Source organism: Hyperolius riggenbachi, chromosome 2, assembly GCF_040937935.1.
Source record: "Hyperolius riggenbachi isolate aHypRig1 chromosome 2, aHypRig1.pri, whole genome shotgun sequence".
Classification (NCBI taxonomy): Eukaryota; Metazoa; Chordata; class Amphibia; order Anura; family Hyperoliidae; genus Hyperolius; species Hyperolius riggenbachi.
The window spans coordinates 272,987,738-273,059,826 of record NC_090647.1 but is presented as its reverse complement, the minus strand read 5'-3'; the positions used below and the strand labels follow the sequence as shown (position 1 = coordinate 273,059,826).

General features: G+C 45.6%; 2 protein-coding genes across 2 annotated transcripts in view; one reads left to right on the top strand and one right to left on the bottom strand.

The window, feature by feature from the left end:
- The first annotated feature begins 12,230 nt into the window (after positions 1-12,230).
- Positions 12,231-59,330, top strand: RBBP7 (RB binding protein 7, chromatin remodeling factor). Its single transcript, XM_068268693.1, has 12 exons — positions 12,231-12,449; positions 18,261-18,405; positions 20,576-20,721; positions 20,823-20,996; positions 35,505-35,620; positions 38,243-38,403; positions 38,732-38,858; positions 40,444-40,521; positions 41,908-41,984; positions 47,737-47,794; positions 47,921-48,031; positions 59,073-59,330. Exons 1-12 carry the CDS (start codon positions 12,434-12,436, stop codon positions 59,136-59,138), a joined length of 1,275 nt encoding a protein of 424 aa, XP_068124794.1. The 5' UTR covers positions 12,231-12,433; the 3' UTR covers positions 59,139-59,330.
- Positions 59,331-69,966: 10,636 nt separating this feature from the next.
- The window catches only part of TXLNG (taxilin gamma), a 67,217-nt gene continuing 65,094 nt past the window's right edge, over positions 69,967-72,089 (bottom strand). The window contains exon 10 of the mRNA XM_068268689.1: positions 69,967-70,524. Coding sequence (XP_068124790.1) covers positions 70,189-70,524 — 336 coding nt within the window. The 3' untranslated portion in view covers positions 69,967-70,188. The remainder of the gene's footprint in view (positions 70,525-72,089) is intronic.

The window sequence follows — 72,089 nt, the reverse complement described above, 5'->3', positions numbered from 1 at the left end:
ATCACCCCCTGTCACTGCCACCCAACAATCAGCCCCTAACCTGCCCCTTGCGGGCAATCTGATCACCCACCCACACAAATAGATCGCCCGCAGATCCGACATCAGATCACCACCCAAGCGCAGCGTTTACATCTATTCTCTCCTCTAAACACCCACTAATTACCCATCAATCACCCCCTATCACCACCTGTCACTGTTACCCATCAGATCAGACCCTAATCTGCCCCTTGCGGGCACCCAATCACCCGCCTACACGCTCAGATTGCCCTCAGACCCCCCCTTATCAATTCGCCAGTGCAATATTTACATCTGTCCTTCCCTGTAATAACCCACTGATCACCTGTCAATCACCTGCCAATCACCTATCACCCATCAATCACCCCCTGTCACTGCCACCAATCAATCACCCCCTGTCACTGCCACCCATCAATCACCCGCTGTCACTGCCACCCATCAATCAGCCCCTAACCTGCCCCTTGCGGGCAAACTGATCACCCACCCACACCAATAGATCGCCCGCAGATCCGACATCAGATCACCACCCAAGCGCAGTGTTTCCATCTATTCTCTACCCTAAACACCCACTAATTACCCATCAATCACCCCCTGTCACTGCTACCTATCAGATTAGACCCCTATCTGCCCCTAGGGCACTCAATCACCCGCCCACACCCTCAGAATGCCCTCAGACCCCAGCCCTGATCACCTCGCCAGTGCATTGCTTGCATCTATTCCCCCCTCTAATCACACCTTGAGACACCCATCAATCACCTCCTGTCACCCCCTAGCACACCTACCCATCAGATCAGGCCCCAATTTGCCCCGTGTGGGCTCCTGATCACTCGGCCAAACCCTCAGATCCCCCTCAGACCCCCTTCCGATCACCTCCCCAGTTCATTGATTGCATCTATTTTCCCCTCTAACCACCCCCTGAGACACCCATCAATCACCTCCTGTCACCCCCTAGCACTCCTATCCATCAGATCAGGCCCAATACAACCTGTCATCTAAAAGGCCACCCTGCTTATGACCGGTTCCACAAAATTCGCCCCCTCATAGACCACCTGTCATCAAAATTTGCAGATGCTTATACCCCTGAACAGTCATTTTGAGACATTTGGTTTCCAGACTACTCACGGTTTTGGGCCTGTAAAATGCCAGGGCGGTATAGGAACCCCACAAGTGACCCCATTTTAGAAAAAAAGACACCCCAAGGTATTTTGTTAGGTGTATGACGAGTTCATAGAAGATTTTATTTTTTGTCAAAAGTTAGCGGAAATTAATTTTTATTGGTTTTTTTTCACAAAGTGTCATTTTTCACTAACTTGTGACAAAAAATAAAATCTTCTATGAACTCGCCATACACCTAACAGAATACCTTGGGGTGTCTTCTTTCTAAAATGGGGTCACTTGTGGGGTTCCTATACTGCCCTGGCATTTTAGGGCCCCTAAACCGCGAGGAGTAGTCTAGAAAACAAATGCTTCAAAATGATCTGTGAATAGGACGTTGGGCCCCTTAGCAGGGGCGGCGCCAGGGGGGTGCTTGGGGGTGCTCGAGCACCCCCTAGAATTGTCCAAGCACCCCCAAAGCACCCCCTGGAGTGAACTGACTTCAGGCGTCTAAAAGACGCCAAGTCAGTTCACACAGCGGCAGCACGGAGCAGCAGGCAGGGCTACGGTAAGATGGCCGCCCGGAGCCCTGTTCTGCAGACTTCGAGTCTGCAGTGCATGGCTTCGGGCGGCCATTTTCCCGTAGCCCTGCTCTCTGCATGCAGGCAGGAAGTCTCGTCGTGATGTCGGGAAGGAAGAGGATCGTGGGCGCGGACTCGGGACAGGAGGTCGGGAAAGAAGGTCTTCTGGCTGTAGGTGAGTAATGGGTTTTTCTTTTCTTTTTCAGGTGATGCTGATTGTGCATATTGGGGTCATATCTGCTACGGATTGTGCATATTGGGGTCATATCTGCTACGGATTGTGCATATTGGGGTCATTTCTGCTACCGATTGTGCATATTGGGGTCATTTCTGCTACCGATTGTGCATATTGGGGTCATATCTGCTACCGATTGTGCATATTGGGGTCATATCTGCTACCGATTGTGCATATTGGGGTCATATCTGCTACCGATTGTGCATATTGGGGTCATATCTGCTACCGATTGTGCATATTGGGGTCATTTCTGCTACGGATTGTGCATATTGGGGTCATATCTGCTACCGATTGTGCATATTGGGGCCATATCTGCTACCGATTGTGCATATTGGGACCATATCTGCCACTGATTGTGCATATTGGGACCATATCTGCCACCGATTGTGCATATTGGGGCCATATCTGCCACCGATTGTGCATATTGGGACCATATCTGCTACCGATTGTGCATATTGGGGCCATATCTGCTACCGATTGTGCATATTGGGGCCATATCTGCTACCGATTGTGCATATTGGGGCCATATCTGATAACGATTGTGCATATTGGGGTCATATCTGCTACCGATTGTGCATATTGGGGCCATATCTGATAACGATTGTGCATATTGGGGCCATATCTGATAACGATTGTGCATATTGGGGCCATATCTGATAACGATTGTGCATATTGGGGCCATATCTGCTACCGATTGTGCATATTGGGGCCATATCTGCTACCGATTGTGCATATTGGGGCCATATCTGCTACCGATTGTGCATATTGGGGCCATATCTGCTACCGATTGTGCATATTGGGGCCATATCTGATAACGATTGTGCATATTGGGGCCATATCTGATAACGATTGTGCATATTGGGGCCATATCTGATAACGATTGTGCATATTGGGGCCATATCTGATAACGATTGTGCATATTGGGGCCATATCTGATAACGATTGTGCATATTGGGGCCATATCTGATAACGATTGTGCATATTGGGGCCATATCTGATAACGATTGTGCATATTGGGGCCATATCTGCTACCGATTGTGCATATTGGAGCCATATCTGATAACGATTGTGCATATTGGGGTCATTGGACGTGTTTTTTGTTAAAATCTGCTCACATTACGTGTATTTTCTTGAGAAAACCTGCACAATTATGTGAATTTTCTGGGAAAAGGGTCACCAAAACTTGGGCCCTCTGTCTTTGCGTTGCACTTTTAAAGGGAACCCGAGGTGAGAATAATATTGAGGCTGCCATATTTATCTCCCTTTAAGCAATACCAGTTGCCTGGCTGCCGTGCTGGTCCTCTGCCTCTTATTCTTTCAACCATAGACCCTGAACAAGCATGCAGCAGGTCAGGGGTTTCTGACAATATTGTCAGAACTGACAAGATTAGCTGCATGGCTTGTTTCTGGTGTAATTCAGTTCACTACTACAGCCAAATAGATCAGCAGGGCTGCCAGGCAACTAGTATTGTTTAAAAGGAAATAAATATGGCAGCCACCATATCACTCTCACCCTGGGTTCACTTTAAATTACAGTTAGCCCCGCCCTCATCCGGTCATGACCACGCCCATTTTTCGCCACAGCGCGCTTCGCGCGCCGCAGGTTGTAGCCACACCCATTTTTTGTCAGCTCCCCCGGAAATTGGTCCAGCACCTGCATAGCACCCCCTAAAAAAATTTCCTGGAGCCGCCACTGCCCCTTAGCGCACCTAGGCTGCAAAAAAGTGTCACACATGTGGTACCGCCGTACTCAGGAAAAGTAGTATAATGTGTTTTGGGGTGTATTTTTACACATACCCATGCTGGGTGGGAGAAATTTCTATGTAAATGGACAATTGTTTGTAAAAAAATCAAACAATTGTCATTTACAGAGATATTTCTCCCACTTAGCATGGGTATGTGTAAAAATACACCACAAAACGCATTATACTACTTCTCCTGAGTACGGCGGTACCACATGTGTGGCACTTTTTTACACCCTAAGTACGCTAAGGGGCCCAAAGTCCAATGAGTACCTTTTGGATTTCACAGGTCATTTCGCGACATTTGGTTTCAAGACTACTCCTCACGGTTTAGGGCCCCTAAAATGCCAGGGCAGTATAGGAACCCCACAAATGACCCCATTCTAGAAAGAAGACACCCAAAGGTATTCCGTACGGAGTATGGTGAGTTCATAGAAGATTTTATTTTTTGTCACAAGTTAGCGGAAAATGACACTTTGTGAAAAAAAACTATTAAAATCAATGTCCGCTAACTTGTGACAAAAAAATAAAAACTTCTATGAACTCACCATACTCCTAACGGAATACCTTGGGGTGTCTTCTTTCTAAAATGGGGTCATTAGTGGGGTTCCTATACTGCCCTGGCATTTTAGGGGCCCTAAACCGCGAGGAGTAGTCTTGAAACAAAAATGACCTGTGAAATCCTAAAGTTACTCATTGGACTTTGGGCCCCTTAGTGCAGTTAGGGTGCAAAAAAGTGCCACACATGTGGTATCGCCGTACTCGGGAGAAGTAGTATAATGTGTTTTGGGGTGTATTTTTACACATACCCATGCTGGGTGGGAGAAATACCTCTGTAAATGACAATCTTTTGATTTTTTTACACACAATTGTCCATTTACAGAGGTATTTCTCCCACCCAGCATGGGTATGTGTAAAAAATACACCCCAAAACACATTGTACTACTTCTCCTGAGTATGGCGATACCACATGTGTGGCACTTTTTTGCACCCTAACTGCGCTAAAGGGCCCAAAGTCCAATGAGTACCTTTAGGATTTCACAGGTCATTTTGAGAAATTTCGTTTCAAGACTACTCCTCACGGTTTAGGGCCCCTAAAATGCCAGGGCAGTATAGGAACCCCACAAATGACCCCATTTTAGAAAGAAGACACCCCAAGGTATTCCGTTAGTAGTATGGCGAGTTCATAGAAGATTTTATTTTTTGTCACAAGTTAGCGGAAATTGATTTTAATTGTGTTTTTTCACAAAGTGTCTTTTTCCGCTAACTTTTGACAAAAAATAAAATCTTCTATGAACTCACCATACTCCTAACGGAATACCTTGGGGTGTCTTCTTTCTAAAATGGGGTCATTTGTGGGGTTCCTATACTGCCCTGGCATTTTAGGGGCCCTAAACCGTGAGGAGTAGTCTTGAAACGAAATTTCTCAAAATGACCTGTGAAATCCTAAAGGTACTCATTGGACTTTGGGCCCTTTAGCGCAGTTAAGGTGCAAAAAAGTGCCACACATGTGGTATCGCCGTACTCAGGAGAAGTAGTATAATGTGTTTTGTGGTGTATTTTTACACATACCCATGCTGAGTGGGAGAAAGATCTCTGTAAATGGACAATTGTGTGTTATAAAAATTAACAAATTGTCATTTACAGAGATATTTCTCCCACCCAGCATGGGTATGTGTAAAAATACACCCCAAAACACATTATACTACTTCTCCTGAGTACGGCAATACCACATGTGTGGCACTTTTTTGCAGCCTAACTGCGCTAAGGGGTCCAAAGTCCAATGAGCACCTTTAGGCTTTACAGGGGTGCTTACAATTTAGCACCCACCAAAATGTCAGGACAGTAAACACACCCCACAAATGACCCCATTTTGGAAAGTAGACCCTTCAAGGTATTCAGAGAGGGGCATGGTGAGTCCGTGGCAGATTTCATTTTTTTTTGTCGCAAGGTAGAAGAAATGGAAACTTTTTTTTTTTTTTTTTTCTCACAAAGTGTCATTTTCCGCTTACTTGTGACAAAAAATAATATCTTCTATGAACTCACTATGCCTCTCAGTGAATACTTTGGGATGTCTTCTTTCCAAAATGGGGTCATTTGGGGGGTATTTATACTATCCTGGAATTCTAGCCCCTCATGAAACATGACAGGGGGTCAGAAAAGTCAGAGATGCTTGAAAATGGGAAAATTCACTTTTTGCACCATAGTTTGTAAACGCTATAACTTTTACCCAAACCAATAAATATACACTGAATGGGGTTTTTTTTTTATCAAAAACATGTTTGTCCACATTTTTCGCGCTGCATGTATACAGAAATTTTACTTTATTTGAAAAATGTCAGCACAGAAAGTTAAAAAAATCATTTTTTTGCCAAAATTCATGTCTTTTTTGATGAATATAATAAAAAGTAAAAATCGCAGGAGCAATCAAATAGCACCAAAAGAAAGCTTTATTAGTGACAAGAAAAGGAGCCAAAATTCATTTAGGTGGTAGGTTGTATGAGCGAGCAATAAACCGTGAAAGCTGCAGTGGTCTGAATGGAAAAAAAGTGGCCGGTCCTTAAGGGGTAGAAAGCCCTAGGTCCTCAAGTGGTTAATAGATATAAGGTGACACTAATGTTTAATAAGGCCAATGTAACACAGATGATTCAGATAAATAGAGTTACCCTTTAATGTTAGACTCAGATTCTTTCATTGCTGACATGCTCTAGCTAAGACCTAGTACTGTGTGAGTTTTTTATCTTTCAGGAATGTCTAAACAGATATGCTGCGCCTGGCACTGCAAACCTCCCATCGGAGGATGATTCGAGTCCCGCAAGCTAAGACCTTGGAAGTAACTATGTGAGCAAGATGCTGAATAGATTGTGTGCTGGAGACCATACCAGGTGCAATGCTGTGGGAATTCTCCACCCTCCTTGAGTAAAGAAGAAAAACTCTCAGAGACATACATTATTATTGGACAAGTAAAATTACATCATGACTACGTACTTTGGGGTATAAGAACTAATGCACAGCGGAAGTAAAGCCAGAAACCTTAACCTGCCTTGATCCTTTTGCTAGGCTTAACTGGGTTTCCCGCATGTATACATGTGACATTTTTGAATAAAGCCATATGTTGTTTTTCTTTTCATCTCCTGACTTATTTTTGAAATCTTGGTGTATTGGTAAGTAAGTGACTTCCACATTCCGCATTCAAAACAGCAGAGGCATTACAACACATGTCTGGTGTGGCTGGGACTGATAGTCCACACTGGTTCAGAAGGACGCGTGCGCGCGCGGAGAGGCAGAGCATTTATGACAGCCAGAGGGGTGTCAGCTGACCAGGCCAGTCAGCTGACAATTCTTTCAGTTCTCATTGGTCCAGCACTTAGGGGAGGCGCAGGTGAGCGCTGATGTATATATACTGGGTGCTGGTCATTCCTCTGGTGTCTGGCGTTGCGATCACTACGTGGTAGCACTCAGACCCTGTCAGTATCTGTGTTATATTAGACCAGTTTCCAAGGTGTTGCTGACCACGGAACTCACACCTTAGTCTAGGAAATTCTGTTATCATCTGTGTTATTATCTAGACCAGTTTCCAAGGTGTTGATGATCACGGAGCTCACACCTTAGTCTAGGAATTGTTGATTATTTGTTATGACCTTCTGCTTTCCTGACCATTCTTCTGATCTCTGATTCTGTACCTTTGTCATTCTGTTACTCTGTTGCCAAACTCAGCTAGTCTTAGGATTCCGTATCTGTCTCCTGTCTCTGTACCTGATCTGTCAGTCTGTTGCCGACCTGGCCTGTCCGACCTCGAGAACTATTTCTCCTGTTGGGAAATAGTTCACAGACCTGTCAGTGACACTTCACCTTTGGTGTCACTCACTCTCTGATCCTTCCTACTCCCAGCCTGGCTCCGCCCCTTGGGGAGCCTCAGGCCTTGGAAGGAATCTGCTCTCAGGGCAGTATCTCCTACTGCCTCGCACCCACTGTAGGGTGCTCTCCTCAAAGTATTACTGTTGCACCAAACACTCATATTACTCAGGTGTCCAGAGGTTATAGATATATCTGATTATCGGTGATATTGCAGATCATCTATAATCGGGTATATATCTGCATTCTCGGTGATACTGCAGATCACCGGTAATCAGATCCTCTCTGTGTTACACCGATCGTTACATATCCATAACATGTAGTGTTTTTGTCCACTCAATACAGCAAAAAGTTTTGCAGCCAGTAGTGTGCCGTCTCAATTTTTTGTTTTGCAAGATACCACAGCTGAGTGAGCAATCCAGCAGAGACTAGGCACCGGCAATCATCCAGGCTGGATAGGCCTGTGAGACTGTTCATCCAGCACCCTTTCATTACCTAAGCTTTTCCTTGTATTCCTGAGATTGTTGTTTTTGTCTATCCTTGTTCTAATCCCTTCATTGACCTCTGCTTGTGACCTTGATTCTGATCCCTGGCTTGCCACCTGCCCTTACTAGGATTGATACTGGACTCTGCTTGCCTGTCCTGACATAAAGCTTGCACTTGATCACTGAGCCTGACCACCGTTACTACTTTCCTGGAATCTCCACATTGAGGTGTCACTGTTCTCTCAACCACCATCTGAGGTTATCCTAGTTGTGATCTTGTGGGCACTAGGCTGCAAAGTCCACTATACCTTGTGGGGTGTGCTATCAAAGACACGTGGTCACTTAGACTCGGAATCTGGGTAACGCCTCTGTATTGGTGGAAGGGTCAACAGTGCCTGAAGATCTAACATATACTTACTTAGATAAAGGCTGGATTTCTAGAAAGGCCACAGTCTTGGGCACCTGCTAATCAAAAGGGTAGCTAGACATGATAAATAGCTTGTTGTATGTAGAAAAAGGAGGTGAAATGGAAAAGGGAGGCAGCAAGCAGGAAGCAACACATGGAAGACGGAAGCTGTTACCCAAAGAATATGTGCATGGATGTTAGACATGGAAGAAAGGGTTGCACATGGAATAGGATGGTGGCTGCTGCACATGGAAGGGGAGCCACAAGAAAGCTGGCCTAGGTCTGTAAAAAGTATAAATCTAAACTTTCCTAGACAATCTATAATCTCTTCAGACACCTCCAGGCTCCTTATTGCATCCAGCCTCCCCTCTGTTTTGCCAACAGTTGGAGCCCGATGGATGCTTTGTGTGCGCTCTTGTGCTGGCACATGGTTAAGCACAGCAGCCGTGGCCAAGAGCGTCCAGGGCATGTGCAGTACATAAACAATTTATACTGCACAGACATGCCCATGATGCTCCAGGCAGGGCCAGCGCTACCATTAAGGCAAAGGAGGCAGCTTCCCCAGGGCCCCAGAGCTTGTAGGGGCCCCCAGTGGCTACAAGAGGAAAACATTTTTTTTCAAATCGGCCTTATAGTTTTTGAGAAAATCGATTTTAAAGTTTCAAAGGAAAAAAAAAATACACATTTAAAAACCTGCCAACTTTAATGGTTAATAGCAAATCCATCTTAAATGCTAGAAACCCTAAATTTGCAGGATATGTTAAGGAGATCATTAGGAATAAGAGGAAAAAACAATTTTTCAAAAAGACCTTATAGTTTTTGAGAAAATCGATTTTAAAATTTCGAAGGAAAAAAGTATACTTTTAAATGCGGTAAATATCACTTTTAGTAGCAAACGTAACAGTAGTGTAACTTTACATGCATCAAACAAAAGCGCAATAAATTTCCTGACGGGGTTTCCAGGGGGTCTATACGAAGCCGCAGCGCTTTGGCCAGGGATCGCTATACAGCCGCAATATGGCTGTATGAAGATCCCTGGCATTTTTTCCTATTTTCCCAATTTATTTTTTTTATGTTTAGAGTGTGGGAATTTTTTAACCCCTTGTCCCCCATGCAGGCTGGGATAGCCAGAATGTAGAGCTCCGACCGATTGGGACTTCACACCCTGACTATACCAGCTGCAAAAAAGGTCCCCTAATGCCGATTTTTGTTCCGGGGTATATGTTGGGGGGGCCCCCCAGGTTTATTTTGCCCTGGGGCCCCATTGTTGCTTAAACCGGCCCTGGCTCCAAGCAATGGCTGTGATACTCAGCCATGCTTGAGCACAGAGAGGAGTGCAAATAGGGCTACAGTGGCACCAGAGCCGGATTAAGGCTAAATGGGGCCCTAAGCAAAGTAACTGATTTGGGCCCCCCCATCATGTCGTAATAGAATCAGAAGATGCAGCTGCACAGCAACATGCCGCACACACCGGGGCAGTCGAGCTACTGGTTGCTATGGGCAACAGCCCGCTTTCCTCTGTGGGTGCACAATGCAGGGAATAGCAGCAGCAAAATGCAGAGTGAGAGATGAATGGCTGGGACATTTGCACTCAGGGGCTGGGGCACCCCTGTGAAGAGGGCGCCAGATATCACAGCAGCAGCACTTGCATCTCCAGCCTGGCAATAGCAGAAAGCTCTGGACACCGTCAAACCGGAAGCCGTTCCCCAGACAGAATTACATAACCACCCCCACCACTGAACAACCGATTTCCTCCCAAACTAGACAGCCACCATGCAGCCTCCATCCCAGTGAAAACGATAGTCCAGCAGAGAAGGCAGCCGCAGCGGGGGAGAATGATAGCACCAGATGACTCACATTCACCTATTGCGATCCAAGCAATAGAGGTCCCCTCATCCGGAGCCCATCTGTCTCCTCTAGAGTGCTGCCTCTCTATTACTACTACTATTACTACTTCCTACCTGATCTGAGAATCAGGTAGTTCAGAGCGAGCGGCTGCACTGTAGAAGAGACAGATGGGTTTCAGATGACGCTTGGATCATGGATAGGTGAGTGAGCGTTTGCCATCTGCTGCTATCATTCTTGCTGCAGCTGTGGTTCTATGTGGGAAGGGAGGGAGGGGTGGGCAGCGGCAGAGCGCACAGTAGCAGGAGGGGGACCTAGGCTGAAGACAATCAGCAGCGCACGGCGTCATTTGACAAGACAAGACAAATAACATTTATATCGCGCTTTTCTCCTGGCGGACTCAAAGACGCGCCCTATAGGCAGTAGCAGTGTTAGAGAGACTTGCCTAAGGTCTCCTACTGAATAGGTGCCGGCTTACTGAACAGGCAGAGCTGAGATTCGAACCCTGGTCTCCTGTGTCAGAGGCAGAGCCCTTAAAGGGACTCCGGACAGTGCCTGTGGGTATGCCTTTAAGCATACCCACAACTAATTAATTACATCCTCACACCTACCAGTAATTATACATCCTCACACCTACCTGTAATTATATCCCCCTGGGTTCCATATATTTCATTGCATTGTGCTGAATCGAGCTGCCGACTTTGGAGAAAAGTCGTCCTGTGTAATACAATGTAACTATGGAAAGATGCATATCATTTTGAAGCTCTCTTTCTCCTCTTTCCAATGATAGATAAACTGCCACCCTACGCCTTTTAGTTTTCACTATTTTCGTGATCTAAATTGCAGTAGCCGTGATTTTGATCATGAAAATAGCGAAAACTAAAAGGCATAGGGCGGCGGTTTATATATCATTGGAAAGAGGAGAAAGAGAGCTTTAAAATGATATGCATCTTTCCATAGTTACTGCACTGCTCAGAGTCCCTTTAACCATTATACCATCCAGCCACCGCTGACAGGATGGCGAGGGCTGGTTTATGTGCTGATGGGGCCCCTTTGACTCTGAATGGGGGCCCCAAGCGACTGCTTTTGTTGCCTGGTTGCCTGAGTGGCACGATGGAGAAGACGTTGGATGCAATAGTGTCTGGAGGTATCTGAAAACCTTATAGATCATGTCAGTAAGTAAATTTTAACACTTTGCCCACCCTCAGAAAGTGCTACACCAGGAGATGTAAATATGCCATTTTGACTAATCAGAATATCTACTGAAAAATGTGTTTAATTACCTCTAGACTTTATTACCATCTTTTAAATTGATTAATTTCTTATTTTCAAATATTAATATGAAGGAAAATACACCAGGATAGACAGGACGTGTGGTTTGAATTCTAAAACAACATATTTTTCTTATGAAATCTTAATTGTATGCATGACTAGGCTTTTTCCAGGGGTATGGCTTAAGTGTCCCTCTTTCTCATCTCAAAAAGTTGGGTGATATGCAGTAGTGATGGTGTGTAACTCATGCGATCAGTTTAGTCAGGTGATAGATACGCAAGTCTCTCGTTTGCTAGTCATGATTATGAGCTAAAGCAAATGTGATCACAGCAAATCAGAGCTTTGCAAATCCATCAGCTGATCATACAAATCACATGCTACTCCATAAGTTCTCCTAGATATAACCAACACTACTGTCAGCCGTCAGTAATCCTCACCAACATTAAATTCCAGATTTTATTCTGTCTGAACAAAAATCTTGTTCTGGCCAAATTCTAGCTCCTGTGGAACAAATCACCAAAAGTGAAATGTAGCAATTGGCAGCTTTCTAACACATGTACAGGACCACACGTAAGTAGTGTGCTTTTTTGCCAGTGTAAAAGATGGAGAGGAGACTGCTTTTTCAGATTCTCGCGAGCGTCTCCAATCCCGTGCCCGATTTACGATTGGTTGGCTCGTCCGCATGGCGCACGCTGCTACGTAAGGGAGGCGCGGCTAAGGAGAAGCCAGCGTGCTGCCAGTGTTACAAGTAGCTGTGGAACTTTGGCGGGGGATCTCCTGGCTGCGTCAGCACGCGCAGTGTGTGGAGTGTTAGCGCGGGAAGCGGTGCTGGTGGCCGGTGAGCGGGGTTCCGCGCCGCTACTGTTCTTCTCTGCCGCTGCTGCTGTGAAAGAGGCGGGAACATGGCGAATAAAGAAAGTAAGAGGGGCCTGGGCTGCTGTAAGGCCAATTTGCCTCGGAGACGTGATGCGTGGTCGCTTCTCATATAATCGCTTGCTTCTCTCTCGGCTTCTTTTGCTGTGACTGGAGCTCGCTGCGCTGCTTTTTATGCATAAGCCTAATGTGTTGGTCATGCATGGAAGCGGCGCCATTCATTCATGTACCCACACGTGTGCTCAGTAGTGTGCTGACTGTGCTGAGAGCCATGCCTGTTCTGTAGGCAAGACCCTTACCCTAGCACCGTTATTTGCGTCGCCAAGGAAGGGCCACATAGTTCTGCTCATCGATTCTGCTGGTAGAATGTTGGAATCTCGAGCAAGGAAAACACTTTTGTTTCTAGAATGTGATCTGGAGATCTTCCGAAATTAATCTAGTAATGGTGAACAGTTGTTTTCCTATAATAGATGGCCCTTCCTGTGACAGGCGTCTGTGATAAAAGTACAATGGGATGCATTTGCTTCCGTCTGTAGTTCAACTTCAGTGCATCCTGATGCCAAAGCAAAATGCATCTGGCACAGGAGTACCAACGATTGATGTCTGCATTTGTTAATGCTGTGGATAAATTGCTTTAGCACAAGGTTATGTAGGGAGCAGTTTGTTCTGTTTTATAATACAGATGGATACATCCAATACCTAACTGTATTCTGATCAATAAAATCATGTAATTACAACACAGTACATTGTTCTGCATCTCTGTAAATTATGTGAAATGTGTTTTTTTTTTTTTTTTTTTTTCTTGTGACTTGCACTTTGGTGTAATCATTGCGAAATATTTTTTTTTTTGTTTACTTCATGCAGCTTTTGGGTGCTTATGCATTAGCCTGCTGACTGCAGATTTGTCACAAACAGCTGGTATTAATCAGAAGAGCTAATTTTAGGCATCAGATGCGAGGTTGGTGTCGGGCGCGCGAGAGAGGGGGGGAGGTTGGTGTCGGGCGTGCGAGAGGGGGGGGAGGTTGGTGTCGGGCGCGCGAGAGAGGGGGGGGGAGGTTGGTGTCGGGCGCGCGAGAGAGGTTGGTGTCGGTCGCGTGCGAGAGAGGGGGGAGGTTGGTGTCGGTCGCGTGCGAGAGAGGGGGGAGGTTGGTGTCGGTCGTGTGCGAGAGAGGGGGGAGGTTGGTGTCGGTCGCGTGCGAGAGAGGGGGGAGGTTGGTGTAGAGAGAGAGAGAGAGAGAGAGAGAGAGAGAGAGGGGAGGTTGGTGTCGAAAGAGAGAGGGGAGGTTGGTGTCGAGAGAGAGAGAGAGGGGAGGTTGGTGTCGAGAGAGAGAGAGGGGAGGTTGGTGTCGAGAGAGAGAGAGAGAGAGGGGAGGTTGGTGTCGAGAGAGAGAGAGGGAGGGGAGGTTGGTGTTGGGCGCGCGCATGGGCGAGAGAGGGGAGGTTGGTGTTGGGCGCGCGTGCGCGAGAGAGGGGAGGTTGGTGTTGGGCGCGCGTGCGCGAGAGAGGGGAGGTTGGTGTTGGGCGCGCGTGCGCGAGAGAGGGGAGGTTGGTGTTGGGCGCGTGCGCGAGAGAGGGGAGGTTGGTGTTGGGCGCGCGAGAGAGGGGAGATTAGTGTTGGGCGTGAGAGAGAGGGGAGGTTAATGTTGGGTGTGAGAGAGAAGGGAGGTCAGGCCACTAGTTTAGGGGACCCAGCAGAAAGCCTCATAGGGAACAGTTCTGAAATCTCAGCACACTCTTACAGCGCAAAGCGTTGTGATTGGCCAATTAGTGAGGGCGTAATTTACTACAACCTATTGAAAACCTAGAAGTTCATGAGGGTGCTGTCAACACAATCATGTTAGCATAATTTCCATATGAGGTTTGCTACTGGGTTCCCTTAAGTACCCTGGTGCTGAGGTTAGTGTTAGGCACGTGAGACAGAGGGGTGGTCAGTGTTCGGTGTATGAGAGAGATAAGGTCTGTGTTAGGTGTGTGAGGGAGGGGAGGTCAGTATTGGGCAAAGGAGAAGTGGGCGTGTGCTGCCAGATCAGCAATTTGTGCCGAATCTGTGGGGTGAGCGGTTAATACATAAGTAGGGCTGTGGAATCGGTACACAAATCATCTAACTCCTCAGTTTATGAAACCTGACTCCAGGTACCCAAAAATTACTCTGACTCCATAGCCCTTTACATAAGTACATCATTTTTGTTGCATTTTTTTCCACTCCCAACTGCATTTGATAAGTACATTTTCAAGTTGCTTGCCAATTGCAACCATATTTGCATGAAGGTGCAGAATTTGGCACTGTTGCTGTGCAGCACTGCCACTGGGTCTCAAGTTCAGATCTTTGACAGTTCATAGAATATGAACAGTTTTCTTTTATGGGGTTTTTCTAGTAATTAGTTACCTCTTGCATTATTTAAAGTCCAAAAGGCACCGGGAGACACCAATTTATATGCTTATATTTGCTGTATGTGCGTAGGTTTTCACTGTATTCAATTGTATTATATTGCATTATATGTATTATCTGGGGCTTCTCCTTCCTTTTTCCACCTCTTTGTGGGACCTGGCTAAGCCTTTTGTGACGTTTTCTGCGCCTTTCTAGGTCTGTCACTGCTCACCTTGCGGCTTCCTGGCTCGCTGATGCGCTCCAGCGTGGTCTCTATTTCTCTCTTGCCGGCCTCCGTCTTCTCCGCTCATGCTGACATCACTTCCGGGTGGTGCGTCATTAACGTCTATGCGCACGCCCTCCTTCGTTCCAGCATTTAAACGCCGGACAGGCGTACACATTTTGCGGTTTCTTCTCTCTCCAAAGCGGGGTGACGCCCGCGGAGCTAGCGGGACAGTCCGGAGGGACACCGACTCTTCCCTGCCATCTGCATCCTATTTGACTTGCTCTTTACCTGGGGATAAGTATATATTTTTTTTTCTCCTTGCAGCACTCACCATTCTTTTTCTCATGCACTTTGCCATTAGGCTGCTTCCATTTATCATATATCTATCACATATTTATTGAATTGTTTACAGCATTTTTTGCACTTATTGTATGCACTTTGGGATTTATTCCCCCTCCTCTTCACGTATTGTTACTGAACCCGGGTTCAAGTATTGGTGGGCTCTGTTTAGATGCCCACCATGCTGGTTTAATCTCATCAGCATTTTGATTGATTGATTTATTGTCATTGGGAAGCTAGATCATTTGTATTAATTACCATTATTATATGTATTTATGATTATTCTTTGGCAGCAGGGAATTGTCTTTTGCCGCTTGTTTTAATTGTTTTTAATCATGTTGAATCTCATCATGTTTTCATTATTAGTGTCAATTATTGAATAAAGTATTTTTGTATATTTCCAAGTGGTGCTGAACATGGGGGCTTTCTTTCCTCTCATTTAATCTATATTTACTGTTGAGCCCTAGCACACTTGCTTTGCGCACATATATTTTGTGCCAGTGTTGCGGACACCCCTTTATCTAGGCTTTCATTGTATGCCATTTTTTTCCCTCACAGAATTTAGTTTTCTATGAATTTTAATGGGAAAACAAGGAGGAAAAAAAATAGGAAAAACACAATTTCTCAGTTTTACCAATTAGTTTAAAAACCACTTAAGGACCAGGCTCTGCTGCGTTAATCTGTGCTGAGCGGGCTCTCCAGCCCACAGCACCAGATCGTGAATGTGCCAGGGCAATCAGACTCAACCCCCCCCCCTTTTTTTCCCCCACTAGGGGGATGCCCTGCTAGGGGGGGGGGGTCTGATCGCCGCCGGCTATATGTGTTGCAGGGGAGGGGGGCGCCTCAAAGCCCCCCTCCGCAGCGTTTTCTGCCCTCCCTTGCCTTCCCTCCCCTCCTTTACCTGAGTGGCGCATAGGGCTGCACGGTTTTTCGGTTTAAAACCGAAACCGCGGTTCGTGGCAAGACGATCTGCTGATCGTCAGTACCATCGGTTTTTCGGTCTGCTGTTTAATACTTTGCTTCTGGCCCCGCTGTGCGCGGATTGGCCAGAAGCAGTGAATATGTATGAGAGTTAATGAGCGGGGGGGCGGATCCACTCCAGCGAGCGGCCGGGCACATACAGCATTACCAATCACTGGCTAGCATGGAATGACGGCAGCGGTAGGCGGAGCTGTATGCTCTGTACAGCTCCGCCTACCACTGCCGTCATTCCATCGCTAGCCAGTGATAGGTAATGCTGTATGATGTGCCTGGCCGCTCGCTCTAGTGGATCCGCCCCCCGCTCATTAACGCTCATACATATTCACTGCTTCTAGCCCCGCTGTGCGCGGATTGGCCAGAAGCAGTGAATATGTATGAGTGTTAATGAGCGGGGGGCGGATCCACTTGAGCGAGCGGCCAGGCACATCATACAGCATTACCTATCACTGGCTAGCGATGGAATTACGGCAGTGGTAGGCGGAGCTGTACAGAGCATACAGCTCCGCCTACCGCTGCCGTCATTTAATCGCTAGCCAGTGATTGGTAATGCTGCATTTGCCCGGCCGCTTGCTGGAGTGGATCCGCCCCCCCTTCCCCGCTCATTAACTCTCATACATATTCACTGCTTCTGGCCAATCCGCGCACAGCGGGGCCAGAAGCAAAGTATTACGGACAGGACCGGGCAGTGCGGACCAACCTCTCCCCCCCCCCCCAGCATTTGAAAAAAAAATCGGGGAAAAATCGAAATTGCAATTTCTGAGAGAAAAATCGCAATTTCGATTTTTCCCTAAAATCGTGTAGCCCTAGTGGCGCAGGACGGAGATCCGTCCTGCGCCGGAACTGACAGCCTTCAGCCTATCATATGCCGGCGATCCCCAGCCAATCAGAGGCTGGGGATCGCAGATCTCCTTTACAGAGCTGCTGATGTAATCAGCGGGAATTTTTTCCCTGCGTGTTTACATTTCGCCTACGAGCCGCGATCGGCGGCTCGCAGACTGTTCACGGAGACACCCTCGGTGAACTGGCATGGATAGGCCGCTCGAACGAGCGGCTGTTTCCATGCTATACCCCTAACGACCTGCTGACGCCTATCGGCGTTAGGCGGTCATTAAGTGGTTAAAAATAAGTGTTACTGTAGATAAAAAAACACATTTTGTATGGCTATTCTTACCGCTTATCACAAAACTTAGATTATGTTCCTGACAGTTTATGGTAAAGATATTTAATTCTGAAATATTGCTACAGAGTGTATTTTCCATTATGAACTGAGAAAATAAAAGTAGTTTTAATGGTAAAAATCAATCTCATTAGCTCAGGGAACATGTATTCCCGTTCACCAATTAGTGCTGCATCAGATAGTGCCAGAAATGTGCACAGGAGCAAGCCCAATCCTGCACAGCACTGCTTGTGCTACAAGACTTATATCTACTGACTCGTGGCTTAAATGAAGTCAGAGGACATAGATATACTGCAGTGGTGGTTAAAGGATACACCTGACATTTATTTATTTTAAATTAGATGTACTTACCTGAGACTTCTGCAGTACCTGGAAGCCTGTGTCCCTTGCTAAAGCTCAACTCTCAAGCAGTCTCACTGCGCATGCGTGCGGTCGCACTCCTGTAGCTGGGAGCGTTTTTTGTGTAGCTGGGTTGGCTGCTACGGAGGGGACCAGTGCTATATTACACAAGTATAGTTTATATTTTTTTTTCTTTTGTTTACCATACATGTTCTCTAGCTTTCTACAAAACCCCCAGGCCATAATTATGTACAGATGTTGTCTAAAGCAAGGGTAAATGTTGTATTAGAGAGTTAAGATGAAATGCTTCTTTTTATACATCATAACTGTAGTGTGAAAATCCTTGAAAATTTTTAACGAAAATATTGACCTTTTACATTACCTAGTGTGACTTTATGCTGATATTTTATAAATTTGCCTCTGCAGTGTTTGAAGATACCGTGGAAGAACGAGTAATTAACGAGGAGTATAAAATATGGAAAAAAAACACTCCTTTCCTGTATGACCTGGTGATGACACATGCTCTTGAATGGCCAAGCCTCACAGTTCAGTGGCTACCAGATGTAACTAGGTAATAGTTCGGCTTGTTTATTTTTATTGCTTCACCGAGAGGTTTCTCTCGTGTATCTGAGGGCATAAGAACCTTGGCCCAATGCTGTAGCAGTTCTAATAGGACATTGTTACAGTAGAATCTCATTATAGTAATCTGATATGGTAAACTCAGTCCTCAGGTCCCAGCAAATGTATCTGTGTAAGGGCTGGTTCACATGGATGGCAGGTGGAGTTGGGGCGGCCGGGAAGCTGCGTCGTCCTGTGACATCTAGATCGGGGGCGGCAGTACAGCGATCATCTGTTTCCTGTCGGGATTGGCGTTTCTCGTCCCCGCAAGGGGACATGAAGCCGCGGCGGCTAGCCGACCCTGGATGTTGCATGCTTCTAGGGCCGACCGAAACGATGTGTTAAATCGGGATCAGAACGTTGCATTTGCGTAATCTCCAGTAACTGCGTGATGCTAACCTCTCCCAATTTTCTGAATGGGAGCGGTTAGCCGACGAGTCCCGAATGCTTGGTGATAAACGCTGCCAAGCGTCTGTGTGAACCAGCCCTGAATATAAAATGTTTGACCAATTCTGATAGAGTAAACTACTTTTTTTTGGTCCCTTGGAGCCTACTATAAAGGGATTTTACTGTATAGTTTACTAGTTACGAAGGGCTTATAATGTTGTTTTTTTGGTGTAGATATTTTGTAGGAAAAGTACTCCTCACAGCTCTGAAGTGCAAAAGGATGACCCACTACTAGCAATTGCTAAAGTAAAGGTTAGAGGGTTGGTTACCGGTACTAGATACCGGTGCGTCCCCGTGGGTGCCTGGATCGAATCGCACTCGTCCCCGCGGGCGCTTCCTTATCTGACGCTTGTTTCTTCCATTGTCCGCCTGCGAGGCTCGAGCGCGGTATAGATCAGTCGCGGTGATCGGACATGTCGGTAATTATCAAGCCATCAGCAGCTCGATTGATAAGAAACAACTCACCGTGTATACCCAGCATAACACAAATGTGTAAATAGTGGCTATAACAGTAAATTTGGGCGCCAAGTCGTCCCATAAAATAACAGGCGTCTGACCACTATAGACCGGCTATAAATGGCCCCCTCTATTATATTTATAGCAGCGTTCGTATTATATGTACAGTAATAGCTCTGCTTAGTCCACAAAAATTAAATTGTGTGGGTCGCTGATGCTCATTTATGCACTCCATACATGAAATCAAATAATTTGATGTTAAGACGGGTGAAAAGAGAAAATTTACACATACCTGGGGCTTCCTCCAGCCCCCTTCAGGCTAATCAGTCCCTCGCTGTCTTCCTCCGCCACCTGGATCTTCTGCTATGAGTCCAGGTAATTCAGCCAGTAAGCGCAGTCCGGCCACGTGCCGCTCCTACAGCTAGGAGCATTCTGCACCTGCGCAATAGTGCTTCGCAGGTGTAGTACGCTCCCGGCGGCAAAGTGTGTGCATGTGCACTACGTCCGACTGGCTCATGTACCTGGAACCATACCAGAAGATCCAGGTGGCGGAGGAGGACAGCAATGGACTGATAGCCTGGAGGAAGCCCCAGGTATGTATAAAACTTTAATTTCATCTCTCAGGTTTACTTTGTTACACAGTAGTACTATACTCTACATATGCACTCCCCACAGAGCTGCAGGGAATCCACTGAGAATGTTGTGCACATTGAACACAGGTGTTGTCTATCACCCATAAACCTGGTTCAGATTGTTCATGAAGAATGTGTGATAGAGGAAGAATCCCCTCATTCTCCTGCAGAGTACCTGCACATCACTCTTACATGTACCCACAGTTATATTGCCTAGGGCCTGATAGATGTTCGTTGTTCCTGTCTGTACCGTCTGCAATTCGTCCCCAAGAGTCCTTCAATCGTCACGGTCCGGCTGCATGTGCTCCCCTGATGCTGGGAGCGCTCTGCGTCTGAGTAGTACTGCTGCGCAGGATGCCACAGACTGGAGGATTTTTGGGTCAGAATTGTAGTTGATGGAGGAGGGTGAGGGAGTGATCAGCCTGGAGGAAGCCCCAGGTATGTATAATTTGTTTAAACCCCCTCCCCCTGTCTCAGATTTACTTTATAAAGTAGACAAAAACTAAACTGCAAGTGTGAATAAGCCTAATGTATTAACATTTTTAATAAACAGTTGATGTTTCCATGTATATATTTTTCATCTTCTAGACCAGAAGGAAAAGATTATGCCCTGCACTGGTTAGTGCTTGGTACACACACATCAGATGAACAAAATCACCTTGTGGTTGCTAGAGTTCAGATACCCAATGATGATGCACAGTTTGATGCCTCTCACTATGACAGTGAAAAGGGCGGTAAGTCTGTTTTGTATCCCCCAGCCCCCTTCTTAGTAGAACCACCACCTTACTGAATGCATTGTTGTAGTTGTGCAGTCTAAAGTGCATTTGTTTTTCAGAGTTTGGTGGCTTTGGTTCGGTTAGTGGTAAAATTGAAACTGAAATCAAAATTAACCATGAAGGTGAAGTGAATCGGGCCAGGTACATGCCTCAGAACCCATGTATCATTGCAACCAAAACTCCTTCCTCTGACGTGCTTGTATTCGATTACACAAAACATCCATCCAAACCTGGTAGGTGTAACATCTGGGTAATCTTTGCATAAAAGTGCATTGTAATAGATGCCACAATTTTTGTTTTTGTTAATGAAGTACTACTAGATTAGCACCAGCTAGTTAATTTACTAGCCTGTTCAGATTAAAGCACATGTGCAACAGGTGAAACCCAAAAACCTACTGTCTTACGCCTCTTGCACACTGCAAGCGATTCAGATTCTGCTTTTTAACCACTTGCTGACCCCCCCCCCCCCCCCCCCCCCAGCCGATGGGCGGCAGCAAAGTGGATGCCGAAAGGACCGCAATACGCCCATGGGCGTTGCGTCCTTTCGGCATGCCGGGGGAACGATCGCGTCACTGGTGACGCGCGCTTCCCCGGCAACTGGCTGTGCCCACCCGCGACGACGACCTGCCGGCCGTTTGGAAGTGCTGGCGGGTTGTTAACCCCACGATCGCCGCATACAAAGTGTATAATACACTTTGTAATGTATACAAAGTGTATTATACAGGCTGTCTCCTGCCCTGGTGGTCCCAGTGTCCGAGGGACCACCAGGGCAGGCTGCAGCCACCCTAGTCTGCACCAAACACACTGATCCTGCCCTTCCCTCTGATCGCCCACAGCACCCCTCAGACCCCCCCTGCCCACCCCCCCCAGACCACTGTTTGCACCCAATCACTCCCCTAATCACCAATCAATCACCCCGTCACTATCTGTCAACGCTATTTTTTTTTTTTTAATCTTAGGTCCTAACTCCCAACCCCCCCCCCCCCCCCAAGGTGTACTGTATGCATCTATCACCCCTGTAATCACCCACTGATCACCCATTAATCACCCCATCACTGCCACCCATCAGCCCCTCACCTGCCCCTTGCGGGCAATCTGATCACCCACACCATCAGATCGCCCGCAAACCTGCCGTCAGATCACCTCCCAAGTGCATTTACATCTGTTCTCTCCTCTAAACACCCACTAATTACCCATCAATCACCCCCTATCACCACCTGTCACTGTTACCCATCAGATTAGACCCTAATCTGCCCCTTGCGGGCACCCAATCACCCACCCACATGCTCAGATTGCCCTCAGACCCCCCCCCCCTTATCAATTCGCCAGTGCATTATTTAAATCTGTTCTTCCCTGTAATAACCCACTGATCACCTGTGAATCACCTATCAATCAGCCCCTGTCACTGCCACCCATCAATCAGCCCCTGTCACTGCCACCCATCAATCAGCCCCTAACCTGCCCCTTGCAGGCAATCTGATCACCCACCCACACCATCAGATCGCCCGCAAATTCGCCGTCAGATCACCTCCCAAGTGTATTGTGTTCATCTGTTCTCTCCTCTACACACCCAATAATTACCCATACAATCACCCCCTGTCACTGCTACCCATCAGATCAGACCCATATCTGCCCCTAGGGCACCCAATCACCCGTCCACACCCTCAGAACGCCCTCAGACCCCAGCCCTGATCACCTTGCCAGTGCATTGCTTGCATCTATTCCCCCCTCCCTCTAATCACACCTTGAGACACCCATCAATCACCTCCTGTCACCCCCCCAAGCACTCCTATCCATCAGATCAGGCCCAATACAACCTGTCATCTAAGAGGCCACCCTGCTTATGACCGGTTCCACAAAATTTGCCCCCTCATAGACCACCTGTCATCAAAATTTGCAGATGCTTATACCCCTGAACAGTCATTTTGAGGCATTTGGTTTCCAGACTACTCCTCACGGTTTTGGGCCCCTAAAATGCCAGGGCAGTATAGGAACCTCACAAGTGACCCCATTTTGGAAAAGACACCCCAAGGTATTCCGTTAGGTGTATGACGAGTTCATAGAAGATTTTATTTTTTGTCAAGTTAGCGGAAATTGATTTGATTTTTTTCAGTGTAATTTTTCACTAACTTGTGACAAAAAATAAACTTCTATGAACTCACCATACACCTAACAGTATACCTTGGGATGTCTTCTTTCTAAAATGGGGTCACTTGTGGGGTTCCTATACTGCCCTGGCATTTTAGGGGCCCTAAACCGTGAGTAGTCTAGAAACCAAATGCCTCAAAATGACCCGTGAATAGGACGTTGGGCCCCTTAGCGCACCTAGGCTGCAAAAAAGTGTCACGTGGTATCGCCGTACTCTAGAGAAGTAGTATGTGTTTTGGGGTGTATTTTTACACATACCCAAGTGGTTAAGTTATATAGTGTGGCTGGTTGAAAAAGACCTTCAACCATAAAAAATGGTACAACACTGACTTGCATCCTTACAGCTTTCTGCCATTTCCTTCACTGTCTTCCAGTTCATATGAGACTCATTCGGGCTGTGCTTCAAATCAGTTTCAGACATATGCCCTACCTATGTCTCTGACTTTATTACAAATACACTTGTGCCATCCCTGTTACTTTGCTAATGTTGTCCTTCCACATATAACCACAAACTTATGTCTTAAAGGACTTCCCTTAACCACTTAAGGACTGCAGTCATAAAACCCCTTAAAGGATACCCCAACTGAAATGTGACATAATGAGATAGACATGTGTATGTACAGTGCCTAGCACACAGATAACTATGCTGTGTTCCTTTTTTTCTTTCCCTGCCTGAAAGAGTTAAATATCAGGTATGAAAGTGGCTGACTCAGTCCTGACTCAGACAGGAAGTGACTACAGTGTGACCCTCACTGATAAGAAATTCCCCTTTTTTACCTCTTTCTTGCTCTCAGAAGCCATTTTCTGCTAGGAAAGTGTTTTATAGTTGGAATTTCTTATCAGTGAGGGTCACACTGTAGTCACTTCCTGTCTGAGTCAGGACTGAGTCAGCCACTTACATACCTGATATTTAACTCTTTCAGGCAGAAAAATAAAAAAAGGAACACAGCATAGTTATCTGTGTGCTAGGCACTGTACAAACACATGTCTATCTCATTATGTCACATTTCAGTTGGGGTATCCTTTAACCACTTCCACACCATGACATTTTATGCTGATCTGTGCAGCGTGGGCTCTCCAGCCCACAGCACAGATCAGCTAGCAGCCAGGGCGATCAGACTTCCCCCCCCCCCCCTTTTTTCCCCACTAGGGGGATGTCCTGCTGGGGGGGGTCTGATCGTCGCCGGCTGCTTGCGCTTGCGGGGGGCTCTTCAAAGCCCCCCTCCGCAGCGCTTCCTGGCCTCCTTCCCCTTCCCTCCCTCTCCCTCCCCCTGTGAGCGGCGCAGGACGGAAATCCGTCCTGCGCCTGATGGGATAGGCTTTAGCCTATCAGATGCCGGTGATCCCCGGCCAATCAGAGGCCGGGGATCGCCGATCTCCTCTACGGCGCTGCTGCGCAGCAGCGCCGTATACATGTAAACACCGGGGAAGATCTTCCCCGTGTGTTTACATTTACCCTGCGAGCCGCCGATCGGCTCGCAGGGTGTTCACGGAGACACCCTCCGTGAGCTGACATGGAACGGCCGCTCATACGAGCGGTCGTTTCCATGGTATACACTTCTGGATTCAGGGGCGTGTATATACGCTCCGAGAATCCGGAAGTGGTTAAGGACCAGAGCCTTTTTTTCCATTCAGACCACTGCAGCTTTCACGGTTTATTGCTCAGTCATACAACCTACCTCCTAAATGAATTTTACCTCCTTTTCTTGTCACTAATACAGCTTTCTTTTGGTGCTATTTGATTGCTGCTGCGAGTTTTACTTTTTATTATAGTCATCAAAAAACACATGAATTTTGTCAAAAAAATGACTTTTTTAACTTTCTGTGCTGACATTTTTCAAATAAAGTAAAATTTCCTATACATTTGAGCGCGAAAGTTATTCTGCTACATGTCTTTGATAAAAAAAAACCCATTCAGTGTATATTTATTGGATTGGGTAAAAGTTATAGCGTTTACAAACTATGGTGCCAAAAGTGAATTTTCCCATTTTCAAGCATCTCTGACTTTTCTGCGCACCTGTCAGGTTTCATGAGGGGCTAAAATTCCAGGATAGTACAAATACCCCCCAAATGACCCCATTTTGGAAGGAAGACATCCCAAAGTATTCAGTGAGAGGCATGGTGAGTTCATAGAAAATTTTTTTTTTTTTTGTCACAAGTTAGCGGAAAATGACACTTTGTGAAAAAAAAACAATACATATCAATTTCCGCTAACTTGTGACAAAAAATAAAATCTTCTATGAACTCACCATACTCCTAACGGAATACCTTGGGGTGTCTTCTTTTTAGAATGGGGTCATTTGTGGGGTTCCAATACTGCCCTGGCATTTTAGGGGCCCTAAACCGTGAGGAGTAGTCTTGAACCCAAATGTCTCAATGACCTGTGAAATCCTAAAGGTACTCATTGGACTTTGGGCCCCTTAGCACAGTTAGGCTGCAAAAAAGTGTCACACATGTGGTATCGCCGTACTCAGAAGAAGTAGTATAATGTGTTTTGTGGTGTATTTTTACATATAACCATGCTGGGTGGGAGAAATATCTCTGTAAATGACACATTTTTGATTTTTTTTTTACACACAATTGTCCATTTACAGAGAGATTTCTCCCACCCAGCATGGGTATGTGTAAAAATACACCACAAAACACATTATACTACTTCTCCTGAGTATGGCGATACATGTGTGACACTTTTTTGCAGCCTAGGTGCGCTAAGGGGCCCAACGTCCTATTCACAGGTCATTTTGAGGCATTTGTTTTCTAGACTACTCCTCACGGTTTAGGGCCCCTAAAATGCCAGGGCAGAATAGGAACCCCACAAGTGACCCCATTTTAGAAAGAAGACACCCCAAGGTATTCCGTTAGGGGTATGGTGAGTTCATAGATTTTATTTTTTTGTCACAAGTTAGTGAAAAATGACACTTTGTGAAAAAAACAATAAAAATCCAATTTCCGTTAACTTTTGACAAAAAATAAAATCTTCTATGAACTCATCATACACCTAACAGAATACCTTGGGGTGTCTTCTTTCTAAAATGGGGTCACTTGTGGGGTTCCTATACTGCCCTGACATTTTACGGGCCCAAAACTGTGAGTAGTCTGGAAACCAAATTTCTCAAAATGACTGTTCAGGGGTATAAGCATCTGCAAATTTTGATGACAGGTGGTCTATGAGGGGGAAAATTTTGTGGAAACGGTCATAAGCAGGGTGGCCTCTTAGATGACAGGATGTATTGGGCCTGATCTGATGGATAGGAGTGCTAGGGGGGTGACAGGAGGTGATTGATGGGTGTCTCAAGGTGTGATTAGAGGGGGGAAATAGATGCAAGCAATGCACTAGCGAGGTGATCAGGGCTGGGGTCTGAGGGCGTTCTGAGGTGTGGGCGGGTGATTGGGTGCCCGCAAGGGGCAGATTAGGGTCTAATCTGATGGGTAACAGTGACAGGTGGTGATAGGGGGTGATTGATGGGTAATTAGTTGGTGTTTAGAGGAGAGAAGAGATGTAAACACTGCGCTTGGGAGGTGATCTGATGTCGGATCTGCGGGCGATCTATTGGTGTGGGTGGGTGATCAGATTGCCCGCAAGTGGCAGGTTAGGGGGTGATTGATGGGTGGCAGTGACAGGGGGTGATTGATGGGTGGCAGTGACAGGGGGTGATTGACAGGTGATCAGTGGGTTATTACAGGGAAGAACGGATGTAAATAATGCACTGGCGAATCGATAAGGGGGGGTTTGAGGGCAATCTGAGCGTGTGGGCGGGTGATTGGGTGCCCGCAAGGGTCTAATCTGATGGGTAACAGTGACAGGTGGTGATAGGGGGTGATTGATGGGTAATTAGTTGGTGTTTAGAGGAGAGAATAGATGTAAACACTGCACTTGGGAGGTGATCTGATGTCGGATCTGCGGGCGATCTATTGGTGTGGGTGGGTGATCAGATTGCCCGCAAGGGGCAGGTTAGGGGCTGATTGATGGGTGGCAGTGACAGGGGGTGATTGACGGGTGATTGACGGGTGATCAGGGGGGATAGATGCATACAGTACACAGGGGGGGGGAAGGGTCTGGGGAGAATCTGAGGGGTGGGGGGGTGATCAGGAGGGAGCAGGGGGCAGTTTAGGGACTAAAAAAAAAATAGCGTTGACAGGGAGTGATTGATGGGTGATTAGGGGGGTGATTGTGTGCAAACAGTGGTCTGGGGGGTGGGCAGGGGGGGGTCTGAGGGGTGCTGTGGGCGATCAGGGGGCAGGAGGGGGCAGATCAGTGTGTTTGGGTGCAGACTAGGGTGGCTGCAGCCTGCCCTGGTGGTCCCTCAGACACTGGGACCACCAGGGCAGGAGGCAGCCTGTATAATACACTTTGTAAACATTACAAAGCTTATTATACGCTTCCTATCCGGCGATCGTCGGGTTAACAACCCGCCGGCGCTTCCGATTGGCCGGCGGGTTGACGGCACGGGTGGGCGGAGCCTATTGCCGGCGGATGCGCGCGCATCCCAGTGCGCGATCCCCGGCCAAAGAGTGCCCCAGGACCTGACGCCATTCTGCGTTACGTGGTCCTGGGGCTGCCACTTTGCCGCCGCCAATATGAAGTAGGCGGTCGGCAAGTGGTTAAAGAGGAACTTCAGCCTAAACAAACATACTGTCATTAAGTCACATTAGTTATGTTAAGTAAAATAGGTAATATAATCTCTTACCCACCCTGTTTTAAAAGAACAGGCAAATGTTTGATTTCATGATGGCAGCCAAGTTTTGGTTGAAAGGAGGTGACAGGGAGCATGAAACACAGTTCCAACTGTCCTGTGCACCTATCCCAGTTGCTAGGCAACGTGAATAACATAGGAAATCCCATCATGCTCTGCACAGCATCAGGGAAAAAAAGCCCGGGCTTTTATTCTTTCATGGGTGGAGCTTAGGTAAAAATGCAGCTAAAAATGATGCTTTGGTAAGAAAAACAAAGCTCTGATGCTGTTAAACTGTTAAACACCAAGCCTTTTCAGTTCTGCTGAGTAGATTTTTAGTTCGGAGGTTCACTTTAAATGGAGTTTACTTGTGGTTTCTTCCAGCCCCTAGCATCCGTCTGTCCCTTGCCGCAGCCTCAGTCCTTCACGTTGTCCTGCTGGCCCCCATGAAAATTGGGACCCATCCAGTGGGTTGGCGCGTCCATGTACTGCGGCTGCACACAACTACTGTGCAGGGGTGACGTGGATGCGCGGGCACGTATGCCCGCACAGGTGCAGAACGCCCCGCTGGCAGGGTCACGATCTTAATGGCTGGCTAGCGGTACAATGTGAATGACTTGGCTGTGGCAAGGGACTGAGACAGTTGCTAGGGGCTGGAAGGAGCTTCAGGTGAGTAAAATTTGCTCAAACACCCTTGCCTCATAAGTCCTTTAAAGGGACTCCAAGCAGTGCAGTAACTATGGAAAGATGCATACCATTTTGAAGCTTTCTCCTCTTTCCAACGATATATAAACCACCACCCTACGCCTTTAGCTATTTTTGTGATCGAAATAGCGTCTGTCGCGATTTTGATCGCAAAAATAACGAAAACGAAGAGGCGTAGGGCAGCGGTTTATATATCGTTGGAAAGAGCTTCAAAATGGTATGCATCTTTCCATAGTTGTATTACACAGGACAACACTTTCCCCAGTGTCGGCAGCTCCATTCAGCACAATGCAATGACCTACAAGGAACCCAGGGGGATATAATTACAAACATCATGCTGGTAGGTGTGAAAATATAATTAGTTGTGGGTATGCTTAACCACTTGCCGACCAAGTGGTTTCCCATTGATCTGTGCTGGGCGGGCTCTTCAGCCCCCAGCACAGATCGTACTGCAGGCAGGGCGATAAGACTTCCCCCCCCCCCCCCCCCCTTTTTCCCTACTAGGGGGATGTCCTGCTGGGGGGGTCTGATCGTGGCTGCTCTTCTGTGCCTTGCGGGGGAGGGGGGGGAGGAGGCTCCTCAAAGCCCCCCTCTGCAGCGCTATTCCCTCCCTCCCCCTCCTTGGCTCTGTAGGCGGTACAGGACGGCGATGCGTCCTGTACCGCCTCTTATAGGCTTCAGCCTATCAGACGGCGGCGATCCCCGGCCTATCAGGATTTCTTCCCCGCGTGTTTACATTTCGCCTGCGAGCCGCGATTGGAGGCTCGCAGGCAGTTCACGGAGACACCTTCCGTGAACTGACATGGAACAGCGGCCGTTTCCATGGAAACCCACAACCAGTTTACGCCAATCGGCGTTAGCTGGTCGTCAAGAGGTTAAACAGGGCTGTGGAGTCGGTACAAAAATCTTCCGACTCCTCGGTTTATGAAACCCCGACTCCGGGTACCCAAAATGGCTCAGACTCCGACTCCTCGACTCCGACTCCTCAGTCTAATACTTAACAGGGCTGCGAATTTTGTACAAAAATCAGCAGAATCAGAATGCATTTATTTCGCCAAGTAAAACGTGAGTTGTACCCGGAATTGATTTTGGCACAACAGGGTCGGTGATGGTACAAAAAACATTTACCATACAGTAGGTACATTTGATATACAGTAGATGCATACAGTGTCTACAGATGCATACGATACAGTAGGTTCAAAGCTTATATAGGCATAGATTATAGAGTGTAAGGCATAGTTAAGAGGAGCCTGTAGAAAGATGGACCCATGGGAAAGGACCAGGGGGAAATCCGCTGCCGTCTAGGCACTCAAACGCTTCTGCAGCGATACTTTGAATCGGATGTCCCCCAGTCTATCCCGAGAGAGAGGAGAGGAAAGGGATAGAAGAAAAGCTAAAAGAGACAGAAGGTGAAAAGGCAGTGAGCGTGAGACCCCTGGGGATTGCAGTGTACACCTGGCCGGATAATGCCCCTGATGACTAGCTTGTGGCGGGTCCAGTGCTGCTAGGTTCGGCGTCAACTTTAGTGCGGAAGGACCTTCAGATGTCAGCAACCTGGCTGACCCATGTGGGAACTGGGGTGGCTGGCCCAAAGTGGAGCAGGCGGTCGCACAGTTCCATGCAGTTGGGAAGGCCAGTGGAGCTGGATCTGGCAGCCGGGGATCACCCCAGAAAGAACAGCAATGGAGGCCGGGTCCACTAGGAGAACAGGTGGTGGTGGTGGTGGTGGTGGTTCTGGCCACCTCGGCTCATCCGGGCAGCAGCGACCACATTGGCAGCAGGAGGGGGGGGGGGGGGACAAGACGATCACCTGTGCTCTGCCCCGCAGGGATCTGGCCCCAGCTCCATCTGCAGCCTGCACTGAGGGCTGGGGTGGACCTGCCCATGCCCCAGGTGGCTCCCTGCCCTCCCTGGTAGAGGCGGTGGTGTCCCGATGCAGAGGTCCGGCTGCAGCGTCAGCTGCAAGGCTGTATAGCCGATGGCGTGCCCCTCCTAACTGTAGCCGATGATGGCGAGCAGGGCGCATCAGGCAGCCGCAGCATCGTCTGGAGGAGCGACATCTCCTCCTCTGTGGCTGCCATCGGAGTAGAGCACTGCGAGCGGTGGCATCAGGCCCTCTGTGGTCGCGATGGAGAAGCGGCCACGTTCCCATGGCAGCTGGAGTAGCGGCAGAGATCAGGCCTCCTCTGCTCGCGCGTGTTCCACGTGCCCCGTTCCGGCGTCCGGCCTCCTAGGCAACAGCAGCCCACATGGTGGAGGGGATCCAGCTCCCTGGATGCTTGGGACGGGCAGCCTCTTCGATCCCAGGCTGCGGACAACGCATGCCCCCCACGCACAGTAGTAGTGGAGCGGCTAGACCGCACATAGCGGCTGGTGGGTTGGCGGCATCAGGCCCTCTGTAGACGCAGCACGGAGCCAGGTGCTGGGCAGCTCACGGCCGATCAGGACCCGCCGCAATTTTCTCCGTGACCGCTGAGAGCAGCATCTACGTCCCGGCAGCGGCGAACAGCGAGGACTGGCCACCTGCAGACCGTCAATCAAAGTCTGCGACCCAGGAGAAAATTTAATTAAATAAAAGGTAAAAAAAGAAAAAGGGCCGGAGCCCTGTGTGCCGTGGCTGCCTAGTGCAGCGCCATCTTGGTGCAGTGTGTCAGACTCAGACTTCCGACTCCTCAGTTTATGAAATCAACGACTCCGGGTGCCCAAAATTGCTCCGACTCCTCGACTCCGCATCCAACTTCGACTCCACAGCCCTGTGCTTAAAGGCATACCCACAGGCACTGCTCGGATTCCCTTTAAGCCCTACTATGTTTGCATTTCCCCCTCACCTGTATGCATACAACTCTTTGATTGTAAGCATGTACATTATGTGTAAGAAGATAGGTTACAAATATGTGTAATAGGTTAGACGTACTGTTTTACATGTCTTTACCTATTGATAGGTAAAGAGATCAAATATATTTGAAATATTGGACCTGGACTTTTTTTTTTTTTAATACCAAAGACATGCTATTGTCTCACATTAGTCTCTCATAAGCAAGGTTGCGGCCCTATGTTGCAACTACTGCCCCATATCTCTGCTCAACCTAGACCAGAAGCCATATGCTAAGATTATTGCCAATAGGTTACCCTCTGGCTCACTTGGTGCTCTATGATCAAGTGGGCTTTATACCCTTACGATATACTAGGGACAATACAATCAGGACACTGGCAGGCCATCCACTGGGCATGGTCCAGGGGCCTCACAAATGACTCTGTGGTCTACAGATGCAGAGAAGGCCTTCAACCTTGTCCATTGGGACTTCATCCATGTACCTTTTTAACATATCGGGCTCTCTGAATATGCTTGTTCACTTTATGGCTTTATATGCGACACCCTTGGCCAGGATCTGGGTCACCAGGGAACTCTCTGAACACATTAATATTCATAATGGCACGCAACTGGGATGTCCCTTATCCCCATTTATCTTTGCTTTATCTCTTGAACCCCTACTATGCACAGTCAGGGCTAATTCTAACATTCAGGGACTCAAACTCCCATCTAAGGGACCTAAGGTAGCTGCTTATGCAGTTTAAATACTTTTCTATATAACCTTTCCCTATAGGTCAATCCCAAATTTGCTGTAAGAATTCTCTACCTATGGCCACTTAGAAAATAAAAAATTAAGTCAAGTGTGAGGAATGGCCTTGATCCTGCCCCGCAGTCCCCCATGGAATCTAATTTTCCATTTAAAAGGGTCTCTAAAGCTAGAACTTGTTCAGGAACTGAAATCCCTAGTAACCTTTGACATATTCAAACTTACAGTGATGTGAAAAACTATTTGCCCCCTTCCTGATTTCTTATTCTTTTGCATGTTTGTCACACTTAAATGTTTCTGTTCATCAAAAACCGTTAACTATTAGTCAAAGATAACATAATTGAACCCAAAATGCAGTTTTAAATGATGGTTTTTATTATTTAGTGAGGAAAAAAACTCAATCTACATGGCTGTGTGAAAAAGTGATTGCCCCCTTGTTAAAAAATAACTTAACTGTGGTTTATCACACCTGAGTTCAATTTATGCAGTCACCCCCAGGCCTGATTACTGCCACACCTGTTTCAATCAAGAAATCACTTAAATAGGAGCTATCTGACACAGAAGTAGACCAAAAGCACCTCAAAAGATAGACATGCCAAGATCCAAAGAAATTCAGGAACAAATGAGAACAAAAGTAATTGAGATATATCAGTCTTGTAAAGGTTATAAAGCCATTTCTAAAGCTTTGGGACTCCAGCGAACCACAGTGAGAGCCATTATCCACAAATGGCAAAAACATGGAACAGTGATGAACCTTCCCAGGAGTTGCTGGCTGACCAAAATTACCCCAAGAGCGCAGAGAAAACTCATCCGAGAGGCCACAAAAAAACCCAGGACAACATCTAAAGAACTGCAGGCCTCACTTGCCTCACTTGCCTCAGGTCAGTGTTCACGACTCCACCATAAGAAAGAGACTGGGCAAAAACGGCCTGCATGGCAGGTAACCAAGGCGCAAACCACTTTTAAGAAAAAAGAACATTAAGGCTCGTCTCAATTTTGCTAAAAAACATCTCAATGATTGCCAAGACTTTTGGGAAAATACCTTGTGGACCGACGAGACAAAAGTTGAACTTTTTGGAAGGTGAAGTAACACAGCATTTCAGCAAAAGAACATCATACCAACAGTAAAATATGGTGGTGATAGTCTGGTGGTCTGGGGTTGTTTTGCTGCTTCAGGACCTGGAAGGCTTGCTGTGATAGATGGAACCATGAATTCTACTGTCTACCAAAAGATCCTGAAGGAGAATGTCCGGCCATCTGTTAGTCAACTCAAGCTGAAGCGATCTTGGGTGCTGCAGCAGGACAATGACGCAAAACACACCAGCAAATCCACCTCTAAATGGCTAAAGGAAAACAAAATGAAGACTTTTGGAGTGGCCTAGTCAAAGTCCTGACCTGAATCCTATTGAGATGTGGCATGACCTTAAAAAGGCGGTTCATGCTAGAAAACCCTCAAAGCTGCATTACAACAATTCTGCAAAGATGAGTGGGCCAAAATTCCTCCAGAGCGCTGAAAAAGACTTGTTGCAAGTTATCAAACACTTGATTGCAGTTATTGCTGCTAAGGGTGACCCAACCAGTTATTAGGTTCAGGGGCAATTTCTTTTTCACACAGGGCCATGTAGGTTTTGAGTTTTTTTTTTTCTCACTAAATAATAAAAACCATCATTTAAAACTGCATTTTGTGTTCAGTTATGTTATCTTTGACTAATAGTTAACGGTTTTTGATGAGCAGAAACATTTAGGTGTGATAAACATGCAAAAGAATAAGAAGTCAGGAAGGGGGCAAATAGTTTTTCACATCACTGTATGTTCTGTTGCTCTCTGCAATTAGGTCTAATCTACAGAGATGGGATGTAGCAAAATAAATACTCCCAAGAGATTGGGTAAATGAAATCCTGCGCCAACATTTGATTAAAGCCCACCACTGGTAATCAACCTAAGCTTGCTCTGTGGTGGAGTGGCTGTGTGAGATCAAGGCCATCAAGCAGATGGAGGATCTGACGCAGTCCATTTTATAATAAAAATGACCAGTTCAGTCAAACATGGAGGCCCTGGTTCGATGAATCAGAAGACTATAAACAGCTCATGGAGTCAAAATCATCATGATAAGGGCGCCCCCCCCCCCCCCTTTCTTCCCCATTTATACCTCCTTTAAGGTGTTTAATGCCCTCTAGCCTCCTGGTACAAGCCTGTTCTTGGAGCTCTCTGTATAGTAGTTTTTGTTTTTTTTTTGTTTGTTTGTTTTTTTCCTGCACCTTTGTTGTCTTGCTTTCTTATTTCTTTTAGCGTGCGTAGGTGAGTCCTTACCATTTACTATTTCCAGGTAGATACTAGCACCTTTAGCCATCGGAACCTCCCCATATGATAGTTCCCTTTGAGCCCCAGGGTCCCTTGAAAAATATTGCTTACCCAACCCTTCGGGGTTTATTATGGGTCTGCCATGTGCACACATGGGGGCAGCTATGTGGTACATTTGTGCCTGGTTATTTTTTTTCTCCTAATGTCAATATGCCTGATTATACATGCTAATGTCTTATTAGATGTTGCATACCATTATACCTTAAAATTATTTGTCGGTAGCACTGGAGAGCTACCGACTTTATATGCTATCATATTTGTAATTGACACAATGGGATGTTTTCTTGTTGTACCAAAAATGTTTCAAAATAAAAAAACCGTAGAAGTGTTTGAAAACAAAGCTCATGTTCCTGTTTACGCCAAACCTTCAGCTATCCTAACATACTTTGTGTAGAATACGTTTTACTGATGAAGCTTTACCACACTTAATTTCTTAGACTTGTATAGAAACCACCATAAAAAAATCCTTTTGTGCAGGGTTACACATTGGCTATGGTTCTCCATATAATATTTTTTATTTATATAGCGCCAACCTATTCCGCAGCGCTTTACAAAGCACAATAAGATGACAAGGGGAACATAGATACACTGACAAAAGGTACAACCGAGTTCCAAGCAGCACAGATATTGTGACAAATACAGTAAACATTAGGAGGACCCTGCCCTTGCGAGCTTACAATCTAATTGGTAGCGTGGGACACACTAGGTAAGGGGGTGGAGGATGGATGACAAAATGTAGTTGACAAAGTTGGTACGCGAACCCTAGAATGCACACATGGGAGTCTGGTACCTTAAAGGGAACCAGAGATGAACGTTTCACACAAAATAAACATATCAGTTGATAGCTTGTAAAGAATAAATGCTCTACCTGATAATTTCGCCGCTCTGGTGTGCCTTTTTTAGTGTTTTTTTTTATCCATTATCCGCCGGGCGGATCGCTCAGAAGCAGCCGTATCAATCCGCCGACAGTGCGTACACACGCCGGACTGTCGTTGGCACGCCCACCCAGCGGGAGGTAACGACGGACCCGTCGTTGCCTCCAGTCCGGCGTGTGTACGCACCTTAAGAGTTGAGCCACTTTTAAGACCACGTCGATGTTTTTCCACCCTTTGCATGCAAAAATATGTTATAAATGTAGAGAAAGAAGGCCCATATATAAATAAATCTTATGATGCAAAAATATGTTGAAACAGTTTTGGCAGCACAAGCACTTTTCATCCTTACCGGATTTCTAAACGAAGACTGCCAAGTGTAATTCTAGGTTCTATTTTGGTAGATCCCAGTGGTGAATGTAGCCCAGACCTGAGACTGAGGGGGCACCAGAAAGAGGGTTATGGACTGTCTTGGAATTCTAACTTGAGTGGACATCTGCTTAGTGCTTCTGACGACCATGTAAGTAAGCTTCTATGTGCTTATTACCGAGCTGAATTTCGTACCTTGCTTTGCTGCTTGCAGTTTTCCTTCCCTTGTACTGTATGTATTTAAGAAAGCTTTAATACAAATTTAACTTAACGCAGAACTGAAGTAAGTTTTAAAACTGTTTTTAACTTACCTGGGGCTTCTGCAAGCCCCAGCTGCTGTCCTGTCCTGCACCAGTTTGTATATGTAAACATGTTTGGGTACAATGGGGGAGTGGGGGGGGGGGAATAGTTAATTTTAGATGTAAGTGTAGGTATCTTTATTCACGGTTTTTGGATGTAGTTTTACTATTTGGCCACAAGATGTCCTCAGTCATTATCACCGATTCACGTAGGTAAGGACGTGAATCGGAAGTAATGCGTGCACTGTAACAGGAAGATGCAATCAATGCAGGCGTCTCATAGATGCCGGCGTTCATTGAATCGGGGAGTTAGATTAATGAATGGGAACTGCATTCCCATTCATGTCCCCGCTAACCGGCGGTAATGGTAGTGCACGCGGCTGCCCGCTCCCATTGGCTAACTTTCGTATTAAAGTATTGAAACACAGTAATAATTAATGTAAATCACTGTAAGACTGCTTTTATACTTTTTTTTTTTTTTTTTTTTAAGCATACTTTCACCTCACTGAAGCTGATATTGCCGGCTGCAAGTTATCAGAGATGGTGAATAAAGTTCTCTGCTCCCCCTTTTAATTACAGCCGAAGCTTTTCTGCCTTGTTCACACAGGCCTAGTGCACACCAGAGCGGTTCGGCTGCGTTTTGCGATCCGCTTGCGGCTGCGGATCCGCTAGGGTAATGTATTTCACTGGGCTGGTGCACACCAGAGCGGGAGGCGTTTTGCAGAAACGCATACTCCCGGGCTGCTGCAGATTTTGGATTGCGGAGGCGTTTCTGCCTCAATGTTAAGTATAGGAAAAACGCAAACCGCTCTGAAAAACGGCACTTCAGAGCGGTTTGCCAGGCGTTTTTTGTTACAGTAGCTGTTCAGTAACAGCTTTATTGTAACAATACATGAAATCTACTACACCAAAAACGCTTCACAAAACCGCAAAATGCTAGCTGAAACTCTACAGAAAAATAAGAAAAAGCGTTTCAAAATCTGCTAGCATTTTGTGGATCTGCTAGCGGTTTTTGGTGTGCACTAGGCCACAGTGTATATTACTCTTTTGGCTCAGTCGGATGGTTTTGCACAGCAATGACAATCTTATCAATTAGCAGCTAAATAAACTAAAGCATGAGTTTTAACCCCTGAAAACAAGTCAGATTGTTTTAGGTCTTTAGACTACATAGATAAAAGTGGATGACAATACCACTTTAAAGAGACTCTGTAACATCAAAAACGTCCCCTGGGGGGGTACTCACCTCGGGTGGGGGAAGCCTCAGGATCCTAATGAGGCTTCCCACGCCGTCCTCTGTCCCATGGAGGTCTCGCTGCAGCCCTCCGAACAGCCGGCGACAGGCCCGACTGTTCAATTCAATATTTACCTTTGCAGGCTCCAGCGGGGGCGCTGTGGCTGCTTTCGCTCCGAAGGAGGCGGAAATACCCGATCTCAGTCGGGTCCGCTCTACTGCGCAGGCGCCGGAGACTTGCGCCTGCGCAGTAGAGCGGACCCGACGGCGATCGGGTATTTCCGCCTCCTTCGGAGCCGCCAGCCGCCAGAGCGCCTGCGCAGGAGCCAGGAAGGTAAATATTACGTCACCGCTGTACGGAGGGCTACAGCGAGACCCCCGAGGGACGGCAGACGGCGTGGGAAGCCTCATTAGGATCCTGAGGCTTCCCCCATCCGAGGTGAGTATCCCCCAGGGGACGTTTTGTCGTTACAGATTCTTTTTAAAACATGGCCTGATCATGAACTTATGAGATTGTGTAGTAGTGGTAAATATAACTTCCCTGGAATACTTTCTTTTAGTTAAAAGGTTTCAATTTTAGCTCTAAAATATAAACAGCAGCCATGTCAGTGTGATGTATAATCTGGTTAATTCAGCTACCAGAGAAATGAGCCTTTGATCTCTTCAGTTCTATCTTGCTAGAAGTTTTTGCACAGCTAGGTACAAGAGAAGTGAGTAATTGGGAGACCATTTTTTTAAATTCTGTACCTAGACTGTACTAATTTTTAAAGCAATGTGCATATATTGCAGATGCGTCCAGTTGCCAAAATGATGCACGTTCAGTTTTCTTATGCCACTGACAAATCTATTTCATTTTAAAGGGTTGTTATAAAACACATTAGATATACATGCTAGACATTAAGGGATGCGTGCGCGTGCACACACCCTCTGGTCTATTTGGCTGCAGTAGTTTCTGAATCACAAACCTGGTACATGAACTCAGCAAAAGATCAGCAAGACAGGTAGGCAACAGTACTGCTTAAAAAAAGGAAATATGGCAGCCTCCATATACCTCTTGCTTCGGGTTTCCTTTACAGCCATGGAAGTCCCAGAGATGGGAATTGTGGGAAAAATCTTCATTGTGGTGACACAGCAAGAAAAAACCCAAGAGGTTGTACCTCTCTCCACATTATGCAAAACCAAAAGGTTGTTTGTGTTGAGCTTTAAATTACCTTTTTGGCTAAATCTTGTGTTCCGTTTTCAGACTGTATGCTTGTGGGATATAAGCGCTGGACCAAAAGAGGGCAAAATAGTAGATGCTAAAGCAATTTTCACTGGCCACTCAGCGGTGGTTGAAGATGTTGCCTGGCACCTTTTGCATGAATCGTTGTTTGGGTCTGTTGCAGATGACCAGAAGCTCATGATGTAAGTCCTAGTAACCGGTGTCTTCCATCTGTGATATTAGAGTTGAGCCTTTTGCCTATAAATTAGTCCAGCTGTTTTCACACAGCGCTTGTGTGGTACTAGTTTTTTATTTTGCATGGCCTTCACCAACTCAAGTTATCAGTCTTCAGGGGGGCATTTGTCTTAGAGTAAACGCACTGTAATTTTTCTATCTTCCCATATAGATGTTGCTCAGACAGCTGCTGTCATGTTCTTCAAGCTGATTCCTATTTTTTTTTTTTCTTTATTGCTTAATTTATTTATTTTTGGTTGTGTCGTATTAGTGTGTAACAGTCACTTGTCTTTTTAGATGGGACACGCGGTCCAATACAACATCAAAACCAAGTCATTCAGTAGATGCACACACAGCAGAAGTCAACTGTTTATCCTTCAATCCCTATAGTGAGTTCATCCTGGCCACTGGTTCAGCTGATAAGGTTGGTGCTTGATGGCACATCTCTTGCATAAACCTTGCTTGATGTTCGGGGTTCTTGTCTGCACCCTCTACATGTACTCCTACCCAGGTGTTTTGAATTAAGCAGCTATTCAACAGTTGTATCCTAAATTTAGTTAATACATGCCAAATTTGTTTAGGGTTGTTTGGTTGATGTACTTCGACATTGCCTTAAAATGACCAAAGGATGTTTATATTTTTAAACTGTAATGCTGGTGTGTGTTTTTTTTCTTGTCTTTGGAACGCATGTGGACATGCATCCACTCCAGCTGCTTTCTTTTCAGTTTGCTATGCCGAGGTGTGTGTGTGTGTGTGTGTGTGTGTGTGTGTGTGTGTGTGTGTGTGTGTGTGTGTGTGTGTGTGTGTGTGTGTGTGTGTGTGTGTGTGTGTGTGTGTGTGTGTGTGTGTGTGTGTGTATTGGTGTCCTATTGAACTTGTGCAACCCCTGCATCCTCAGGACTGCTTAACGCCGAAAGGAGTAGAGTTCTGGGGCGGGGTTTTACAGGGGATTGTACATGCCGATGTGCGTGCATCCCTGATTGAGTCTACCACTAGCAGACTGTAAAGGTAGCCATACACTGGTCGATTTGCCATCAGATTCGACCAACAGATAGATCACTCTCTGATCGAATCTGATCAGAGAGGGATCGTATGGCTACGTTTACTGCAAACAGATTGTGAACCGATTTCAGCCTGAAACCGTTCACAATCTGTTGTGGTGGTGCTGCTGCCGCCGCGCCGCATACATTACCTGCTCCGCCGGCGCGACTGCCCCCGGTCACTGCTGCTCCGTCTCCGCTCTGGTCTCCAGGTCCGGCATGCTTCACTTCTTCTAGCCCGGCAGGAAGTTTAAACAGTAGAGTGCCCTCTACTGTTTAAACTTCCTGCTGGGCTAGAAGTGAAGCATGCCGGAGACCAGACCAGGGCGGAGACGGAGCAGCGGTGACCGGGGGCAGTCGCGCCGGCGGAGCAGGTAATGTATGCGGACTCTATTGCGTCGGTCGTCGGGTACTCGAACGCCGCTAGCGACGCGCTCCCTACCCACGGGCGATCGACGGTAATTTTCCGCACGGAGCGATCGACTGGATCGGACGAAATGGATCAAAATTCGGCGTGTTGCGGGAACGATGTGACAGCAGATTCGATCCCAGTGATCAAATCTGCTGTCGATCTGGCGGGAATCGGCCTAGTGTATGGCTAGCTTTAGACAGCGAAACTGTGTTCTATTTACATTGTACAGCACGGTGATCTACTGCAGCACTGTACTGGGGACAGATGTCACTCAGCTGTCCCCTAGAGGCTCTGATTGCGATCTCCTCTCATAGGCTGATGCCTATGAAAGAGGATCAACCTGATTGGCTTTGGTTGGGGGGAGGGAGGGGAATGGCCATTTATATATTTAAAAAAAAAAAAAGCTTGAGAGCTATATTTGCGTGCTAAGTGATATGGCTCTGCTGCAAGCTATTAGAGCTGCACAGCACTAAATTGTGAAAATAAAAAATAGCCTGGTCACGGGGGTGGGGCTGGTTAAAATGTTTCTGATCACTTCTTCTATTCTGTTTCCTTAGACTGTAGCACTGTGGGACCTGAGGAACCTAAAGCTTAAGCTTCATTCTTTTGAATCCCATAAAGATGAGATTTTCCAGGTGAGTTTGGCTTGAAGGATTTCTCCTGAGCTTAGACACTCTATATTGTCATGGTTTTGAGACCTTTAAAGTATAACTGAATGGAAAAAAAACAGCCCGGTTTGGGTCTTTCCCGTCACTGAGACTCCTACAAGCCTTGCTACAAGGGCTTGTCAATGTCTGCACTGCACAGGTGCAGGCAGCTTGTGCCTGCATACGAGCTCTGTGGAACTTTGGGAGTCCCAGTGCTTGGATTGGGAAAAACATCTGTAGGGTGCAGAAGCTTCCTTCTGAGGTATCGGGGGGGGGGGGGGGGGGGGGTTTGTAGATTTATTTTAGTCACAGGAGAGAAGCTGGTTTCTTCTTTCACTTATGAAGCACGGTAACATTATCCAGTGTACTTTTTTTTAGTAGAGAGAAACTTCACTTCTTCAGAAACTGATTTCCTGCAAGCGTGTTGTCTAAAGTACTGCTTCTTTCTGGGCTAAATTAACCTCCTTGACGGTAATCCGGAGCTAGGGTCGGGATGGAAAACCGCAGCTAAGAGCGGTAATCCCAACCCCTTGGGGTAGCCGCTGGAGGCTGTGTGCAGAGTATAGCGCGTAGCAGGCTTTCTACATACCTCCCCAGGGGATCCCGATGTCTGCCTTCATTCTTTCTCTCCTCTGGGGCTTTGCTTCTTCCTGGTGAGATCGCCAGCTGTCGTCATGACTGCCGGCAATTTCACTTTAACCACTTAACGACCAGCTGACACCGATAGGCGGCGGCTGGTCGTTTGTGGTTTAACATGGACAGTTCACGGAGGGTGTCTCCGTGAACAGCCTGCGAGCCTCCGATTGCGGCTCGCAGGCTCATTGTAAACACGCGGGGAAGAAAAGGAGATCGGCGATCCCCGGCCTCTGATTGGCCGGGGATCGCCGTGTGATAGGCTGAAGCCTATCAGAGGCGGCGCAGGACGCATCGCCGTCCTGTGCTGCCCATGGAGCTGGAGGGAGGGAGGAAGGAATCCCCCCCCCCCCCCCCCCCATAGTGGGGAGGAAGGGGGGGGGGAAGTCTGAACGCCCTGCCTTTTACACGATCTGTGCTGTGGGCTGGAGAGCCCATGGAGCACAGATCATTCAAAACAGCCCTGGTCCTTAAGTGGTTAAAATTGCATCGCCACCCGGAGAATAACTACAGCACTGGAGCCAGGGAGGTGAGTGATTGTAAAACTGCTGCAGATCTCCCTGGCGGCATTTCCCCCCCCCCCCCCCCCCCTCAGGTTTTAGGGTTTGAAAGTGTGCAAAAAAATTGCACTGCTTTTAGACCCTAAAATCAGGAAAGAATCATAACGCCAAGGGGGTTAACCCCTTTCAGAATTTGTTCCTATTTATTTTTCTATTCTGAATTTAATGTCCTTTTTGCTAGGTACATTGGTCACCTCATAATGAAACCATCCTTGCTTCCAGTGGCACTGATCGCAGATTGAATGTCTGGGATCTCAGGTAATACATTTCTAACAAATCGAAGCTTTTTTTTTTTTTTATCACTTACACCAGATTTCTACAGTATCTGCTAGAACATGGATATATCACCACACATTATATAATTTTTACAGTATTCTTTGGCTCCATTCAGTGGTGCAATGTTATGGCCGCTTCGTAATGCGGCTTACTGCACTGACCCACCTATGCTACGTTAACAGTGCAGTGGGAGGGTCGCGGTACAATGTGATGCGGCATGCTAATGCATTACTGCAAAACGCTCAATTGATTACAGTAATGCATACTGTATGTGACTCTGTGCTAGTTTCCCAATCCGTTGTGTTCCTGCTGTTATAAGTAATGCAACAGTCACTGAGGGCTTGTTTACACTGCAGGTGTTTTTTCGGGTTTTTTGTCAGCAGCGTGCGGTTTTTAAAAACTGCGACTGCGTGGCCAATGAATGTCTGAGAAGGTTCATATCGGCGCAGGTTGTGCGTGGTACAACTAGCAAAAGCTTTTCAGGGCGATTCTGCCTCTATGGAAAACGCGTACAAAAATGCGCATTAAGGGATTGCATTCGCGTTTTTAAGAATACATTGTATTTATTTTCCGGGTCAAAGGGATAATTATTTATTATTTGAACATTTGTATAGCGCTTTTCTCCTGTCAGACTCAAAGTGCTCAAGAGCTGCAGCCACTGGGACGCGCTCAAGTGGCCACCCTGCAGTGTTAGGGAGTCTTGCCTTGAACTCCTTACTGAATAGGTACTGACCCTAGCCAGGATTTGAACCCTGGTCTCCCATGTCAAAGGCCCTTAACCAGTACACTATCCAGCCACTTGCGTCAGGGAGTGCATTACAAAACCGCTTGGAAAAAAAAGCTTAGAAAACTGCTAAGCACAAACGAATCGCCCACCCAAGTGCTGGGAATCGAAAATCTGTCAAAAACCGCCTAACGCGGGCGGAACGCAATGTGAACAAGGCCTGAATGTGTCCTTTATGTTGCACATAAACATATAAGGCTGTCACTTTATCCATCGTATGTCAATGGAATATTGTCAGTTGACATAAGTTCTCAGTGTTTTAAAAAGACCTGTATACAATTAGTTACCCAGTTACAGGAAGCATGCTACGATTTTGTCCAGCCTGTTTTTTTTTTTTTTCTTCTGGCTATGCATCCCTAAGGTACTCTAGACCTTGTTGTCCATCCACCAAATATGCATCCTTGCTAAAGAGTAACATTGGTGCTATCCATTACACCCAATTCAGACATCAATTCACCTGCCAGCATGAAGAGTGCAGCGGAGATCATTGATTTCACGCTGACTCATGCGCCACCCACTTTTCACTATATCAACGTCACGTGGGGGGCAGAAAACTAGTTTACTATACCATGTGTTGCTCTCATAGACTTGCAATGGAAATTGGTCAGGACCTGGACTTATACTGTAGAGCTGGAAATTGAAATTATGACTTGCATATAGATTTCATGCAAGTTGCAGTTTGGAGATGGGCCGAGTAAAATCAGCAGGAAGTGCCTGTGATTGGTCCAGTTCCAAGCTTCATACAATTTGTAAGTTTTACATGCAAGCTTGAGTTAAAAACGATTAGTCTTATTGGCTGTCTGTACACCCCAGTTGGCTTTTAGAGATTTCCTAGTAAGTGAATACAATGCTTTCCAATGGGAATGCAGACAGCCAATATATTCTTTTGACTGGTATGTGTAGTGTCACATGTGAGACTCAAAATGGAAACCAAGCTGTAAATCTGGTCAAAGCTTATGATTGCGGCTTACACACAAACTTAATGCACATTTTATGCAGTTTGTACCAAATGCCCTTCCTGCTGAATTTGGTAAAGATGGTCAATGAGATGCTAAAAATTGACCCAAAGTGCAAAGTACTTTGAAATTATCAGCTGTTTATTGCTATCTGGTCCTACTAAACATACATACATTAGAACGATTATGGGCAGATTCGACCAAGAGACAAATTTATCTCTAATCGAATCTGATTAGAAATACATTTGTATCGAATCTGCCCATACACTCAGATTTCAGCATGAAATCATCAGGGAATCGGCTGAGCCGCTGCGTCCGACTCGCCGCTGCCCCAAAATGTATAAATGTATGTTGTGTAGTGCATTTATACATTACCTGTCCTGTAGGAGCTCGCCTGCTACATCCATCTAGCCCAGGGGTCTGCAACCTTTAAGACATAAAGAGCCACTTGGACCAGTTTCCGAAAAGAGAAAAAAAACTGGGAGCTGCAAAACCATATGCACAAATCGTTAGCAGATATGACCCCCATATGCACAAATCGTTAGCAGATATGACCCCCATATGCACAATCCTTCAGCAGATATGACCCCCATATGCACAAATCGTTAGCAGATATGACCGCCATATGCACAAATCGTTAGCAGATATGATCCCCATATGCACAAATCGTTAGCAGATATGACCCCCATATGCACAATCCTTCAGCAGATATGACCCCCATATGCACAAATCGTTAGCAGATATGACCCCCATATGCACAAATCGTTAGCAGATATGACCCCCCCATATGCACAAATCGTTAGCAGATATGACCCCCATATGCACAAATCGTTAGCAGATATGACCCCCATATGCACAAATCGTTAGCAGATATGACCCCCATATGCACAAATCGTTAGCAGATATGACCCCCATATGCACAAATCGTTAGCAGATATGACCCCCATATGCACAAATCGTTAGCAGATATGACCCTCATATGCACAATCCTTCAGCAGATATGACCCCCATATGCACAGCTCGTTAGCAGATATGACCCCCATATGCACAGCTCGTTAGCAGAGATGACCCCCATATGCACAGCTCGTTAGCAGAGATGACCCCCATATGCACAGCTCGTTAGCAGAGATGACCCCCATATGCACAGCTCGTTAGCAGAGAGGACCCCCATACGCACAGCTCGTTAGCAGAGAGGACCCCCATACGCACAGCTCGTTAGCAGAGAGGACCCCCATACGCACAGCTCGTTAGCAGAGAGGACCCCCATACGCACAGCTCGTTAGCAGAGAGGACCCCCATACGCACAGCTCGTTAGCAGAGAGGACCCCCATACGCACAGCTCGTTAGCAGAGAGGACCCCCATACGCACAGCTCGTTAGCAGAGAGGACCCCCATACGCACAGCTCGTTAGCAGAGAGGACCCCCATACGCACAGCTCGTTAGCAGAGAGGACCCCCATACGCACAGCTCGTTAGCAGAGAGGACCCCCATACGCACAGCTCGTTAGCAGAGAGGACCCCCATACGCACAGCTCGTTAGCAGAGAGGACCCCCATACGCACAGCTCGTTAGCAGAGAGGACCCCCATACGCACAGCTCGTTAGCAGAGAGGACCCCCATACGCACAGCTCGTTAGCAGAGAGGACCCCCATACGCACAGCTCGTTAGCAGAGAGGACCCCCATACGCACAGCTCGTTAGCAGAGAGGACCCCCATACGCACAGCTCGTTAGCAGAGAGGACCCCCATACGCACAGCTCGTTAGCAGAGAGGACCCCCATACGCACAGCTCGTTAGCAGAGAGGACCCCCATACGCACAGCTCGTTAGCAGAGAGGACCCCCATACGCACAGCTCGTTAGCAGAGAGGACCCCCATACGCACAGCTCGTTAGCAGAGAGGACCCCCATACGCACAGCTCGTTAGCAGAGAGGACCCCCATACGCACAGCTCGTTAGCAGAGAGGACCCCCATACGCACAGCTCGTTAGCAGAGAGGACCCCCATACGCACAGCTCGTTAGCAGAGAGGACCCCCATACGCACAGCTCGTTAGCAGAGAGGACCCCCATACGCACAGCTCGTTAGCAGAGAGGACCCCCATACGCACAGCTCGTTAGCAGAGAGGACCCCCATACGCACAGCTCGTTAGCAGAGAGGACCCCCATACGCACAGCTCGTTAGCAGAGAGGACCCCCATACGCACAGCTCGTTAGCAGAGAGGACCCCCATACGCACAGCTCGTTAGCAGAGAGGACCCCCATACGCACAGCTCGTTAGCAGAGAGGACCCCCATACGCACAGCTCGTTAGCAGAGAGGACCCCCATACGCACAGCTCGTTAGCAGAGAGGACCCCCATACGCACAGCTCGTTAGCAGAGAGGACCCCCATACGCACAGCTCGTTAGCAGAGAGGACCCCCATACGCACAGCTCGTTAGCAGAGAGGACCCCCATACGCACAGCTCGTTAGCAGAGAGGACCCCCATACGCACAGCTCGTTAGCAGAGAGGACCCCCATACGCACAGCTCGTTAGCAGAGAGGACCCCCATACGCACAGCTCGTTAGCAGAGAGGACCCCCATACGCACAGCTCGTTAGCAGAGAGGACCCCCATACGCACAGCTCGTTAGCAGAGAGGACCCCCATACGCACAGCTCGTTAGCAGAGAGGACCCCCATACGCACAGCTCGTTAGCAGAGAGGACCCCCATACGCACAGCTCGTTAGCAGAGAGGACCCCCATACGCACAGCTCGTTAGCAGAGAGGACCCCCATACGCACAGCTCGTTAGCAGAGAGGACCCCCATACGCACAGCTCGTTAGCAGAGAGGACCCCCATACGCACAGCTCGTTAGCAGAGAGGACCCCCATACGCACAGCTCGTTAGCAGAGAGGACCCCCATACGCACAGCTCGTTAGCAGAGAGGACCCCCATACGCACAGCTCGTTAGCAGAGAGGACCCCCATACGCACAGCTCGTTAGCAGATCTGAAAATTTTTTACTCACCTAGTCAGAAGACCTCCTGTCACGATGGCCTCCGGTCCCGACCTTGTGGCGCGCAACTCCCACGATCCTCCTCCTACGTCATGGCCTGCCTGCATTACACTGCAGGGCTACGGGAAAATGGCCGCCCGAAGCCCTGCACTGGTCCGGCGGCCTCTGATAGGCTGCCGGCCAGCGACAGCACACGCGCGCCGCAGCCAGTCAGCCACTGACACCGGAGCCGCCTAGGAGCCGCGGCGAAGGTGGAAAAGAGCCGGAGCCGCGGGTTGCCGACCCCTGATCTAGCTGGATAAGCCGCATACACGCTAGCGGCGCATATCGTCTGACGTCAGCCATAGTGCTGCCGGTGTGTATGCGGTACCTGTCGAGATGGGACGGAAACCGCGTGGAGGCTGACACCGGACAGGTAATGTATAAATGCACTACACTACATACATTTATACATTGCGGCGGGGGTTTCGTCGCCTCGTTGCTTGTTCGCAATTCGAGCCGCCGCGCACCCAACCAACCTCGGTCCGACATTTTCCAACATGCGCGATCGACACTGCGGCCAATTTCTGTCCCAAAATTGGTCGCTTTGTCGGTCGGGCATGCACTTGGCAGCACCAAATTGATTATAATAATCAAATTGGATGGTCGATTGGTTGGTCGCCTAGTGTATGGCCCCCTTAAGATTTGTCTTCTGTCAAGACAGCCGGGCAGTTACTGCACTAGGCAATAATGGCAAGCTTTGTCCAAGGGGAACATGAGCATCCATGGTCTTACTCTTCTTCCTAATGCAAGCATGTATGTACAACTCTACGCATCAGTGATTGGCCCTGCTATAGACTTTTTTTTTATTGTGGTTTACACTTTATGTATTTTTCCCTGCTAAAGATGTGTATATTCCAGATGCTGTACCATGACTTCTGTTTCATGCCTCTTGCATTTCATGAATGTGGCAGTTTCCCTAAGTTAAGAAACCAATACTATATAAACTTTTTTCACCCTCTAGTAAAATTGGTGAAGAGCAGTCAGCAGAAGATGCAGAGGATGGACCTCCTGAACTTCTGGTAATCCAGCTTGATTTCAATATAAGCATTGAGAGCATGTGGGGTTAAGGAGGAAAACTGCATCTCTGCTTTAGACATGTCTATGTGCTGTGTATATCTAATAGCCTCTAACGTTTCCATTAACAGTTTATCCATGGTGGGCACACCGCAAAGATATCAGACTTCAGCTGGAACCCAAATGAGCCCTGGGTAATTTGTTCAGTATCTGAAGATAACATTATGCAGATTTGGCAAATGGTGAGTTCCAGTACCTAGCACAGATAATTTTAGGGGGCTGTGGTAGCCATACATCTAGCAATGTATAGGCAGATTTTACCAAGAGATCAATCTCTCTCTCTCATAAGAGCGAGATCTCAGTGCCAGTTCCTATATAAAATAGGTAACCAACTATGGAGAATAACTCGGTGAAGCGTTAGTTCTCAGATTGGTCAGACGGGTTCTTAACCACAGTCATACCAACAATATATATTTAGTATCACTTCTATCCCCAATGAAATAAGTCTCAGACCAAGATCACTTTTTGTGCTAAAATAAACATATTCTTGTAATTATAAACACAGAATATACAAAGATTACAACTAACAGTTATAATAAAAAGAGCAATAGTGAAAATATCGAGCATACATTTCTCTGCCATCAGGAGTACATAAATTACTACCTTACTAAATTGTTACCTTAGCTGGCGGACGCTTCCTCTTTATATATCTTGCTCAGCCCATCTGCTCGTCTTCTCTCACAGCAGCGCATCTCCCAGCTGCTGTGAAGAGGCAGGAAGCAGGGCAGCAGTTCCCATGGTAATGATGCCGATACGCATCGCTGCTACAGGAAGCCGCGCTCCTGCTTCTGCCTATTCACAGCAGCCAGGAGACGCGCTGCTGTGAGAGTAGACTAGCAGAGGGGCTGAGCAAGAGGGGCTGCGGACCGGGGGTTGGGGACCCATGCGATAAACTACACTTTGGAAACTTGTAATTTGTAAACAGACAATATTACGTATGTACAAAAGCAAATATAACTGAGTAATAAGTAGGAAAACACATTTTTTATTGAATATTGTGTCTGAGTTTCAGACCACTTTAACCATTTCACCTCCCCCGGGAGGAGTAACTACGCCCCTGCAAAATGCCACAACTCTGTGCAGGGGCGTAGGTACTACATCCCTCCCGCCTCGTAGCCCATCCCCCCCTTGCTCGGTACCGCCGATCGTCAGCCGCTAGAGCTAGATCAATGAATAGGAAAACAAATCCCATTCATTGATTTAAGTTGCCCTGTGAATGGCTGCAGCCGTCTATTCAGATGGCTCTGCGATTCATGCATCCCGTCCACGTAGTGTTTCCGTACTGATAGTACGGAGCACTGAGGACATCTTGTGGCCAAATTGTAATATTACATCCCCTTTTTTTTTCTTTCAGTTAATCCTTCAGTTACTTTTTTTTTTTTTTCCCTTGCATTTACCCCTGACCTCCTGCACTCTCCTAAAGTTACAATTTTTTTTTTTTGTACAAAAAAATTACACATAAAAAAAATTGTTACCTTAGGGACTGAACTCTTTTAATATGTATACAAAAACTGTATACTATATAAATTATGGGCTTGTAATTGGGGATAGACACGAAACTGAAAAAATGCACCTTTATTTCCAAATAAAATATTGGCGCCATACATTGTACTAGGGAAAAATTGTAAATGTTGCAATAACCGATACAAATGGGCAAATAAAATGTGTGGGTTTTAATTATGGTAGCCCGTTTTTATTTTGAAACTATAATGGCCGGAAACTGAGAAATTTTTTCTTATTTCCATTAAAACTGAGTTAGATTAAAATTATTTGCAAAAAGTAACCCCCAAAGAAAGCCTAATCAGTGGTGAAAAAAAAAGTTATAAATTGTTTCGTTGTGATAAGTAGTAATAGTTATAGGTGAAGGAATAGTAGGAGCGCTGACTGATGAAAATTGCTCTGGTTTTGTAAGGGAAAAATCCCTTTGAGGTGAAGAGGTTAAGATCCAGTTAACATTTGCATTGACCTAACCCAAGCATTTATTGCCATGTAATTTTATACGACTTGTAAAAAAAAAAATGCAGAGGAGAGCACATAACTTGCATCAGCTGTGGGCAAGACTGAGTTGCAGGTCAGCTCATTCCAAAAAAAGGGGGGGGGGGGGCAGTAGATGCGCACAACTTGTAGCTGAAATTTTGTCCATTATTCCTCTGCTAGCAATGTATCTGCTTCCAGCTACAAGGATCTGGGAGACCTTCTTCTGCAGTCTTGCAGGCTTTGCCGAGGGAGGACACCACCTTCTGTTGCTGGAGGGATGGACTAAAGACCTATACACATGACAATTTTTATGGACCTTTTTTTGCGATGATTTTTTTTTTGTTTTACTTTTGCAATATTGTGCAACATGGTTTAATGAATAATTGTTCACGATGCACGCTACCCATGGCGATTGTTGGGTTTGGATGACTGCCATGTTGGATTAAATTTGCGGGTTCTGCTGCAATTGTGTAAACTATATTGTTTACAACCGTGCAGACAATGCTTGTAGATTCAGCTAGATGGATTGGGGAACAGTAGGGTGTTGCTGATGATCTGTCTATGGGTACTTGGCTTAAGGTAGGTGTCCACTCTTGCCAGATCTTGCAGGAATGCAGGGGGTTTCACTGATCCTTGTAGATGGCAGCAGAAACATAGCAGGGGAATAATGAACAATCAGCTGCAGCTGTTAATCTCTCCCTCCAAACATTTTCCTTGTGAAAAGATAAAATGGCATGTAATATTGAATTGCACTTGTGAAAATGTGGTTATTAGATTAATATGATGTATATTTGCATTACTCAGTCTTTAGTCTTTTCTGGAGTAGTGTTGTGAGGAGGCGCCCAAATGTGTGTGTATATATAGTAGAACTAAAACTCTTAACATATAAAAAGAAAAAAGAGGTATCTTACCTCTCTGAAGGACTCACAAGAGTGGTAATCAGGGAGCCTTTATTTAAAATTAGCGGTATTACTGTTGACAACGCGTTTCACAGGACGAAGCCCGCTTCCTCAGGTCATTGAAAAACCGTCAACCTAAAAACATATAAAATTCCTCATTTTAACATACAATCAGAGGCGGGACAAGGTCCTCCAGCACCCAAGGCTGAGACACCAAAGTGCGCCCCTCCATCCCTCCCACCCCAGCCGTCACACACTGATTGCTATTAAACTAAGAGGTGCCACAGGGCCCACAACCTCCCCAACACCTTAATATCTAGTTATTTGGCTTGCAGGCACTGCCAAGTATCCCCTTTTCTTATTTCTTTCTGCTTCAAACACAATTATGAATGACAGCTGAATGAATTGTGCGCCCCCTCCTACACTGCGCCCTGAGGCTGGAGCCTCTCCAGCCTATGCCTCGGCCCGGCCCTGCATACAATTTTTTCCACGGTCTGCATCAGAAGGCCCCTATTGCTATACAATACATTTTAATTACCTCTCAGACAATAAATCATTCATTAACCTCTAAACACCTTCCTCTACTCAGGGACAAACATCTTGAAAACACAACTATATCTCAACTTAGACTCTACTTAGGATACTCTCATTAACATTAATAATAACAATAATAGCAAGCCAATTTAAAACCCCAATTTAAAAAATAATAGTCACTCGGCTGCTGGCAGCTATATATCAGTACATTCTCTCCTACCACCTATGTACATAGTGCAGCACCTTAGATATCAGTATACGGATAAATAATGTCCATGTATATATGTTTTATAATATTTCTATTAGTATTACTAACTAGGAGCATTACTCCCACTAGCCTAGTGTCTTTTATGGCAGGTTAATTACTATATCCCCATAGACATCTATATACCCCGAAGTATTCATATTCAAAAGTCTATGCAAGTGCATTATATGTAACTCACAGATTAATTTCATCTTTTACTTATGGTGAAAACATAGCACTTTATATGCACATGCTATTTGTGTGCTCTTAATAGTTTACATAAGAGGGCTTACCTTTCCTCAGACCGTATGCAGCACGGGCGCCATGGAAAAACACGTCCGCCTGCTATGCTGGCTCTAGTTATACTAAAACTTAATTAGTACCGGAGCGTACGTATTCAGTGCGGTCCCGGCGGGCTGACGTCACAGCCTCGCAATTGCGAGGAGCTGACACCCGGGCTACTGTCTTCAATATAGGTGGCGGCCATTTTGGGTAGGATATTTTGCAGGGACTTTCTGATCAGGAAGGATCTATCTCCCGGCTCCCGTCTGCAGCTTGTGTCGGCGGACATTTTTTATGGGACATTTCTATAGACTTCTGATTAAATGTGAGGTCTTATCTCTTTAAAAAGAGAGTTATTCTATAATAAAATAAATTAAATTAACATAGGTAAATTAACTAACATAATATGATGAATTAACCTAACTGAAAACCTAATGATTAACATACCCTATGAACTAGTACCAAATTTATAGATGGATTTATAACTACATTATGGTGACCAGCACCTTGTGGGCTTACATTGAAATTAACTTGCTGTGCATATTATAGTATATGATTATTATATTGAGGGGACGTGTTAAGACTAAGTGGTGTATGTAAAAAACTATTTATATATAGTGGGGTACATATTTATTTAAATATTTTGGGGGGCATGCTGGTGAGTTTACACCAGGTGCAAATAGTTAGTGTACTATTGTGGGGGCCTAATTGTGTAGTGAGTGGATATAGATGTGTTGTGAATCGTGAGTGATAGGGGGGAGGAAAATTGACCAATGGGGTGGGGGAGACTTGATAGGGAAAAAAAGAGGGAACAAAGACGAGATTTAGTGATATTAAACAGAGGAACTTAGGATAGGACTTAGGATAGGAGGAATTAGGGGGGGATTTAGAAGAGACCCGAGGAAGTGGGGGGACGGGAGGGAACAGGGAGGTTAGTTTGTGGGCCAAATGGGGGGAGATGTAACAATTTGACCTGAAGGGGGTGTATGGGGGACTGTATCATGTACCAACCTAGGACGGTCCTACTGACCAGGCACCCTAGTGCATGTAAATTAGGGAGAAATGTTTACCGGACTGGATAGTAATTGGTAGATATTAGTGGGATAGTGCAACTTTATATGACTTATCTGCCACAACTGCAATTTAATTAGACTTTCACTATATTTCTCCAAATTACATTGGACCCGTCTTTTTTTCATGGCAATATAGTCCCGTTTTCTCTGGGTGGTTCCTTTGAACTGGGTCAGTGGAGATTATGTTCGATGGATTCATTATGTCCCTCCGGAGTTAATGTTCTTAGCTTGAATATCCAAAACATCTCCCTTGATTGTAATCTATCTAGTCTGTTACCACTATAGTTTTCTGTTATATGTTCGATCCCTTTAACCACCCTGGCGTTCTGATTAAATCGCCAGGGTGGCTGCGGGAGGGTTTTTTTTTTAAATAAAAAAAAAAAACTATTTCATGCAGCCAACTGAAAGTTGGCTGCATGAAAGCCCACTAGAGGGCGCTCCGGAGGCGTTCTTCCGATCGCCTCCGGCGGCCAGAAGTAACACGGAAGGCCGCAATAAGCGGCCTTCCGTGTTTCGCTTACCTCGTCGCCATGGCGACGAGCGGAGTGACGTCATGGACGTCAGCCGACGTCCTGACGTCAGCCGCCTCCGATCCAGCCCTTAGCGCTGGCCGGAACTGTTTGTTCCGGCTACGCTGGGCTCGGGCGGTTGGGGGGACCCTCTTTCGCCGCTGCACGCGGCGGATCGCCGCGCTGCAGCGGCGATCAGGCAGCACACGCGGCTGGCAAAGTGCCGGCTGCGTGTGCTGCTTTTTATTTGGTGAAAATCGGCCCAGCAGGGCCTGAGCGGCAGCCTCTGGCGGTGTTGGACGAGCTGAGCTCGTCCAGACCGCTCAGCTGGTTAATCTTCATCAGGCTTGAATCACTATTGTGATGTTCCTTGAAGTGCCTAGAGACACTATGCTGATTGTATCCCTTGTTGATGTTTCTTCTATGTTGACCTGCCCTTGCTCTCAGTTCTTGTGTGGTTCTGCCTACATATTGCAGGCCGCAAGGGCAGGTTAGAAGATAAATTACATATCTAGTCTCACACTGAATTCTTGATTCAATTTTGAACTTTTCATTTGTTATGAAGGAATTAAATTCCATACTTTTGTCTTCCATGGTCTCACAGCACAGGCATTTTTTGTGACCACATTTGTAATTACCCTTTGGTCTACTATCCCGAGTCTTATCTGCTTTTGCTCTTAGGGCCCTTGGTTTACTCGGTGTCATCAAGCTTTTAACTGTTTTGGCTCCTCAAAGAGTCCCATCGTTAAGTTTGCATAGCTGAGCGCAAAATTGCACCCCATCGCCGTACCCTTCAGTTGGTTATAGATGGTCTCATTAAATGTAAAGATATTGTGTTTCAAACAGAATTCAATTGCTGTGGTCGGGAAGTTCCTGACTCTTTGAGGAGGTGATGCTTGGTGCAGATACCCCCTTTTTTTCTAATATAGTAATGTATTATAGATATATAGACGATCTGATTTTAATATGGGACGGTGAGGAAGAATCAATTAACAACTTTAATAGATATTTGAATAAAAACACCTTTGGTTTATCATTTACATATAAATACAGTAATGATGAAATCGACTACTTGGATCTGGTGGTGTACCATGAGGGAAGCCAGATTAAAAGAAAAAGGTGGACGCCAATGGGTATATTAACCACCCTGGCGTTCTATTAAGATCGCCAGGGCGGCTGCGGTAGGGTTTTTTTTAAATAAAAAAAAAAAACTATTTCATGCAGCCAACTGAAAGCCCACTAGATGGCGCTCCGGAGGCGTTCTTTCGATCGCCTCCGGCAGCCAGAAGTAACACGGAAGGCCGCAATGAGCAGCCTTCCGTGTTTGGCTTCTCCTGTCGCCATGGCGACGAGCGGAGTGACGTCATGGACGTCGGCCGACGTCCTGACGTCAGCCGCCTCCGATCCAGCCCTTAGCGCTGGCCGGAACTATTTGTTCCGGCTGCGCAGGGCTCAGGCGGCTGGGGGGACCCTCTTTCGCCGCTGCTCGCGGCGGATCGCCGCAGAGCGGCGGCGATCGGGCAGCACACGCGGCTGGCAAAGTGCCGGCTGCGTGTGCTGCACTTTATTTGATGGAAATCGGCCCAGCAGGGCCTGAGCGGCAGCCATCGGCGGTGATGGACAAGCTGAGCTCGTCCATACCGCTAAGATGGTTAATTTTAAAAGCTGCCATTATAGACCTTGGAGAGAAAATATTCCCTTTGGTCAGTTCCAAAGAATCAGGAGGAACTGTACAGACTTAAAACAGTATGATGATCAATCAAAAATCCTACACTCAAAATTCAAAGAACGAAGATTTCCAGAGAAGCTAATTAAGAATGCAAAAATGAGAGCCCGGGGACACACAACAAGAATTACTACTGGTACAGAAAAACAATAATAAAAAACAGGAAAGAGAGGATGAGAAACGAGATGAACGAAGGTTTATAACAAGGTTCTCTACAGATCATAACAAAATAAAAACCATCCTACACAAACACTGGCATCTGTAGAGTGGATCCCTTCCTAAGGGGGGGGTATAGGGGGAGGGCCACTATGCACCTCCAGGAGAGCCAAAACAGTTATAAGCTTGATGGCACCGAGTAAACCAAGGGCCCTAATAGTAAAAGCAGATAAGACTCGGGATAGTAGACCAAAGGGTAATTACAAATGTGGTCACAAAAAATGCCTGTGCTGTGAGACCATGGAGGACAAAAGTATGGAATTTAATTCCTTCATAACAAATGAAAAGTTCAAAATTGAATCAAGAATTCAGTGTGAGACTAGATATGTAATTTATCTTCTAACCTGCCCTTGCGGCCTGCAATATGTAGGCAGAACCACACAAGAACTGAGAGCAAGGGCAGGTCAACATAGAAGAAACATCAACAAGGGATACAATCAGCATAGTGTCTCTAGGCACTTCAAGGAACATCACAATAGTGATTCAAGCCTGATGAAGATTAAAGGGATCGAACATATAACAGAAAACTATAGTGGTAACAGACTAGATAGATTACAATCAAGGGAGATGTTTTGGATATTCAAGCTAAGAACATTAACTCCGGAGGGACATAATGAATCCATCGAACATAATCTCCACTGACCCAGTTCAAAGGAACCACCCAGAGAAAACGGGACTATATTGCCATGAAAAAAGACGGGTCCAATGTAATTTGGAGAAATATAGTGAAAGTCTAATTAAATTGCAGTTGTGGCAGATAAGTCATATAAAGTTGCACTATCCCACTATCTACCAATTACTATCCAGTCCGGTAAACATTTCTCCCTAATTTACATGCACTAGGGTGCCTGGTCAGTAGGACCGTCCTAGGTTGGTACATGATACAGTCCCCCATACACCCCCTTCAGGTCAAATTGTTACATCTCCCCCCATTTGGCCCACAAACTAACCTCCCTGTTCCCTCCCGTCCCCCCACTTCCTCGGGTCTCTTCTAAATCCCCCCCTAATTCCTCCTATCCTAAGTCCTATCCTAAGTTCCTCTGTTCAATATCACTAAATCTGGTCTTTGTTCCCTCTTTTTTTTTCCCTATCAAGTCTTCCCCACCCCATTGGTCAATTTTCATCCCCCCTATCACTCACGATTCACAACACCTCTATATCCACTCACTACACAATTAGGCCCCCACAATAGTACACTAACTATTTGCACCTGGTGTAAACTCACCAGCATGCCCCCCAAAATATTTAAATAAATATGTACCCCACTATATATAGTTTTTTACATACACCACTTAGTCTTAACACGTCCCCTCAATATAATAATCATATACTATAATATGCACAGAAAGTTAATTTCAATGTAAACCCACAAGGTGCTGGTCACCATAATGTAGTTATAAATCCATCTAAATTTGGTACTAGTTCATAGGGTATGTTAATCATTAGGTTTTCAGTTAGGTTAACTCATCATATTATGTTAATTTACCTATGTTTAATTTATTTTATTATAGAATAACTGTCTCTTTTCAAAGAGATAAGACCTCACATTTAATCAGAAGTTTATAGAAATGTCCCATAAAAAATGGCCGCCGACACAAGCTGCAGACGGGAGCCGGGAGATGGATCCTTCCTGATCAGAAAGTCCCTGCAAAATATCCTACCCAAAATGGCCGCCACCTATATTGAAGACAGTAGCCCGGGTGTCAGCTCCTTGCAATTGCGAGGCTGTGACGTCAGCCCGCCGGGACCGCACTGAATACGTACGCTCCGGTACTAATTAAGTTTTAGTATAACTAGAGCCAGCATAGCAGGCGGACGTGTTTTTCCATGGCGCCCGTGCTGCATACGGTCTGAGGAAAGGTAAGCCCTCTCATGTAAACTATTAAGAGCACACAAATAGCATGTGCATATAAAGTGCTATGTTTTCACCATAAGTAAAAGATGAAATTAATCTGTGAGTTACATATAATGCACTTGCATAGACTTTTGAATATGAATACTTCGGGGTATATAGATGTCTATGGGGATATAGTAATTAACCTGCTATAAAAGACCCTAGGCTAGTGGGAGTAATGCAGTATATATAAATGAATATATGGTCTCACATGTATTTTTTCCAAAATTATCAAATTCTTTATTTGTTGAGTTATCAAAAATGTTAACATTTTTTGGGAAAAGGGGATGAAAAGGGATAGGAAAACAGATAAAATCAATATACACGCTGCGGAGCTAAATATTCCACTTTGCTGGCCAGCTTTCTAATTTTGGGACCATTCATACGCCCAGACATACCAGTGATAAACAAACTTGATCTAAGGTGGTACCACCAAAACTGTCCAATGCGCAATATAGCATATAAAGGTTAACTGATCAGTTTTTTGGTAGTCCTAAGCCATTTGCATAGTCAAGCTGCTTGTTCCCAATAGCGTATTTAAAGTCCAGCTCAGTTTGCAGTGATAGGCAGGTATTAGGCAGATATTAGTGCAAAATAGCTTTAAAGCAGGAAATAGCAAGCAGTTCTCTTATTTGTCATAGATAAACGTATCAGCTAAATCAGTCCGGTATTGCCACCAAATGGCAGTGGACACAAATCTCACCGCTCCTTCTGGTTTCAGTTCATCCCGGACAGCTGTGGAAAAGCTGTGGCTATATGAGGGGTTTCACGCCTCTTAGAGCGTTTCCTCAGGGTGTCAGTGGGAGTAATGCTCCTAGTTAGTAATACTAATAGAAATATTATAAAACATATATACATGGACATTATTTATCCGTATACTGATATCTAAGGTGCTGCACTATGTACATAGGTGGTAGGAGAGAATGTACTGATATATAGCTGCCAGCAGCCGAGTGACTATTTTTTAAATTAGGGTTTTAAATTGGCTTGCTATTATTATTATTGTTGTTATTATTAATGTTAATGAGAGTATCCTAAGTAGAGTCTAAGTTGAGATATAGTTGTGTTTTCAAGATGTTTGTCCCTGAGTAGAGGAAGGTGTTTAGAGGTTCATGAATGATTTATTGTCTGAGAGGTAATTAAAATGTATTGTATAGCAATAGGGGCCTTCTGATGCAGACCGTGGAAAAAATTGTATGTTAAAATGAGGAATTGTTTTAGCCATCCGGCTGGACTAACGATACTGCACTATTGGACTCCTGGTCTTCTCTTTAACAGAAATAGGCAACCTCCCCTCCAGGGTGAAGGAAGGACCTGAACCTGTACTCTTCCTTTAGTCTTTTCTGGCATTGAGACCATTTTTTTTGTCTATTTTACTATTGTTTACGGTGGGAATGGTGGGTATACACAATTGTTTTTTTTTTTTTCCAGCAGTTTTACTGGACAATTGATTTTCTGATCGTTTCACATTTACTTGTATTGACCAGCTGATCGGGCCAGCTGATAATATTCAGCTGGCCGGATCAAGCCGCTCGACCCGCGGCCGCTCTATTCCCGCCGGCAGACAATGGCAGGTAATCGAGCGGCTGATGAGGACCGCCGGCGGGGACGAGCGGGAATCGATCCGCGCGGAAGAGTGGGAACGCGGCTGGGGTCGATGTCCAGCATTAGACTTATTCGTTTGTTTATCAGATCCCTGAAAAGTGTCACTTTCGTTAATGTCATAGAAATAAACTACAATGTCACTTTTAATATAAGCTTGTTGGTGCTGTTCCCAATTGATATTAATTTTGAAATGTATGATTTGCTTGTTTTTTTACTTCTAGTAAAATATTGATTTTGCATAAAATTATTTCATTTTTTTTTTAGGCTGAAAATATTTACAATGATGAAGAGCCTGATATTCAGCCGTCAGAGTTAGAGGCACAAGGATAACAAATCTCCTTTTTAAATAAAAAAATCCCACCTATTATAAAGTGGTTGATATTCATCTAATTTATCTCATGGGTTTAGTGAATACAACTCACTTTGAATATTTCCCTGTATATTGTATTGTAATGATTGTTTATTTGTATTTGACACAGGGCTTGTGAAATGGTTGATGGAATAAAAAAAACATACAATTAAGCATTTGACTCTACTGCTTACAAGGAGGCTGGAATTCGAAACCTTCAGTGGTTATTTTGATAAGGCCAGTCGCCAAGCAGTAGCTGGCAGGACTGTGGAGTTGGAGTTGGGGCAATTTTGGGCACCCGGAGTTGTTTTCATAAACTGAGGAGTCGGGAGTTGGCTGATTTTTGTACAAAATCCACATCCCTGTTAAGTGTTAGACTAAGGAGTCGGAGCTATTTTGGGTACCTGGAGTCGTGATTTCATAAACTGAGGAGTTTGAGTTGGGAGATTTGTGGGACTCCACAGCCCTGGTAACTGGTACAGATGTTTAACAGACATACTGCCACTAATCTGGGATGGAACTCACTGTACTTGATGATTTGATAGGGAAAAATGGAGGTACACTTTGTTCATTGTCAGATGCAGTTCTCCACTCTCCGTAATATACTGCCCTCACAATGGTCAGATATGTGCAGTGATCCAAAATATATTCTCATCTTTTGGCTAGAGGTTTATAGTGGGGGCATTGCAGCATAAAGGCTGCATTGTATGTTTACAGTGTGGTCTGAGGGCCAGTTCACACTGCAGGATAAACAGATCCGTACATATGGATGGCATCCTGGGAGACTGGCTTGGAGTGGAGCTGTGGCAAGGGACACAAGCTTCCAGGGGCTGGAGGAATCCCCAGGTAAGTAGATACCCCCCCCAAGCTATGGCCCTTCTGGACACTGTTGAACTCCTTGTCCATGACCTAATCTCCCACCTGGACTACAGTAACACCCTTGTATTATGCAACATTATTTCTACTGGCTTTTGACCATGAGTAAGCAAACCTGCAATGATACATCTGCCAGCATGAGGGTTGCCAGCTATATTTCAGAATGTCCATTGTAGAATCTTTTCTCAAGCCATAATTTACAAACTCAGTGTAAAAAAGAAAATGTGTTCCTTTATTCAATTAGGTTATTTTTACTACAGTTCCTTTGTGGTAGAATGTAGTGGAAGACTATATGCATATGTACTGTAATTACCTTTTAATAGCAGTCATTAGGGATGGTCACTTTTTTGCAACTCGTTAAAGGATTGTGAGACATCTCAATGCAAAATTATGTAGCTTGAAAATAGACCTTCTGATGAAGCCAAGATGGTATTTGATTGGTTAATTAGTGACACTGAAGTGGAAAAAAAAACTTGTATGTGTAGCAGGGAAAACTAATAGAACATTAGTAGCAAAAGTATCTTATTTTTATAGTGTTGTTTTTTAGCTGTAAAACAGCAGAGCTAATGACTATTTCAATTTCCCAGCAGTAAAACCTTATCTAAATTTTGTTTGTTGAATGTTTAATTGATTCAGAAAACAGCACTCAAGCCAACCCAAGTTAGGTTGCAAAGCTCAGAGAAGATCTTTTGCATAAGTAACTGAAGTTTCTTAACTCTTTCTGCACTGGAAAACATGAATTTGCTTTACTAAACAGGATTGAAGGCTGTGCAGCCAATAGCTTAAAGGAAAGGTTCAGGGAGGGTGGGTAAAAAAATCAAAATCAATTTCCACTTACCTGGGGCTTCCTCCAGCCCGTGGCAGGCAGTTCTGCGCCTGCGCAGTAGAGCCCGGAGGACGTCTGATGACGTCAGAGCGCCGGCGTGGGACGCAGAAGTTCCGGGCCTTGGAGCGCAGAAGAGCCCGACCTGGCAGCCGGCCTGGCCAGGTCGGGCGCGCCACCGGAGACCACCGGGAGCCTGCGGAGCGGCGGCGAGGGCACCTCCTGCCTGCCACGGGCTGGAGGAAGCCCCAGGTAAGTGGAAATTGATTTTGATTTTTTACCCACCCTCCCTGAACCTTCCCTTTAAAGCGGTATAAAACCCTGGCATAATATTCAATAAAAACATGTTTTCCTATTTTTTTTATATGCCATACAGTTAGCATATTTGCTTTTGTGCATACGTATTATTCATTTAGAAATTATACATTCCTAAACTACACTAATTTTACTCTGAGAGCTGACTTTGCATTTTATTTATAACTGCTTTATTTATCCTCTAACTTAATCAGAAAACATTTTTGCTTGTCTCATTGTCTTTGAGATCCCTTGGTGTGAGGGAAAGCTTTGTTTACATTCCTGACTTGATATAATGAAACACTAGATAACATTATGTAAAGTTTTGGAAGTGGCTAGATCTGCTGGAAGGGAAGCTCCTAAAGCCTGTGTTAACCCTTCGAATGTAGTTCTAGTAAAAAAAAAAAAAAAAAATGCTGGTTGTATAATTTATTAGAGCAAAGTAGAAATGTTGGGTTTCATTCTGCTTTAAAGTGAACCTTCATAGTAAAAAGCACTGAAAAGGCTTGGTGTTTCTCTAACAGTTTCAGAACTTTGTTCTTACCCAAGCCTCATTTTTAGCTGCACAGAGGAAAATGGCCTGGGCATGTTTCCCCTGATGCTATGCATAGCATGATGGGATTTCCGATGGTTTCGTTCTGCTGTTTTGGTGCTTTTTTTTTTTTTATTTGAAGCCTGACCTGGATAGCTGGGAGGGATGATCAGAACACAGGACTACAGAAAGAAATCTCCCCCCTCCCGACACAACCTGCAGCTTGCAAATGAACTGAATATATTTTATTGCAGGTTTGACACTAGCAACAAAAGCCAAACACACAATGGCCTTAATTCACTAAGATCATGCTGGAGATAATAAGGCAAGAGAGTTCCTTAAGTTACCTCCTCTGTAGTTAAGTTACCTCCTCTGTAGTTAAGTTACCTCCTCTGTAGTTAAGTTACCTCCTCTGTAGTTAAGTTACCTCCTCTGTAGTTAAGTTACCTCCTCTGTAGTTAAGTTACCTCCTCTGTAGTTAAGTTACCTCCTCTGTAGTTAAGTTACCTCCTCTGTAGTTAAGTTACCTCCTCTGTAGTTAAGTTACCTCCTCTGTAGTTAAGTTACCTCCTCTGTAGTTAAGTTACCTCCTCTGTAGTTAAGTTACCTCCTCTGTAGTTAAGTTACCTCCTCTGTAGTTAAGTTACCTCCTCTGTAGTTAAGTTACCTCCTCTGTAGTTAAGTTACCTCCTCTGTAGTTAAGTTACCTCCTCTGTAGTTAAGTTACCTCCTCTGTAGTTAAGTTACCTCCTCTGTAGTTAAGTTACCTCCTCTGTAGTTAAGTTACCTCCTCTGTAGTTAAGTTACCTCCTCTGTAGTTAAGTTACCTCCTCTGTAGTTAAGTTACCTCCTCTGTAGTTAAGTTACCTCCTCTGTAGTTAAGTTCACATGCAGTTAATTAACAGCCTGTCTTTAACTCTGGAATTATTTTAAGGATTGAAGAGTTAACTTTAGGTTTGCCTGAGGTAAAATGTTTCCTGAGTACTACATGCCTTATCACCATGGTAACAACTCTAGAAGAGTTATTAAAGACAGGAGATAATCTTAGTGAATTGAGGCCTAAGTCAGTTTGCATCTGTGCAACAGGCAAACTAGGCACTAGGGATGGTTGCTGCATGCCGCAGAATTTTAAATTTGATTCCGGACGGAATTTTGTGATTCTGGTTCTGAAGCGACGGAATGAAATTGCTATAGTAGTTTTTTTCAGAATTCCACGGAAGAAAACTGATTTCTGTGGAATTAAAATTCCCCCTCCCAACTAATTTCTGCCTAATAAGTATTTCTACTCAGACTCCTTTTCTCCCTCACTCTCTCCTCCCAGAGGGAGGGTTTTGTCTTCCAGGTGATTGTAGAATTTCAAAAACCAGCTTACATACCTTGGCTGGGAATTGAACCTAGGTCTAGTGCTCAGTAGTTAGCTCTCTTCACCACCAACACTACATGCTGAAGTCAGCCTAGCATGTGCCATTATGATATATCCAAGAGAAAAGTGAGCTCTCTAGGACTTGAAGCCATTGAACTAAATTTTCAGCTTAAAACAATCAATGGATACTGGCAGAATTTCACAGGCAATTTCGTAATTCTGCCACATTGAAAAAGCAATTCAATTCCGACCAAACTGAATGAAATGACCAATTTCCGCCTAAAATTGCAGAAAATACAATTCTGCGGAAAGTGGTGACTATCCCTACGAGAGAGATATATATGAATCTACATGGCTATCTGGGGTTCTCTTTGGACAATTGTTGAACACAAAAGGCAAGGCCATGTCTGGGTGGGCTTGAACCACCAACCTTTCAGTTAACAGCCAAACGCACTAACCAATTGTGCCACAGAGACTGTGCATGCAGTTGCTGTTGAATGATTTTATGGGGATGTATGTGTGTCTTTTGGAGGGAGGGAGGAAGTAAGCAAGTCTGCTCCAAGAAATTTCAGCATGTAGTGTTGGTGGTATAATGGTTACGATAACAGCCTACAGCGTGGTAGGCCTGGGTTCAATTCCTGGGCCTGGCCAATGTATGCGAGTTGGCTTTTGAAATCCTGCAAATCCTTAAGCAAACTCATTTTTCTCTTGGATATATCATAATGGTACATGCTAGGCTGGCGTCAGCATGTAGTGTTGGTGGTGAAGAGAGCTACCTACCAAGCACTAGACCTGGGTTCAATTCTGGCCAAGGTATGTAAGCTGGTTTTTGAAATTCTACAATTACCTGGAAGATGAGACTCTCCTCCCTCTGGAGGGAGGGAGGGAGGAAGGAAGGGACAAAGGGAACAGTGTATAGGGTCTATGGACTACCATATAGTATAAACAAGGTTCCATTTGCGATTACTTTAATTTTAAACCTGGCAGAATCTGAATTTGTTCATTCTGATTATCCCTACTGAGCACTCCTCCAGCCAGCGTCTCCTGCGGTGCCTCAGCATCTACACAACACAGAAGACCAGACAGAATCTGCTAACCTGTCCCCAGATGTGTATGCTCTACCAATATACCAATCAGATGTCAACAGACTCTTCAAAAGACAACACTAGGAAAGCAATGGGGCCAGACACTGTCTGCGAAATGCTTGAAACTCTGTGCCGATCAATTCAGACATATGCAAAGCATCTCTGGAACTCTGTTGTTCACGTCTGTTTTAAAAGCTCAACTATTGTATCAATTCCAAAAAAATGAAAACCTACATGCTTAAATGATTACAGGCCTGTTGACCTGACATAATGGGCTATGGAAGCATTTGAAAAACTCATAATGGCTTATCTGAAATCTATCACAGATCACCTGCTGGACACTTTGCCTACAGGCCTAATAGATCCGCAGGCGATGCTGTGAACATGTGCATGCATTATATACTACAGCATCTAGACACCCCAGGAACCTACACCAGGATTTTATGTATAGATTTCCACTCTGCAATTAATACCATCCCTGCTACACATACCTGAATCCATATGCAAATAGATAACCGACAGGAGACAGCAGGTCAGCCTTGGGAAAAACACATCAAGCTCTCTGACAGTCAGTACTGGTGCACCCCAGCGCTGTGCTTTCCCCATGGCTCTACTCACTTTACACCAATGACTGCATCTCCACAGATCTGTCTGTTAAGCTTCTGAAGTTTGCAGATGACACAACAGTAGTTGGTCTCATACAAAACGGGGACGAGTCAGCATACAGGCATGTAGTGGGACAGCTTTGCTCCTGGTGCAGCAGCAACAACTTGGAACTAAATGCTCTCAAAACCATGGAGATAATAGACTTTAGGAAATATCACCCCCAGCACCTCCCCTTAACCATAAATGGAGCTACAATAACCCAGGTAGAGTCATTCAAGTTTTTTGGGTCCACAATCTCATACAACCTAAAATAGGACGACAACACTGCCACTATGGTCAAGAAAGCACAACCGAGAATGTACCATCTACAGCAGCTGAGAAAGTTTGGCCTACCTCAAACTCTAATGGTGCAGTTTACACTGCAATTACCGAATCCACCATAACATCATCTATGACTGTATGGTGCAACTCCTGGTCAGCATTAGAAAAGGGGAGGCTGCAGCGCATCATCCAAACAATGGAAAGGATAATTGGCTGTAGCTTACTTTCCCTGCAGGATCTTTACGCTAGCAGGTGCAGAAAGAGAGCAACCAAAATTGCCTCTGACCCCTCTCACCCAGCTCACTCCATCTTCCAGCTCTTGCCTTCAGGAGTAAGATTCCAGTCAATCACTACCAAAACCTCCAGCCACAGGAACAGCTTTTTTTCCTCAAGCGGTAGCCATAGTTTACGCTGAACCATGCTAGAGCTGCTAGGACTTGAAAATAATCAGCACAGAACTGAAAAATTCACATTGCTTACAGCCACTATACTTGCATAATGTCATTGACTTGTAATATACACACTGTCTGTCCTTGTATTGTTTTTGTTTGTTAAGCAACTTCCAAGACAAATTCCTTGTAGTTGCAAACTTACTTGGTGAAAATAAATTGATTCTGATTTTGTAGCCCTATAGCAATTTCTATGGGACTTTGGAATATGGCTGCATTTTTTCCTACTGAGGAGAAAGAGCAGAGGGAAAAGACTGTGACCAAAGAGCTGTCTTATCACTTCTTCCCTGCATTTTACAGCATGATTTCTCAACTCATTCCTCAAGCAATGCATGTTTTGCAGAAAACCAAACATTCACAGGTGAGGTAATTGGTGTCTGTAGAGCTCATTAACTACCTCTGTGGATTTTTACAAAAACATGCTCCACCCTGCTCTACAGGATGGAGCAGGTGGGAAAAGTCAGGTGATTGTACTGTGCATAGGAAACTGCTTGCTGCTCTGGATTTGTCATCATGCGATGGACTTTTCTAAAGGTAAATTCTCTAAAGCAGCTGCATCAAATATAAAAATGTAGTAATGGCATATACCCCTTATTAAACTCCTAATAAGAAACTAGGTCTTAATAAAAATATGGGCACCTCCAACCAAGAGTGGATTGTCCTGTATGTAAATTAGTATTTAACACTGTATATATATCACATTTTCTCTGTGACAGACATGAGAGGTATAGACCTGTTCTGGAGCAGGCCAACAGCATCCACATGTTCACCTCTATCTGCATTATCAGACATGAAGTTTCATGTGCAGGAGAAGTAACAGTGATCCTATCCTGTCACAGCAAAAGAGCAGAGTTCTGAGGTTTTATTCCCAGCATGACTAGGCTCAGCATGAAATGCTCAGGCAAATTTGTTTTTCTTCATAAAATTAAGCTGTGATATTTGGTATCCACCTAATTTCCCTGACTTGTGTCTACTAATCCTTTGTGCCTCCAGCTATGTTATTGCACTTTTCCAACAGCCCTCGTTTAAGGGCCTGTTTCCACTACATGCAGAAAAACTGACCAATTAATATCTATGGGCCGGCTTCCACTAAACGTGATTTTCCCATAGGCATTCATTGGAGTCAGTCTTTCTGCATCCAATCTGCATTTAGTGGAAACAGGCCCTAAGAAACATTTAAATGCCAGAAAATAGAACATGGTGACAGGTTACTACACAGCACAGCACCATCTCTTGTCTGCCATCACTTCAATTTGCAGATAAGTGTCAGACAATGCATGGTGGAGCAACCTCACTTTGGCTGTGAAGTAGAACAAGCCCAAAAAGGCGTCGGCACTACGTAATATAAGGCTCTTATATTGCATCATGAAATGCTAGACTGTTGCACCTGCCTGCTGTTTCAGGTTTTACACGTTTCTTATCAAGGTACTGGCTGATTTACCCAAAGAAATGTGTATAATCTGAAACAGCGGGCTGATGTCACAGTCCAGCATCTCATGATGCAATAAAAGGAATTTGTTATATTACGTGGGGCTGACTCTTGCACTCCCTCACTAAGACATAAGAGTGCAACCCCCCCCCTCCAAAAAAAAAAAAACCTGTATAATTGTTTAACCAGAAGCCTCAATTGTAAAGACGTGCCTTGTGTAACTTCTTGCAGACTGCTCCCCGCCAATTGGCGCGAACGTAGCGGCAGCCCCAGAACCACTCCACGCCGATCAGTGTGAAGTGCTAGGGGCAGGGACTGCAGAGGACCACATTTTGCATCTTTGCATGAATGACAGAGCTCCGCCATCAGTCTCCCAGTGGATGGCTCCCAGTGGTGATTGCTGCTAGGAGACTGTTATACAGCGAAACTGCTGTCTATTTACTGTGTACAGCACTACGATCTAGGGCAGCGCTGTACAGGAGACAGCTTTGTCGCTCTGCTGTCCCCTCCAGAGGCGATCCGCTGTCATAGGCTAATGCCTATGACAGCTGATGTGACGGTCATTGGCTAGGGGGGTGCGCAGGGATGTTAGAAAATTAGTTAAAAAAATAGAATAAAAAAATAAAACTCAGTTAAGGTGAGGTAATCAAGATAAAAAATATGAGTGCAACTGCTGATTTTTATTGATCCAAGCATGTTCAGAGTATGGCTTCCCTACATATCCATTTAGAGTGGCCAATTTACTAAAGCTCGAAGAATACTGGACCTCAAAAGTGATCTAGAATACCTGGATTAGAATGTTTTATGCCAATTGTCTTTTAGGTTTTGCCCCTGCATGCAGACTCCTCCCATTGCTCTCATAGCACAACATAGAAGGATCTGGGATGACTCTCCTCCCATTTCTCATTTGCATATTACACATGAAGTTCCCCATCAGGTCCACTAGAGGTGTGTTGCTAAGCGATTGGTTGTTTTATGTTGGAAGTATGCAATGATTGGTTAATTGTTCATGGCCAGTGCTATCAAAGGGGAAATGTTTGTGTGAATCAGACAGGTAACACAGCTTGACAAAGGAGGCCACACTCTGGAACGTTGCTGTAATTGTTTACATGACATCACAGATGCCATGCACAGTCCCAGTCCTTCCCACAGAGAAGACCAGAGCTGTGCGGGGTGGCTGCGGCGATCGCTGGATAGAGGCTTGGTATGTATAGCAGCTGGATCGGGGTGGTGGGCAGCTATACTAGCTAGCTAACATCTTGTGCAGCCACATAACCTAATAGGTCTATACTGCGAAACTCCTGAGGCCAGCAAAACCTTGAGTGGCTTGCCCGTGTCGGACATACCGCTCAGGAGGTTAAACGCCCATTATATATTTTATTTATAAAGTGCCAACATATTATGCAGTGCTGGAATAGCGATGTTCCTGCAGGCTTTCCCAGCCACCATTGGGCAGCTGTCTCTCCCTGGCTGCACCCCCTGCACCGAAAGCGAGGGAATGCACGCCAACAGAGCGGCGGGGATTGGGGCTACCTGATCCGCCCAGCCCCAATCAGGTAGCTTTTTTTTTTTTTTTCTCTATTTTTATATAAAATTTGTTCCCACCTCGGGTTCCCTTTAAAGATGAAAACCTGCTGTAGGCACTACATGAGAGTGCAGAAGCTAACTAATTCACAGACCCTTTAGCAATCTTCCCTTCGTTCTGATATTAAACCTATAAACCTCCCAGATGTGCATATCACTGTTAACCACACTACCATTCACCCTACCTCTCAAGCCCGCTGTCTGGGTGTCACCCTGGACTCCGCACTCTCCTTCACTCACCACATCCAAAACCTCACAAAGTCCTGCAACTTCCACCTTCGTAACATCTGTAAGATTCGCCCTTTCCTGACCTCTGCCACCACCAAACTCCTCATCCATGCCCTCATAATTTCCCGCCTTGACTACTGCAATGCCCTGCTGTCTGGTCTCCCTATGACCCGAACAGCCTCACTGCAGTCCATCATGAATGCAGCAGCCAGAATTATCCACTGCTACCATCGCTCCACCATGGCAGATCCCCTCCTTGAATCCCTCCACTGGCTTCCTATCCAGTCCAGAATCAGATTCAAGATACTGTGTCAGACCTACAAATCTGTCCACAAAACCTGTCCAACCTACATTTCCGATCTGACTCAGAGGTACACACCTAGCCGCTCACTCCGCTCTTCCAATTAACTTCGCCTAACCGCCCCCCGCATCACCCAGTCCCATGCACGCCTCCAGGACTTCTCAAGAGCTGCTCCAACGCTATGGAATTCCCTACCTCCACCCATTAGGGCAGCCCCCTCCTTCAACATCTTCAAGAAAGCCCTCAAAACTCACCTTTTCACTCTAGCCTACTACCACTCACAAGTGCTCTAAACCCACAGCTGAACTCTTGGTCTCCTACCTCTCGTGTCCCTATCTCTCCCTTTAGATTGTAAGCCTTTGGGCAGGGTCCTCCTTTTGTGTCCAACCTGATCATGCACCTCCATTACTATGAACCCATGCTAGGCATCTGAGTGAACCTAACTTGCCTAATCTCCATGCGCCATCCAGTGACTGACTAAGCATTACCTTGTACTCGTACTGTGCTGCATGATCTGACCTTTCTTGTATTCATGTATTGTCATTTTGCTGTATGTCACCCCTAAATATTGTATGTATCCCTATTTATTGTCCAGCGCTGCGTAATATGTTGGCGCTTTATAAATACAATAAATAAATAAAATATTACACAGTTAACATATATAAATTTATACTATGTAATAGATTATAAAAGCCCAGCCCAAGTTAACTGGGTTATGCATTACCTCCGGCCTTAATAAATCTACCTAGCCTTGTAGCAAGAGTGCAGCTAGTGAAATTTATCCCAACTTGTGCCAAAGTCTTACCAAGTACTGTAGTGAAGTCATAGACTGAACCAGAAAATATTAAAATTGGTGGCTTCAACAGGCCTAGGGCCTGGAATTAGAAAGAAAAAGAAAATGAAGACAGCTGTCAGAAGTGGAGTGTGACAAAATCTATTAGACTGCAAAGTTGCTAGGAAGCTTTATGTACCACATGTACTCCAGTAGTCCTAAGAAAATACAGATATGGTAGAAAAATTAAGAAATCTGTCACCACAAAACAAATTACCACCAACAAAGATATACACAAAATATATATGTATATTTGTATATGTATATACATATGCTTGTGTATTTGTTTCTAACTGTTAATGCCCGTTTTAATCAGCAGAATCAATGCCGGACAGTGGCTCTGTTACAGTCTTTTGCAATATAATCTGTCCATCTGATAATGGCATTTCAGTGATGGGCTGAATCCCATATTCTTCTTTACGTGTGATCACCTTCTGGTCTTCTGAACATTCAACTGAATGAGTCTCTATTGGCTCATCATCCGCTGTGCCACCGCTGTCACCATCTAATACAGAAAATTTAACCTGGAGAACCTCAATCTTCTTATTGAGCTCATTCCGCTCTGTTTGGAGGGCCCTGCACAGTTTCTCCAGACGCTCCAGTTTAACATGCAGTGCTTTGTGCTCCTTATCCCTCACTGTTTTCTAAAGAAAAAAAAAGTAGGCATTGTTAGTATATCAAAGTATACAGAGTCTTATAAGCTCATCTCCATCCATCCTTCCTACAGCCATAGCTCTATTTTTCATAGGATAGAAAAGGAAAAAAATTCTCCCACAGAAGCATTTTTTGCAACCTGTATTACATAAACACGTCGGTGCCCTGGAGATTAAAGGAGTTCTGGGGGGGGGGGGGGTTGTTGTTAAAGAGGTTCTGGGGGGTGGGGGGTTTGAAAATAAAAATGGACACTTACCTGGGGCTTTTATCGGCCCCCTGCAGCTGTAATGTCCCACGCTGTTCTCCAACGAGGCTCCATTCTTCGTCGCCGGTCCCATCCGCCATCTAGTAAGACTGCACGTACTTGCTCCCACGCGCGTCATTGGGAGCTTACTGCGCAGTACAAGAAAACTGAGCACTCAATAAGCTCCCGATGACGCGTGCGGGAGCGAGCACTATCCGTCTTAGACGGATACCAGACCAGGGCCGACAGCAGGAAACGGAGCATCGTTGGAGGACGGCGTGGGACATTACAGCTGCAGGGGGCCGATAGAAGCCCCAGGTAAGTGTCCGTTTTTATTTTCAAACCCCCCACCCCCAGAACCTCTTTAACCACTTCACCACTGAGGGGTTTTACCCCTTGAATAGCAGAGCAATTTTCACCTTTCAGCGCTCCTTTCATTAATTCGTCTATAACTTTATTATTACTTATCGCAATGAAATGAACTATATCTTGTTTTTTCCGCCACCAATTAGGCTTTCTTTAGGTGGGACATTATGCCAAGAATTATTTTATTCTAAATGTGTTTTAATGGGAAAATAGGAAAAAATATTTTTCAGTTTTCGGCCATTATAGTTTTTAAATAATGCATGCTACTGTAATTAAAACCCATGAAATGTATTTGCCCATTTGTCCCGGTTATAAAACCGTTTAAATTATGTCCCTATCACGCTTGGCGCCAATATTTTATTTGGAAATAAAAGGTGCATTTTTTTCAGTTTTGCATCCATCCCTAATTACAAGCCCTTAGTTTATAAAGTAACAGTGTTATACTCTCTTAACATAAATATTTAAAAAGTTCAGTCCCTAAGGAAACTATTTGTGTTTTTTTTTAATTGTATTTTTTTTTTTTATTACAAAAAAAAAAAAAATATTTGGGGAGTGTGGCAGGTAATGAGTTAATTTATTGTGTAAAACTAATGTGTTTGTATATGTAATATTCTTTAGGGTGTAGTTTTACTATTTGGCTACAAGATGGCCACAGTGTGTTTACATGCGACCTGTAAGCATCCGGAAGGACGCTTACAGGAAGCAGTAAGAGGCTGGGTAAACCACAATGATCACGCTGTTTCTCAAAGAAGCAGCAGATCATTGCGGGGCTTAGATCAACGAACGGGAATGGATTTTCCCGTTCATTGATCTCCAGGCGAGCGGGCGGTGGCGTGCACAGCGGCGGTAGCACGGAAGGTATGGATTTCTCAGTCCCTGGTTTTTTAGGGGGGGGGGGGGGGGGGGGGGGGGAAAGGGACAGAGAAATTCGTACCGCGAGGGGTA

Coding starts and splice junctions, on each gene's coding strand:
- RBBP7 (XM_068268693.1), top strand. Junction 47,795..47,920: donor ATGGACCTCCTGAACTTCTG/GTAATCCAGCTT, acceptor TTCCATTAACAG/TTTATCCATGGTGGGCACAC. Junction 48,032..59,072: donor TTATGCAGATTTGGCAAATG/GTGAGTTCCAGT, acceptor TTTTTTTTTTAG/GCTGAAAATATTTACAATGA.